Source organism: Nicotiana tabacum, chromosome 20 (genome assembly GCF_000715075.1).
Source record: "Nicotiana tabacum cultivar K326 chromosome 20, ASM71507v2, whole genome shotgun sequence".
Taxonomy (NCBI): Eukaryota; Viridiplantae; Streptophyta; class Magnoliopsida; order Solanales; family Solanaceae; genus Nicotiana; species Nicotiana tabacum.
In genome coordinates this window covers 62,220,208-62,290,467 of record NC_134099.1, presented here as the reverse complement: position 1 = coordinate 62,290,467, position 70,260 = coordinate 62,220,208, and the positions used below count along the sequence as shown (strand labels likewise).

General features: G+C 36.4%; 2 protein-coding genes and 1 long non-coding RNA gene across 4 annotated transcripts; 1 reads left to right on the top strand and 2 right to left on the bottom strand.

Annotated features, from left to right (window-relative positions):
- Positions 1–38,144: 38,144 nt before the first annotated feature.
- LOC107771643 (protein IQ-DOMAIN 18-like) lies at positions 38,145–40,512 on the bottom strand. 2 transcript variants are annotated; one of them, XM_075240827.1, is made up of 5 exons: positions 40,127–40,512; positions 39,706–40,014; positions 39,257–39,484; positions 38,985–39,122; positions 38,145–38,896 (listed from the first exon to the last, which is right to left on the bottom strand). In XM_075240827.1, exons 1-5 carry the CDS (start codon positions 40,274–40,276, stop codon positions 38,249–38,251), a joined length of 1,473 nt encoding a protein of 490 aa, XP_075096928.1. In that variant the 5' UTR covers positions 40,277–40,512; the 3' UTR covers positions 38,145–38,248. The 2 variants fall into 2 exon arrangements, with proteins under 2 accessions (XP_075096928.1, XP_016446554.1); XM_016591068.2 differs by having other exon boundaries at positions 39,706–40,017; positions 40,127–40,510.
- Positions 40,513–42,672: 2,160 nt separating this feature from the next.
- LOC107771642 (uncharacterized) lies at positions 42,673–43,831 on the top strand. The gene is made up of 2 exons (XR_012703742.1): positions 42,673–43,244; positions 43,354–43,831. It is a non-coding gene; the product is annotated as an uncharacterized LOC107771642 (long non-coding RNA).
- A 119-nt stretch (positions 43,832–43,950) lies between these two features.
- LOC107771641 (uncharacterized) lies at positions 43,951–47,160 on the bottom strand. Its single transcript, XM_016591066.2, has 3 exons — positions 47,002–47,160; positions 44,850–46,173; positions 43,951–44,756 (listed from the first exon to the last, which is right to left on the bottom strand). The coding sequence occupies exons 2-3, from the start codon at positions 46,161–46,163 to the stop codon at positions 44,667–44,669; spliced, it is 1,404 nt and encodes a 467-aa protein (XP_016446552.1). The 5' UTR covers positions 46,164–46,173; positions 47,002–47,160; the 3' UTR covers positions 43,951–44,666.
- Positions 47,161–70,260: the final 23,100 nt, after the last annotated feature.

Genomic DNA, 70,260 nt, shown 5'->3' with positions numbered 1-70,260 from the left:
AGCGGTTGGAAAGTTTATGAAATTTGTGGGTCCGGAAGGTTGTTGGTTTGAAAGTTTATGGATTCATGTTTATTATATCTAAATTATTTATGAATACTCTTGAGAAGTCATTTTCCTTAATTTGCGTACCAAACACCGGAAAATGAATAAGATTACTACTTGTTTTCCAAGAAAACATTTTCACGAAAAAAATTTTCCGTTATACCAAACACACCCTAAATGGAAAAAGTGAACAAGTTATAATTTGAATTATCCTTGTTCCACGAGCATGGTAGCCATTAAAACATGTGTGTACACGTTACAAACTCAATAGCGAGCTGCAATCTAAACTTCTTCAAGCTAAAATATTTTAACAAGTAAGAAAATGAAAGTAACTTCGTCTACTATGAGTATGTCAATCCTGCTTAAATGAAAGACACACAAAAGTAAGAAAATTGTTGCACAAAAAAGCACTTAAGGATCCTTGAAACATAAATTATTATTCCATGACCAAGGAGAGGTTCCACTGACAGATCAGTTATATTCCAAGCAAACAAATTCAGCATGCAATGAATTAAACTTTCTGTAAAGCATTCTAAGAGATCATTAAAAGAGTTAGGTGCTTCACTTGGTCTGGTTAAAGCCATTTTGCTATCACTTTTTCTTACAACATATATTTGTTAAAGAAAGGGCGAAATTCCTATAACACATCAGCTGACTTAAGATGCCATACAACAAACAACAACAACAAAACCAGTATGATATTAACAGGTGGAGTCTGGGGAGGATAGTCTATACGCAGACCTTACCCCTACCTAATGTAGGTAGATAAGCTGTCTCCAATAGACCCTCGGCTCAGGAAAGGCAAGAAGAAGAGGAAAGCAAGGAAGGAAGAAAGAAGGAAGAGAAAAGAAAAAGGGAGAGATAAAAGATAAGTAGTACCAAATAATAGCAACGGGGAATACAATACTTGAGACGAACAAAACCACATAACGTAATAAAAATCTAAGAAAATGAAGGGACATGCATGCTACTAAGACTGTAGATGAACAACTAAAAACTACCCACTAACCTTCTACCTTAATCCTCGACCTCTACACCCTCCTATCAAGGATCATGTTCTCAGTGAGTTGACGCAGCGTCATGTCCTGTCTAATCACCTTTCCCCAGTACTTCTTAGGCCTACCTCGACCTCTTCTCAAACTCCCAATCGCCAACCTCTCACACCTCCTGATAGGAGCATCAATGCTTCTTCTCTTAAGATGCCATGCAACTCAAGTGAATATGTTTTTTCTTGTACTGAAGAAGTGACAGGAGTCAGTATGAAACTACCAAACAAGTTCAGTAAAACCAACAACAAAAAATTGAAGACAAAATCATTCTTTCCTAAAGTACCTATAAAATGAAAAATATAGGACATGCTAGTTCATTCCAATTTAATACGAAAGATGATTATTAAGCTATACTAACTTGTGAATTTCAAGTTAATTCATTGAGTAACAAAGTTAAAGGAAAGCTGTAGACAGGAACTGCCGGTGATAACCCCGTCAATGGTGGTTCTGTTGCATCTTGAAGTGATGAAGACAAAAGTAGAGCTTTGATAACTGCTTTTTGGCGCATTAAAATGTAAACAATGTGTTGGTCCTAATAGGTAGGATCATAATTCATTACAAGATATTACATTAATATATTCTATGAAATGCACATATATTGTAAATTTAGATACCAATAAATCTCAATAATTTACTTTAGTTGAATTAAATGGATTTCTCTCATTAAATAGAGTAGGACATATTTAGGCTGCAAGTTAGTAAAATAGGGAGAGCACCCCAGCCCTCCAAAAAAACCATAGAAGTTTAATATCATGTTGACCATATGTGTATGTGATAAAAGAAAACGTGCGTGCGCGCACAACTAAAAATGTACGTTGTTAGGATAATTAGTCATTCCAAAACAAAGACAGGCAGCTAAACAAACTTGATTTAACGAAGAAAAAAATAAAGTACAAAAATTAACTAATTGTAGTTCCCCTTTTGGAACGAAGATATCACAAGCATTCACCATAAAGATTACGAAAAGAAAAAGTTTTGCTCGTAGAATTAAACCCGGCATAATAAGCAAATAAAGATGTGTGCTCATTAGTTAAGAACCCAACCATCAATATAAATTAATGTACAAAATAATATAGCCAATAGCTTTTGTACATCTTTCATATGATTGCTTTTAGACAATTTATTCCTGCAACTCCTGTCCCAAAAATAGATAAGTCATACTTTCCTTCTTGACAAATTCTAATTTTTTTTGGAATTTTTAACTTATGTGGCAAAGGTTGATACCTTATTTATTTTAAATAAATATCTTTTAAAAAAATTATATTTTATAGCTATCTTTTGATTTTTATAGCCAAATATCTATTTATGGTCACCTCCTACACTTAAGCCATAAAATATGCTTTGTATTATTTTTCTCTCATTCTTCAGATTTTTCTACATCCTCTCCCTCTCTAACGCCAGTCTTTCTCCATGAATACAACCATGATTCTTCACTGATTCATCTCCAATGTCGAACGGAATTTTCATTGCCAATAGCCTGGGGCTCTGAATCAATGTCGAAATCGAACCATATCTTCAATTTCCTGAACTATACTTTCAGGCTGCCCCTCGACGGCGACCTTTGTTAAACAAGTATCGACAAAGACCCATTAATGGGTGTGGCTAAACTGACAAAGTCGAGGTTCTAAGTATGATTCAGGCTCGTGGAATCATAAAATCTTTCCCTAGATAGTTCTTTATCCCCTTGTTGTCTTTACTTGCTCAGATTCGAATTATTCAAGCTAGTTAATTCCAAACATTGTATCATTAAACTCTATTGGTAAAATACGACCATAATACATGGTTAACGTGATGGATGACTCATGGCGAGTATCTCCCAGTGAGGTGTCTAGACATCATTAACCCTTATAGCCAGTGGCGATTCAGGGTTTTTGCTCGACGGCGGATTCGCTGGAAATTAGGGTTTGGTCCTGAACAAAGACGACGGAGTTTGGGGCTGAGCAACTTGATTTTACTGTTAATATATTTCAATATATTTTCAACGTATCGCGCTGTATTTTCATGTATTTCATTGTCTTTTTTCATTGTAATTCAATGTATCTCGCTGTATTCCATGTATTTCATTGTATTCACTGTTTTTTATTTCATTGTATTTCAATGTATCCCGCTGTATTCTATGTATTTCATTGTATTCACTGTCTAGCTATATGCCATGAATGTATTCATATATTTTTTTAATTAATATAATTTATGTATTCAGATGTATTATATAATTTCTCTGAAAATTGCTATATTTTTGGGGTATTTTTCGGTTGAGAATTTTTTTTATAACTCGAAATACAAAATTTGTGTGTTGTAATTGAGTTTGTTGAGTTATATTAGGAGTCTATTATGTTAATTGATTCACTTTTCGTTTAAAAACAGTGTAATCCCCTGATTCACGCCGTGAATACAGTCGAATACAATAATTTGTCTAGCTATAATCCATGTTTCACCATGAATACAGTCGAATACACTCGAATACAACAATTGATTAGCTGGACTTCCCTGATTCACGCCTATTTTTGCTGCAGTAGCTTAAATACATCTAATGCATCTTATAACAACACAAAACATATTTATAATCCGTAATATAACAAATGGTATCTAAATCTATAGATAGCTAATCACCACTAAAAGATAGTGCTTTTATGAAAATTTCTCATTTTTTTTTTGATAATCTCAATGGACTTCTCCTCTATTTTATTTTTCAAAAACACAAAGACATAATGTATAAGGAAGAGGAGCCCGCTGACTTCTAGGCCTTCACAATTCAGTGCCATAGGCCAGAGCTGTTGGATATTTCAATGATTTGAATTTGAATTTGGATATTTTTAAAGAGATCCAAGCTTATGATATGCAGGGACTTCCAATATAAGCTGAATTTATCAACCACTCATTAATCAACGGAGGACAGCCACCTGATATTCCTTCCAATATTAATTCCTTGTTTGAAGTTTCTCTTCTTGACGTAAGCAATTGGCACATAAATAATTGAAGACACGTGTAGTAAATGTAAGCAATCAATACATACATTTCTTTTTTGATCACTAAGCTAAAACTTTATTAACAGAAAGCAGGCATATCATGACCGTTATTCACCCATGGTTGTGATGGTGCCTAACCTGATTTTTAGGCAAGCCAACACTCAACAATAACAATAAAATTCTATTATGAAGCAATTAACTGAGTCATGATATAAATAAAAATCGAAATAAGTCTCAAATATCAATATCACAAATACATGAATCCCAAACAGGATCTAAACATGATTACAACTGTCTCACAAACTCTCCCAAGACCTGGTGTCACAACAACGTTACGAGTAATCTCAACTAACAACAATATCTGTCGGAAAAAATACATAGAAAGACATAGATAAGTAGGGAAGAGGGAGGACCCAATGTGCTGCAGATCAAATCATAATTGGCAGCTCACCAAGAAGTCTCCAGCAAATACTCCTACTCAACTCAATGAGTACCTCTGGTACATGCGTCAGAACCTGCACAAAAATATGTAGAAGTATAATATGAGTACAAAATTACAACACTCAATAAGTATAAAGTCTAGCCTCGAATAAGTAATGACGAGGGGTCTACACAAACATTTACTAGCACACCAACAAGCATGTGAAAGCATAATTAGATCATGATATCATTAATCAAATACGAGTTGGGTGCGTCTTGGGTCGAAATAACCTTGTCCTGGGCGAAGTAGAACAACTTCCCATCATCCAGCGTCCAGGGTAGCGTGGGGAGCTAGCCCTGGTGCTGGAAAATTTTTGCCTCTGGAAACTGGGCCACAAGTATCGCCCCACGCTACCTATGGCGCTACACTATCTCAATTTAGTTTTGTTCTATTTTTGCTTCAACTCATGCACTTTCGTCCTACATTGCCTCCTAATGACTCCTACACATAAAAATACTATGAATTAGCACAAATTATTAGATTACACATCCGAAATTTACGAAACATGAGTAAAATACGGGGCAATATGCATATAAATATATATACTTTAAGCCGAATATCAATGATAATTTAAATGTGTTAGTTGAAAATTTTAATTTGTAGGTTATCTATGGATGTTTAAGTATGTCTTTTATTTTGGCATAATATTTAAACTGTTTCTGCTACTAGACAGATTTCAATAGCTAATTTTGTCAGTGTCAAACTTGGTTGTTTATATATATGTCGGATTGTTTATGTCAAGCCTTGCTTTTTCTTCCACAAAAAATATCATATATTTGACATTATCATTGTACATAGGGTTAAAAATAAATCATACAATATACTTTAATAATTAAATAAAGCAAGAAGGAAATTACAATGATTAGTGCTAATACAATAACTAAAATTACCATGATCCTGACCCTTTTTTCTACGTTGCTCTCTCTCTCATTCTTGATAACAACACTGGGCACTTGTTTGTAGTGACCTGGAAGAGGTGGGTCAAACCGCCTAAAAAAAGTGTACAATTTCTTCAACCATAATTTGAGCGGCCATAAAACCTTCTTCATGGATTTGTTGGCTTTCATGTGATGCAAAACTTACCTTCAATTCCCCAATGACAAAATATACAAATTTTCATTATTTTCTTGCTCCGGAGTATTCTTAGCGATTTTGGAAAAGGAAAAATATTACTTAGCTGCTTGGAAAAAACAGTGACAAGTGAGAAATGTATCTTTAGCTTTTAAAAATGGAGGATTAATAGAGGTTTTTAAGAAAAAAAAAAAAAGAAGAAGACACTGAAATAAAGAAAAATTTGTACTGTTGGGCGTTGGGAGGGGGGGCTTTCATGCTCCTCTGCATCGTGTTCCTCACATAGCCTGCTGATTCGGACCAACTGACACCACATATGCATGATCAGTGATCAAATATGTTTATTAGTTACCAATAAATGAGTTCGAGCGTTCGAATGAGAAACTCCAAAGTTCATATATTGGCTTATAAAAAATAGACAAGTTTAAGTGACCACGAAGCCATTTCGCCAAAAAACTATTGCATTAATGTATCAAATTGAAGTAAAAGTAGTAGTGAGGGAGTAGACAACAACAAATCCACTAGAATATCAGTAGTCGATTTAGATCATTTAGGGCATAGAAATATGTGTACAAAAGTCTCCAATCCTTGATTTTAGAAGCAGGTTAATCTACCTATCATTTAGTTCCTTAACTTATGTTGACCATCTTTTTACATGACAAGTAGAAGACGAAAATTCTTTAAAAATTGTACACTAGATTAGGTGGTGGAAGTTACCTGTAATAGTTGAGGTGCGGGCAAACAAGAGACCACCATTATTTTGAAAACGAAAAGATTAATAGAAGATGGGAATTCTCATAATGGAGGGTGCCTGTAGTTAGAATTGAAGGATTGTGTATAGGTGTTCGTAACATGCAGCGGAAGACAATAACAATTCTAGGCAGATTTTTTCGTGTTTAAAATTTATTTACATGTCAAAAATCGAATCTAAGACGTACATGGTGAAGAGAGTCTCATTTCAAAATTTCTTCGATAGTGCAAAGACTCTATGCGTATCCACATCGAGACCGATCCTTGCTATCAACTCTTTGATCAACGAAACCCGCGAACAAAATTGAACGAAGAATATTGTATTGAAATTTTTCTCACAAATCTCAACTCAATGTTAGAAAAACAAGAAACACTTTTCTTATAATTGAATTTTCTCTCTTGGTTGTACTCTCATTTTCACAAAGTGGTTTTCTTCTCAAGAATTAATCATAATGCGACAAATTTTCTTCATCACCCTTTATATAGGATCACCTATAAACCATTTTCCTATTTGGGTGAGGTAATGATTTACTTAGGGTAAAAATTTTATTTCACAAATAAACTTTATCGAATTTTATGGAAAACAGGACGTCTCAATTGAAATGTGATTGCCGAGTCTTTCATGTGAATCCTCCAACTCAAAGTTGGATTCTCTTATTTATGAACTTTTATATTAATTTAATATCTATCATAATGCGACAAATTTTCTTCATCACCCTTTATATAGGATCACCTATAAACCATTTTCCTATTTGGGTGAGGTAATGATTTACTTAGGGTAAAAATTTTATTTCACAAATAAACTTTATCGAATTTTATGGAAAACAGGACGTCTCAATTGAAATGTGATTGCCGAGTCTTTCATGTGAATCCTCCAACTCAAAGTTGGATTCTCTTATTTATGAACTTTTATATTAATTTAATATCTTCCTATTATATGAAACTACCGATTATACGTTAATAATCCAATTCAAAAATGGATTTATTAACAAGCCTTTATTAATATTATATTTTATATACATCTCTTATATAAAATAATATTAATTATATATATCACATATATTTCAACCAAGAGATATAATTTAATTTCTATTCCAAATAAATTTTTTAATTTGTTCACAATATTAATTATATCCTTTGTGCTAGCAAAGAATATAATAATATTTCATTTGGACTAATAACTAAATTTATTTGACTAATTAAATTCCTTAATTTAATTATCAAATAATAAGTTAATTAATCTTTTAGCAAAGATCAGAACACTCGTAAGTGTGCGACCCCATAGGTTCAATACTAAACTGGTAGTAAATTGACCAAATCAATATACTAATCAAGGGTGGCGTCTAGCAACACTCCTTAACGACTGGATAGCTTGAAGTATACAATTTACTCTCAAGAACCAGTAGAAGAATAATATAGTAATTCCTTCTGTCCTTATAGCTCTGGATCACCCTAGGATATGGTTCAACTGTCAAATCCTAATAGGCGACCAACTATGTGTTCATGTCAAATATAATCGACCATTGAATGACCTAAGAAACTCTTTTCTTCTTTCATTCACTTGCCCTGGCCAAGGTCTTAATTTGGTCGTTTATAATTCATGACAACATGGAGCTTAAACTCATTACCAAGAGTTGGCAGATTCCATCTTGATCAATCACTAATTCTACAAGTATTTAATCGTACCCAATATCCTTTCAACTATCGCCTTAGGGCTATAAGTGTCTGGTATCAAAGCACAATAAATAACTTGTCAATTATTATAACGATTTCAGATCAAAGAAAACTCTTACATCACATTCTTCAAGAGAATATCCTAATGACAGTTTATGGTAATTCTAACCATTAGGAATTATCTAATGAGTCAGTTCAATGATCATATCTCTATATGCATCATCTATCGATGTAATTTAGTTAATGAGATCAACTAATCTTTATCCCATAAAGACGATCACATAAATATTGATCTAACTGGATTACTAATATCCAAATTAATAATCCTACGATCAAGAACAAATTTAGATTAAATTATAAGAAACTTTACTCTCATTATCATGATCTCCATCACGATGACAAGTCTCAAAATAGAATTAAGGATCTTATTAAATTAATCAAGTAATTAATAATAACTATGATAAAAGAATATTAGATACCATATATTTTTATATCAAATAAAGTTCAGAAAAATATGTTCAAATCATCAAATATGAGATTGGATCTAGGGCATATCTATTATATCTCTAACAATCTCCCACTTGCACTAGAGTCAATCGCTCTTGCACTTCATTCCCAATTTTCACTTGTGCTTGGCAAACTCCTTTACTTCAAGTGCTTTAGTGAATGGCTTTGCAGTATTTTCTTTTCCATCAACCTTTTGATTCTCAACGTCTCCACGTTCAATAATTTCTCTTATCAAGTGATACCTTCGCAGAACGTGTTTGAATTTTTGGTGTGATCTTGGTTCTTTTGCCTAAGCAATGGCTCCAGTATTATCACACAATAATAGAATTGTACCTTCTATTGAAGGAACCACACCAAGTTCAGTTAAGAACTTTTTCATCCATACAGCTTCCTTAGCAGCTTCACTAGCTGCTATGTATTCTGCTTCAGTTACTGAATCAGCTACTGTAGCTTGTTTGAAACTTTTCCAACTCACCGCACCACCATTTAAGGTGAATACATAACCAGAAGTAGATTTGCTATCATCTCTATCTGAAGAGAAACTTGCATCAGTGTAACCTTCAAGTTTCAACTCAGAATCTCCATAGATGAGGAATTGGTCTTTAGTCCTTCTTAAGTACTTAAGAATGGTTTTCACCACCTTCCAATGTTCCTCACCAGGATTTGCCTGATATCGGCTAGTCATTCCAAGGGCATAAGCCACATCAGGACATGTACATGTCATGGTATATATGAACTCTCCCACTGCACTAGCGTATGGGATCTTACTCATGTGTTCTCTCTTTTCAGGTGTTTTAGGACAATCCTCCCTACTGAGAGTAATTTCAGTGCCTATTGGTAGATAGCCACTTTTGGAGTTATCCATATTATACCTCTTTAAGATGGTATCAATGTACAAAGACTGGGAAAGTCCAAGCAGCTTCCTAGATCTATCTCTATAGATCTTTATTACTAATATATAAGCTGCTTCTCCCAAGTCTTTCATCGAGAATTGTTCAGATAGCCAAATTTTGGTACTTTGCAATGCCGGTATATCATTCCCTATGAGCAATATATCATCAACATACAACACTAAGAATATAATTGTGCTCCCACTAACCTTTTTATACATACAAGGTTCTTCTTCGCATCTAACAAAATTGAACTTTTCAATTGTCTTTTTAAAGCGAATATTCCAACTTCAAGTAGCTTGCTTTAGTCTATAAATGGATCTTTGGAGCTTGCAAATCTTATTATGATCATGCGGAGATGTGAAACTTTCAGGTTGTGTCATGTACACATCCTCTTCTAGCTCACCATTAAGGAAACTGTTTTCACATCCATTTGCCATATTTCATTGTCAGAACCTTGTGTCGCCTCTTCATAGGTCTCAAGGTGATCATCATTATGATCAACCTTATTTGATACATCATCTTGTACCATTAGATTTAATCTAGTTGGTACATGACGTTATCTTGTAGACCTTCTAAGAGGTTCTTGTACAACTTGTTCACCTTGTGCTGGATTTTGTTATAGTTCAATTTGGTTTGGAACTGGTTCATTAACCTGTTCTTGAACTTCATTTAGTTCTTGAACTTCAACCGTTGAAGATGGCAACTTCCTTGGTAACTTCAAAACATCCAATAAAGGTTCTTCAACTTGGATCTCATGATCTTTATTTTTGTGTTGATTCATTAGTTTCTTGAACTTCATCAAGTTCTATTTCTCCGTTATAATTTCCTTCTAAAAGAAATTCCCTTTCCAAAAAGGTTGCTCATCTGGCTACAAACACTTTATGGTCAGAAGGGTGATAGAAATAATATCCCATTGTTTCCTTGGGATACCCAATGAACCTATACTTATCAGGTCTTGGGTCAATTCTATCAGACTGTAGTCTCTTAACATAAGCTGGACAACCCCAAACTTTAATATGTTTAAGGTTAAGCTTACATCATTTCCATATCTCATATGGTGTTGTAGAGACTGAGGTAGTGGGAACTTTATTAAGTAAGTATGTTGCTGCTTCCAAAGCATATCCCCATAAATTTATTGGAAGATCAGTGAACCCCATCATAGATCTCACCATATCTAATAAGGTTTGATTTCTCCTTTCAACACACCATTGTGTTGTGGTGTTCCTGGAGGTGTCCATTGTGAGAGAATCCCATTTTCTTTGAAATATTTGGTAAAATCTTCACTAAGATATTCTCCACCTCTATCAGACCTTAGTACTTTGATACTTTTACCAGTCTGCTTCTCAACTTCACTATGGAACCTTTTGAACATTTCAAAAGATTCAGACTTGTGTTTCATAAGATACACAAATCTATATCTTGACATATCATCAGTGAAGGTGATGAAGTAAGAATATCCACCTCTAGCTTGAATTTTCATGGACCCACAACATCTGTATGAATTAGTCCCAATAATTCAGAAGCTCTTTCTCAACTTCCAGTAAATGGAGATTTGGTCATTTTTCCTTTGAGACAAGATTCATAAGTTGGATATGATTCAAAATCATACTTGTCAAGGTACCCTTCCTTGTACAACTTGTTAATTCTTTTCTCTCCAATATGACCAAGCCTACAATGCTAAAGGTATGTATAATTTACATGATTATCTCTTTTCCTCTTAAGACTTGAAACATGCATAATCAAATTAGCATTCACATTAGGTAAGACATAAACATCATGTTGGAGATAGATATTCACAAATAAATCATTACCATAATGAATAGAGCAAATACCATTGCCTATATTAATGTGAAATCCACGCTTGTCCAACATAGAAGCTGAAATTATGTTCAAAACAATTTAGGAACATAATAACAATCATCCAGCATAAGTACTTTACTCGTAGGCATTATTAAAGAAATTAATCCTACAACTACGGCCGCAACTTTTGCACAATTTCCAACTTTTAGGTTAGCTTATCCTTTCTTTAGTCTCCTACTTATCTTGAACTCTTGAAACATATTGCAGATGTTATAACCACTGCCGGTATTTAATACCCATAGTGAATAATTAGTAGTAGCTAAAGAAACCTTGAAAACATTTTTTATTAATGTCTCACCTTGTTTCTTGTCCTTTAGAGTTGCAATATACTCCTTCCAGTTTCTCTTCCAATGCCCTTTCTTCTTATAGTGAAAACATTCAGCATCATATACTGACGGCAAGATCAAATCTTTAGAAATCTCTTTACCAGACTTGTACCCCAACTTCTCATGTTCTTCGGTAAGAACAATCACATGATTGACAAGGGGTCCAATTGGAGAGTTTTCAATGTCCAACCGTATATCAACCATCTTCTTAAGATATTCAATGATTGCAGTTGGATCCATATTCTGATGTTTCCTCTAGAGTTCAGAACTCGTAGAAGCGAGAATGATGTGTTTAATAGCAAGGCATTCTTCCAAGTATTTCTGATGAACCTTGGTGCCTTGAACATCATTCTCTAGTGGGATTATCTTTGCAGGCTTATCGATCACATCAATGAGCTTTTCATGCATGAGAACAATTCTCAAATTTCTATAACAATCATCAAAGTTTGGTCCTACCAATTTGTTGGTCTCAAGTATTTCACGCAGTGATATAATAGACATAATGAGAAATCTAAAATATAGAAAAGAAAAGGCAATAATATAAGAACATATTTGCATATATCATAAAGATATGGACTTTTATCTAAATGACATTTCCACTAATTATTTTAAACTACCCTCATTATAGTTTACGAAATCTTTATTTCTGTTAGTGAGTAAAGGAATCCTTTAACAATATGTATGAGCCCTTTGAAAGTCAAGTCGTTTCTCACATATATTTTAAAGGTAGGTACTCTTACCAATTGTATCCCCATACAATTTCCTTAAATAGCTCTATGTCAAATAGTCCCCTGGTAGTCAGGTCGATCCTATTGGCATAGTTGAGTTCAACCATCATGATAGCAAAGAACTTATTAAATTTTATACTCCCCCGGGTGGTCCAGGCGTCTAGTGTAAAATTGAATAATTCTTTCAATCCATACATCTAATGCAATAAATAATTTTAACATATTCTCGAACTATAAGTCTCCTGGTAGTCAGGCCGCTCCTTATAAACAAGAAATAAGTAAAATTATTTACCTTGATGGATAGCTCTATAATAAAATATCTTATATTTTATTATTTAAGAACTCAAATTTTAGTAAGAGGGAATTGTTACTAAAACAATTTTTAATAACATGAAGATCAAATCTTTTATAGCATGTGAATTTAGTTCAAGTTGTCTACATGCTTAGTCCTAAATTGATTTACATCACATGTAATAAATAATTCAAAATTATATAATGAACAAGCACGTGACTTAAAACAAAATTCAACATCCTCTAACATGTTTAATCTATATATCACATATATCACAAAAAAGTGATTCATGCAAGGATATCATTATTAAGTAACATCTCATGAACTAATAACAATTAAAAATAACAATAGAATCATGTAACCTATTATATATTCCCATCGTATCTAATACAAAATTTCAAATTCAAGTTATGAACTATCTCAATAGTTATATGAATACATATTTTATCCATAATAAAATAGTATTAACATTCAAACGATTTGGCTATTGCACAAGACACTTATATTATGGTGTGAGCACGTGATTTTGCCTTACGAAAACTACTCCAAAATAAATCAAAAAATAAAATAAATTTCTTTTACTGTGTAATTCTTGAATTTGCGTGGAGTTAAATATTTGTGTTATGTCCGTAAATGTTTACTTTGTCATAATAAAATGAAAAATAAAATAAAATACATGTTGCATGCATATAGGATTTAACTATGCATTTGAAAGATAATTTAAATAAAATCACAAAAATATGCATTCGTTCTATTTTTAAATATGTTACTGTGTGATTAATGTTTTGACTATGTGTTAAATAGTTGTTATAAAGTAATTAATATTTTTGTGTAAGATTAAAATTGTTTTATAATTTTTATTAGGATTTTTTAATGATAAATAATAAAATAAAATAAAATAATAAGTTGTAAAAAAGAAAATCGGACCTGGACCTGAATCCAGGCCCAAACAAAATGAGCCCCACAAGCCCAGTCCAAACAAGCCTGTCCGGTCCAATTTACACGAGCCAAAACGACAGCGTTTGGTCACGCTTCATCAAAGACCGTTGGATTGAATCAATCCAACGGCGGAGATCTCACCCCCTTACCCGTAACCCTTTACCCGACCCTTTGACCCGATCCAGCCTGACCCCGAATTTCAACAAAACGACAACGTTTGGTTAAGTGGATTGATCTCAACCGTGCATCTTAATTGATCCAACGGATGAGATCAATCCACCCCACCCCTATATAAGTCCCAAACCCCTACCCCGGCCCCTAACTGAACACCCCCCATCTACTGTTCATCGTCCCTTCCAAAACTCACCCCTGACCCTAGCCGCCCTAGGATCCCACCGCCTGAAACCCGGCGGCAACAACGCCGCTGGTCACCAAAATAACACCCTAGAACCCCCTGAACATCCTCTACACCGATCTGACCTTAGTTTCCTTCAAATCAGACCCCAACTCTTCGAATATTAAATCGAAGGTGGGTCTGAAAACTTAAACCTTTCCAATGGCTCTCAAATTAACACCACAGCTTCTCCTAAATTCCCTCACCAAGGATCTGTTAGTTGCATGGTTCGAATCATACTGGAACTACTCGAATCTTCATTTGAAGATTCGAGTACAACCTGACCTTATCCCAACCTACTTCAAACTCACACCAGTTACCCCCTGACATCCCTCGTGCCTAGAACATCTTTGGTTTCCCTCGAATCTAACCAGAAATGAGTAAATCCCAAATCGAACCTTCAGGAACCCTAGAAATATCAAACTTCTGGATTTTGTCCAAATTGATTAAAAGATTGAGGTTTAATCGACCTTAGTCGAAGTATTTTCAGTGGAAAATACTTCGACTAAGGTCTGTTTGATTTCAAACAAAATCCGAATCCAAGTTGAGTCCAAGTCGGAATAAAATTGAAGGATTCAAAGGTATTTTTTCTGTTTCTTATGAGTATTCTACATGTATTCTTGTTTGTTTAATAACCTGTTAATTTTTCATGCTTTTATTTTTGATTAATTCTGTCATCTTTGTCTCCTACCCGTCTACTTAATCCAAACATGAATTATTTATGTTGGTTGTTATTGTTTACAATGTGTGTAATCGACTCGATTAAGTTCGTCGATTAGTTATATTACGAATTTTCATTTCTGAAAATGCTGACTGAAACAGTCTGCTTCTATTGTTTTAAACTGATTATGGACAAATGTTGTAAATAGTCAACTGATTAATACTCGTCAATTAAATCATGTTTGTTGGCAAATCAGTGAAGCAAAATGAATGTTGTGTATATGTTAATTTCTGAATCAATGAGTTTCAGGGCATTGTCAGTATATTGACAATGCTCCTGTGTTTGTTTGATTTTGGTTCAAATTTGAAGTTCAGTTTGAATTATTATGCTGAACTCAGTGTAATATTGTTGTAATGTCAAGTTTGAACTCAAGTTTACAAAAGTTGGTCAAATACAATTATGTTAGGAGGTTAATAGGATTGGTTATAGCTGTAAATCAGAAGGATAATTAAGTTTATACAGATTATAGAATCTGTTTTGCAGTAGGTTCTGATTTTTCAGTAATATTTCTGGGATAAAACAGTGAGGGTAATATGATAATAATAGTGGGCTGAAAGTGGGTGTTAATGGCTTTTAATTTAAAGGGATAATGGGAAACAAAAGGTAGTGGAATGCTGGAAATCAGGAAAAGGGTCACTTAATGGGATTTAAAGTTTTAAAAGCAGATTTTGGGGTATGATTTTATGATTTTAAAAGAAAGTAGGGGTCCAGGCAGATCTGTATAAATACAGGGACAGACATTAGAAGAAGGGATCTGATTTTTAAGGCATTAGGGAATACACTCAGAGATAAATATACACAGAGAGATATACAGAGGGAAAAGATAAAATTTGAGAGAGGAAAATCAAGCAGAAACAGAAATCTGAAAAGGAATATAGAAAGAAAGGAAAACAGAAACATTAAAACAGAATTCTACATCGGAAGTTAGTATTGAAGCTGATTCTGTGTTTTGAAATTGAAAGCTTTTTAAGTTTGCTTTGTTTTAAGTCTCAAAATCAGAAATATTACTCTTTGTATTAAATCTGTCCGGATTTGTTCGATCTCATTGTTCAGTTAAAAATCTGAAATTTCTTAAAAGTACTGTCACTGTGCATCTGGGTTCCTCGGGTCTTATTAATGCTAAAATCTGTGGGAATACTGGTATTTTGCTGATTTTGTTACTGCTGCAACTGCTGAAATTTACTCCTTCTACCTTCATTTCCAGGTACATATCTTTTCAAAACCTATGTTGTGAAGGGTTTCAACATGACAACAAATAAAGTTTGAATTGTAATACTATCTTCTATTCATTTGAGCTCTTTAGTTAAAAATTCAGCTTTGTTTCATGTTGGTTTAATAGTAGTATATTTCGACGTAATGGCTGTAAGTTAAATGTCATTTCTGGAAATTTGTATAAGTGTTGTAATAGGGTTAGTTTCGAAATTTTCATTAAGGGAAGGTATAATTAAGATTGTCAAGGTAGGAAACATGGCATAAAGTGGGCCATTATTTAAATTTTATGGTATTGTTAGCTAAGTAAAGAGTAATGTAGAAATATCAAGAAAACTATATTACTAACTCTTGTTGTTAAATAAGGTTAAGATGGTATTGATGGTATATTTTTTATAAGATAATAGATGTGTGTATAAACGTTGGCGAAAGGTGATATGATATAGCTTGTTACGATGTTAAAACGTTATGAATGTTTACGACATACAGTTAGGTTGCATGTAAGGTAATTTTATTGGATTGGCTTGTATAATAATTCCTTTCCTATAAACTCGATGCCTATCTACCTTCATAAAATAAATTAACCAAATAATTAGGCCTATTAGATTAAAAGCGAGTATATGAGAATAAAACGAGATGTACAAGCATAAATTGCAACACTTTATATCAATGGTAATTAGAAATAGAATTTGCACTAAGTAAATAATGAAAATTCTTGGAAAATATTTCCTCCCTTTTTGAATCATTTTTTTTAGTTTCATATGCAATTCATTCTTTGGTAGATGTATAATGTTGTATTTGCCGAAAATAACGTTAATCATATTTTTATTCTTTTCTTTGAATTTGAATAGTCTGGATAAATATAATTTATACGCGGAAATTATAATCGACGGGCAACATTTAATAAATTGTGAATTCTTTTCAAGAGTTTAAGGGTATCTTAAATGGATATTTCTCGTGATATAATAAACAATTTGGGGAAAGTCCATAATATTATTAACAAAGATTTTACGCAATCAGGGATGCGTTCGCGCACCCTGATTATATTTTAAAAAAAAAAGCAAAAATTCGGATTATGCGTACGCGCAATTTCGAGTGAATATTTAATAAAAACGAATTTCTTTGAAAAATATTAAATTTATTTCATAAAACCCGGGATGTGCGATTCACTATTTAAGAAAGATGAATATTCTTGATTCGACACAATTTCGAAAAATCATTGTTTTTTTTAATAAATATATTATCAAGATTATCGTGTACACGTGCGCGTGACACAATTCCACATTTTTTTTTAATTTATAACACGAATATACGTACGCGTGATTCGATTCAAAGAAGGGTCCTTAATTACAAGCAGTATAAATAAAAGCGGTAATAAAAATCATGCAATAAGGACGCATTTAGTAAAAGTCAAGATAATTAAGCCATTAATAAAAACAGTTGAGCGACCGTGCTAGAACCACAGAATTCGGAAATGCCTAACACCTTCTTCCGGATTAACAGAATTCCTTACTCAGGATTTCTGGTTCGCAGAATAATAAACAGAGTCATATTCTCCTCGATTCAGGGATTAAAAATTGGTGACTTGGGACGCCTTAAAATTCCCAGGTGGCGACTCTGAAATAATTAAATAAATCCCGTTTCGACTGTCCTTTAATTGGAGAAAACTCCCCACGCGCCCCGCGGGCGCGGTAAAAAGGAGGTGCGACAGCTCTGGCGACTCTGCTGGGGATTTGAAAAGTGTTACTGTATCCCAGAACCATTGGTTCAGGGTTTAAAGAATTCGAGCTTAAAATATCTGTGTTAATTGGCTTTATTTACTATATGATTTTCAACTGTTTATATGCTAATATGCTAAATGTTGCTTTTTACCGCTTTAATATTATTTGAATTGTGAATATATACAACTGTTACGAAACCCCCTTCTTTCTGAGTCTTCTGAATTTATGGTGTACACGTGCGCGTGACCCACCTTTCTGTTAAAGTCATACCAAATAAGACGGAGTTGGGACAAGTAACTAGGCCGGGCAGACTTTCGTGCTCCCGGTACGTTGCCCCCGCTTCGGCTCAAACTGTCCGTTTGGGTAAGCCAGGTTTAGAACAATCAACCTCAGGTTTTTCACTTAGAATAACTCAGCCATGTACCGGATCCCTAGTAGGAACGTATATTTGCATCATGTACATTTGGCCTTGGAGACTCAACACAGGGGTTGGGTCTGTCTAGGACAGGTGAACCCGAAATAAAAAGACCATCATGATGCATTCTACTTGCTACTTGTGCATTCATTTGCCTCGAACATGCTTGTTGACCAGCTTAAATGAAATCATGGTGAGAAGAGAGGAATAAAATGGGTTGTTTTTAAAAAAAAAAAATTCAAAAAAAAAATAGTTTAAATCTTAAAATAAATGTATTTAATAAATAAAAAAATTTTCGAAAATGATTTTTTTTAGTATAAATTTTCAAAATGAATTTTGACTTTATTAAAATTAAATTTCAGATACAAAATGAGCACCACACAAAGCCCCTCATCCACGAGTACAGAAGAATTTCTATTTCAGCTTCAAATGTGGTGGTATGATTAAGGCGAAAATGGTCAAAAATGGGTCGTCAAGCATTTGGGAAATCTCACGGACATTATGAAAGTTAAACCCCGTGATGATCTGATTGCGGCGTTAGTAACTTTTTGGGACCCCGTTCACAATGTCTTTCGTTTCTCTGACTTCGAGCTTACTCCTACATTAGAGGAGATAGCTGGATATGCTGGTTTTTATGGAAGTCTAAGAAATCAAAGCTTGATATTCACAAAGGCTCCTTCGGTACATCGATTCTTCGGTCTTCAGAACATCAGCAGTCAAATCAGGAAAAACAATGTCATCAATGGATGTTGTTCCTTCAACTTTTTGTATTCAAGGTTCGGAAAGTCAGATGGGTTCGAAATTCATGAGAAAGGCCTTACTAACAAACAAAACAAAGACACTTGGCAGATTCACCGTGGCTTTGCCTTCATGGTGGCTTTTCTAGGAGTCATGGTCTTCCCAAACAAAGAGCGAACAATTGATATTCGCACCGCGAAAGTTGTGCAAATCCTCACGACCAAAGAAAATCACACCCTTGTCCCCATCATTCTATCAGATATTTATCGGGCTTTAACTTTATGTAAATCAGGAGCAAAGGTCTTCGAAGGATGCAAAATTTTGTTGCAAATGTGGGTGATGGAGCATCTCCAACAATAGCCCAAGGTCATACAGTATGGGTCAAACAATGATAATTGCATCGAGAGCTATGAGGGAAGAACAAAAAATTATCAGGCTCCAGAAGGGATAGAAGCATGGGTATCTCATCTAAAGGCTTTAACGACAAATCAAATTGAATGGACTCTGGGATGGCTCCCGATGAGGGAAGTAATACACATGTCAACCTCAAATAGTTATCTACTACTATTGGGATTGAGAAGCATTCAGCCGTATGCACCACTGAGAGTCCTAAGGCAATTAGGGAGATATCAAATAGTTCCTGATGATGAAGATTTGAGTGTGCAAGTAATCGAATTACACCCAGAAGCCACTATTCCCGAGGCTCTACTTCAGCAGATGTGGAATGGGTGCCGATACTTGAAAAGTGATACTCAAGTCCCAGACGCTACAAAGGGTGAGATAAATCCTGGATATGCAAGGTGGTTTGAAAAACGGTCTCGCGTGGATGATGTACCAGAGCCTGAGCTAAGAAGGCCAACAAAAAGACCCCATGTTCAAAACTTCAATGATAAAATCCAAGAACGGTTGATCTGGGGAGAAAAGGAAAAAGGGTACAAAGCAACTATCCATGCCCTAAAAGAAAATCTAAGAAGCCTCAGTTTGGAGAAAGATTTGCAAGCACAAGAAGCCGAAGGCGAGAAAAAGAGTCTAGCTTGTGAGAATGAAAATCTTCATGCTCGATTCCAAAAAATGAAAAGAGTTTCTGAAACGCCAAAGAGGAGCTGGAAGGATCAAAAAACCATCGCCAATCTCTTTGAAAGAAAGCAAGATTATGATTCCATTCTTGCGGAAAACGAAAGGGCATTGAGCAAAGCAAAAGAAAGGATCCAACAATTAAACGAAGAAGCCAGATCTAAAAGGAACGCCAAGATAGGCAATCCGAAAAAGACAAGGCACAATTCAAGAAGGAAAAAGACTATTGGATGCGATCAGAAGACCAGCTTCGTGCACAACTAGAAGAGGCAAGAAGATGCAACAGAGAACATCAACAAGCAGACCTCGACAGGGAAAGATCGCAAGCAAGATTAGAGCAGGCCAGACTCCGAGCTCTGTTAGAATCAGCTCTAGATCGTGAAAACCGTGTCAGAGATATAGCCACCACTCGTCAGCAGTAATTGCAAGACCAAGACCAACGTCTCCAAGGTTTCAGGGCACAAATCCACGACCTGGCAGTCTTCACATCTCAAAGTTATGTAAACTGCCAAGGAATGGATTATGAAAGGTTTACAGAGCATGCGCCCACTTTTGCTCGTCATCTAGCAATGGAGTTGGAAAGGATGTATCGTACGCTGGGAGGCCATCCAGGTCAAGCCCCACATTGAGCAGATAATCCAATATTTGACAACAAAAGTGGAAAGTGGGGCATGTTGTGAGATGTTAAGAATTGTATCTTTTATTTTGATTTAAGTGTGTGTGTCTCAAGCCATTTTCTTAAAGTTTTCAAATGTAATTCCATCTTTGTGTAATGAATAAAAGTGATTGCTTTTAGTCCGAACTACGCAAGGTCTGATTCATGTAAGGCATGATACGTAGGCAATCTCTAGGATTCGACCACCACGATAAAAGATATATATAATAAATAAAAGTGAATGACAATAAAAATTTCAAGAAAGCTGGGACGACACAAGCAGCCGAGCAAATGCATAATAGAAAGGGATTATTTGTCTAGGAGCATTGCATCTCAACGTGTGATTATATATGTGTTAAACTCTCAAAACTAACAAGTTTGTTCATTTCCAGAATTCAAGCAGTTAGTTTCTCTAAAGAGTATACTGGCATATTATCACTATCACACAAGATCAAAAGGACCAATACCCGAAAGTATGTCTATCCCAGATGTTGACACAGGTATGGAGATAGAGGAGATGGATGTCGGGAAAATGAAAGAAGAGATGTTTAAGCTCAAGCAGCAAATGGCTGAGATGTACCAAGTCTGGTCTACAGGACAGTTACCCCCATCTTACCCAAATAACCCCGCTCCATCAATGACCCAAACTCAGGATAATATTACCACTGAATTATCCCCAAACTTCCCTATTTACCAGCACTACCGAGGCACCACCTCTCAGACACCGCAGTCTCCACCTCCGAAACCCGTTCCATATTTTCCTCCACCTATGACTCCTATTTTCGTAGCACCTCCCCTTGCTACATTCCACAAATCTCCTAGTGAGCCTACATTCCAGGCCCAGGACAACCAATATTGCCCCCGGAGCCCACCCTCAAAGCTTCCGAAATTCATTCAACTACTCCTCGTTTTGATCTCCCAACCGAAATTGACAAGCCAACTAAAAATGTTGAACAAAAAGAGATGTTCAGGAAGGTCAAGAGTCTAGAACAATCGTTCAGAGACATGCGAGGATTAGGCGGGCAAGTCAGTGTAGCATACAAAGATTTATGCTTATTCCCCAATGTACAATTGCCAGTTGGTTTCAAGATGCCCAAATTTGACCTATACAGCGGGCACGGCGACCCAGTAGCTCACTTAAGGGGTTTCTGTAGCAAGATGCGAGGAGCTGGGGGAAAGGATGAATTATTGATGGCTTACTTCAGTCAAAGTTTAAGCGGATCAGCTTTGGAGTGGTATACACGCCAGGACCATGGGAGATGGTACACCTGTGATGACCTGGCACAGGCATTCGCATACCATTTCCAATACAATCTGGAAATCATCCCAGATCGATTATCTTTGACAAAATTTGAGAAGAAACACAATGAAAGTTTCAGAGAGTATGGTTTTCGGTGGAGAGAACAGGCAGCAAGAGTGGATCCTCCTATGAAGGAGAGCGAAATGGTAGACTACTTCCTCCAAGCCTTGGAACCGACTTACTATGCCCATTTGGTTTCAGCGGTTGGGAAATCATTCAACGAAGTAGTGAAGATGGGAGGTATGGTGGAAGAAGGCCTCAAGACAAATAAAATCATGAGCTATTCAGCAATTAAGGCAACTACTCAAGCTATTCAAGGCGGGGTAGGAGGAATCGGAAGAAAGAAGAGGGAGGAAGCAACAGTAGTTGATTCAGGAATTTGGCCGGGACCCAGAGGTTCACCGCTTTACTATAATCAACAACGACCTCGCCAATCAGCTTACCACCATGATTCATCCCAACACTACTATCACCCTTCAGAGCCTCATTTTTCCATTAACCATGCTCAAGCATACAATCAGCCACCTGTTCACACCAATTGGCGTGCTCCTGTCACACCAAATACTTACCCACGAGCCTATCCCGGACCAGGTTTCAGGCCTAGGCCAGCATTCAGGGGAGAAAGGGAACAGAAAAAGAAAACTTACACTCCATTGGGAGAGTCTTACACTAGTCTATTCCACAGGCTGAGACAACTAGACATGCTGAGACCAATACAATCCAAACTACCCAATCCTCCTCCAAAGAATCTGGATTACACCATTAGCTGTGAATATTGCTCCGGTGCACCAAGCCATGATACGGAGAAATGCTGGCATTTGAAAAATGCAATATAAGAGCTGATTGATACTAATAAAATCGAGGTTCAAACCCCCGAAGCCCCAAATATCAATAGAAATCCAATGCCAGCCCATCAAGAGGCTAATATGATAGAAATCATACAAGCTGATGGGGAGACAAAGAAGCCGTCACAAACTGTCATGATGATCAAGTCTCATGAAACCAAGCCAGATAAGCAGTTAATAGAGGAGAAGCCGGTGTCTAAGCAGAACAAAAATGGTGATGAACCATCTATGATAGTCGATGAGGGATCATCGAGCAAAGTTGCTGCAAAACAAGAAAGGCCGAAAGTGATAGTACCAGGGGTTGCTAACAAACCCATTGTATTCGTGGAAGGAGCCCGTACAGATCGGATTATTATTGCACCTGTAATCCAGCTGCCGGTCATCAACAACAAAGCTATCCCATGGAACTACGAACGGGTGACTGTAATGTACAAGGGAAAAGAAGTCAAGGAAGAAGTGTGTGAGGTGCAAGGCTTGACTCGCTCGGGAAGATGTTTTACTCCCGAAGAGATAAGAAAAACTAAAAATAATCCAACGCCAACAAAGAGAGCTGTGACGGAAGAAGAGGCGGAGGAGTTTTTAAGAAAAATGAAACTCCATGATTATTCTGTTGTGGATCAATTAAAGAAGACCCCCGCTCAAATTTCATTGTTGTCATTACTGATCCATTCAGAGGAGCACCGTCTGGCTTTGATGAAAATCCTGAATGAGGCTCATGTTCCTGAAAAGATCTCCGTAAATCATTTAGAAAGAATAGCCAACAGAATCTTTGAGACAAACAGAATTACATTTGCTGATGATGAATTACCTGTGGAAGGTACCGAGCACAACAAAGCTCTTTACCTCACCGTGAAATGTGAAAACTCCGTAGTAACCCGGGTATTGGTTGACAATGGGTCAAGTGCAAACATATGCCCTCTCTCCACTTTAAACAAATTAAAAATTAAAGAGGAGAGGATCCAGAAGAATAGTATCTGCGTACGGGGGTTTGACGGTGGAAGCAGAGATTCATTTGGCGACATAGTGTTGGAACTAACAATAGGGCCAGTTGAATTCACAATGGAATTCCATGTGTTGGACATAACTGTTTCTTACAACTTGTTGTTGGGTCGACCATGGATCCATGCTGCTAAAGCAGTCCCGTCAACACTACATCAGGCTGTCAAGTTTGAATGGGATCATCAAGAAGTAGTCGTGCATGGAGAGGAAAGTTTAAATGCTTACAGCAGTACCATTGTACCGGTCGAGGGAACAAAAAATGACCAGGGACCATGGGTATACCAAGTGACCGACACAGTGTCGATAGAGAAAATTCCAGAGGGGAAATACCTTCCAAATCCAAAGATATCCTCTGCATCAGTCATGGTAGCCTATGAAATGTTAAAGAATGGCTTTATACCCGGCAAAGGTCTGGGTTTATCTTTGCAAGGAATTATACAACCAGTATCTCTCCCCGAGAACTGGGGAACATTCGGTTTGGGATTCATACCCACTGCCAATGACGTGATAAGGGCTAGGAAGCTGAACACCAAGCATGGGTTCTTCCAAAACCAGTCCCACATCTGTCAAAGTCTTTTGTCAAGACCGGTGCTAAAAATCGCCCGATAACAACAATTCCTAAATCCCAGGTCAATCCTGAGGAGGAATTAATTGAAAGATTCGAGAAATTATTTAGTGATGTGAATATGTTGGAAAGCGGAGAAGGGTGTAGCAACGCAGAAGTTCAACTCGTTGGGCCAGAAACAAAGCTCAGTAATTGGAAAGCCACTCCTCTCCCAATTCGAAAGGAGTCTTGGTAGTTTATTTTGATTTTCTTTCAGTTTGTTTGGGTTACTTCAGGGTTGTAATCCCAAAGCTTATCTTACAGTTTGTTTGAAGTGTGCAAAACCTTGTTATCTTTCATCATCCAATAAAAAGCAGTTCCCCTTTTATTATCATTCCTAATAGTTTTCTTTCTTTTTCTTCTTTCCTGTACAGTTCCTTTTACGCTGGCTCTAGTGATATGGCATGCATGAGGAATCCTCAGCCCAGTCTTAAAAATCAATCTGGTTCCGAAGTAATAATTCAAGAAATATATTGTGATTATGAATCAGAATATGATGAAGATGAGGTTTTTGAAGAGATTAGTAAAGAGTTAATTCACTTTGAGGAAAAAGTCAAACCTAACTTAAGTGATACCGAGGACATCAATATAGGGGACACGAGTAATATCCGAGAAACTAAAATAAGTGTCCATCTGGAACCAAAGATCCGAGAGGAGTTAATTAAAGCACTCATAGAATTCAAAGATGTTTTTGCATGGTCGTATGACGACATGCCGGGCCTGGACACTGATTTAGTGGTTCACAAATTGCCCACCGATCCAACGGTGCCTCCTGTCAAGCAGAGGCTGAGAAAATTCAAGCCTGACATGAGTGTGAAAATTAAGGAAGAAATCACCAAACAATTAGAAGCAAAGGTCATTCGAGTCACTCGATATCCTGTTTGGTTGGCTAATATCGTTCCTGTACCAAAGAAAGACGGCAAAATTAGAGTATGCGTCGACTATCGCAATCTCAACAAAGCAAGTCCAAAGGATAATTTCCCATTACCCAATATCCATATTTTGATCGACAATTGTGCCAAGCATGATATAGGGTCTTTCGTGGATTGTTATGTCGGGTATCATCAAATTCTAATGGATGAAGAAGATGCAGAAAAGACGGCATTCATCACACCATGGGGAACTTATTGCTACCGGGTAATGCCATTCGGTTTAAAGAACGCCGGAGCAACCTATATGAGAGCAATGACCACAGTGTTTCATGATATGATACACAAGGAGATTGAAGTATACGTGGACGATGTGATCATAAAATCAAAGCATCAGGCCAACCACGTTGGGGATTTGAGGAAGTTCTTCTTAAGACTTCGCAGGTACAACCTCAAGCTTAACCCTGCCAAGTGCACATTTGGAGTTCCATCTGGAAAGTTGCTGGGATTCATAGTCAGTCGACGAGTCATCGAGCTAGACCCGTCAAAGATCAAAGCCATCCAAGAACTGTCACCTCCAAGAAACAAAACTGAAGTAATGAGTTTGTTGGGAAGGTTAAATTACATCAGCAGGTTTATTGCTCAGCTCACAACAACCTGTGAGCCAATTTTCAAATTGTTAAAAAAGGATGCTGCGGTCAAATGGACCGATGAGTGTCAAGAAGCGTTCGATAAAATAAAAGGGTACTTGTCAAACCCACCCGTGTTGGTCCCGCTAGAGCCAGGAAGACCTTTGATTCTTTACTTGACGGTTTTGGAAAATTCATTTGGTTGTGTATTGGGGCAACATGACCTCACTGGCAGAAAAGAACAGGCCATCTACTACCTTAGCAAGAAGTTCACAGCTTATGAGGTTAAGTATACTCATCTGGAAAAGACATGTTGCGCCCTAACATGGGTAGCTCAAAAATTGAAACACTATTTGTCATCCTACACTACTTACCTCATTTCTTGGTTGGATCCATTGAAATACATTTTTCAAAAGCCTATGCCAACGGGAAGACTTGCAAAGTGGCAGATATTGCTCACAGAATTCGACATCATCTATGTGACTCGAACTGCAATGAAGGCTCAAGCACTGGCCGATCATTTAGCCGAAAACCCGGTCGATGAGGAATATGAGCCGTTGAAAACTTATTTTCCTGATGAAGAAACAATGCATATCGATGAGGTGGAGCGAATTGAAAAGCCTGGCTGGAAACTTTTCTTTGATGGAGCCGCTAACATGAAAGGAGTCGGAATATGAGCTGTAATCATTTCTGAAACAGGGCATCACTATCCTGTTACGGCTCAATTACGATTTTATTGCACCAATAATATGGCTGAATATGAAGCTTGTATTTTAGGGTTAAGGCTAGCCGCAGACATGGGTATCCGAGAAATCTTAGTCATGGGAGATTCGGATCTTTTGGTACATCAAATTCAAGGAGAATGGGAAACCCGAGACTTGAAGCTCATACCATACCGACAATGTCTACATGATCTTTGTCAGCGGTTTCAATCAGTGGAATTCCAACATATTCCAAGAATCCATAATGAGGTTGCCGATGCATTGGCTACCCTGGCATCAATGTTGCACCATCCGGACAAAGCTTATGTAGATCCAATACATATTCAAGTCCACGATCAGCACGCTTATTGCAATATGGTTGAAGAAGAATTTGATGGTGAACCATGGTTCCATGACATCAAGAAGTATATCAGGATGGGGATATATCCCGCACAAGCTACAGGAGATCAAAAGAGGACCATTAGGCGATTGACAAATGGATTCTTCTTAAGCGGAGGAGTTTTGTATAAAAGAACACCAGATCTTGGATTATTAAGATGCATAGATGCCAGACAAGCTGCAGTTGTCATGTCTGAAGTACATTCAGGAGTTTGCGGACCCCACATGAGTGGATATGTGTTGGCAAAGAAAATCCTCCGAGCCGGTTACTATTGGCTTACCATGGAGCGAGATTGTATCAGTTTTGTGCGCAAGTGTCATCAATGCCAAATACACGGAGATTTGATTCATTCTCCACCATCCGAGTTGCACACAATGTCGGCACCATGGCCCTTCGTTGCCTGGGGCATGGATGTGATTGGACCAATTGAGCCGGCAGCATCCAATGGGCACAGGTTCATTCTGGTAGCTATTGATTATTTTACCAAATGGGTTGAGGCCAAGACATTCAAATCAGTGACCAAGAAAGCTGTGGTCGATTTTGTACACTCAAATATCATATGTCGATTCGGAATCCCGAAGGTGATCATCACAGATAACAGTGCTAATCTTAACAGCAATTTAATGAAGGAAGTATGTCAACAGTTTAAGATTACACATCGTAACTCTACCCCATATCGGCCCAAGGCGAATGGAGCAGTAGAAGCAGCCAACAAAAACATAAAGAAGATACTTCGGAAAATGGTAGAAGGTTCAAAATAATGGCATGAAAAATTACCATTTGCATTATTGGGATACCGCACTACTATTCGCACTTCAGTAGGAGCAACTCCTTATTTGTTGGTATATGGCACTGAAGCAGTAATTCCTGCAGAAGTTGAGATTCCTTCCCTTCGGATCATCGTCGAAGCAAAGATTGATGATGATGAATGAGTCAAAACCCGTCTGGAACAGTTAAACTTGATTGATGAAAAACGATTGGCCGCAGTATGTCATGGTCAATTATATCAAAGAACAATAGAAAGAGCATACAACAAAAAGGTGCGTCCCCGGAAGTTTGAAGTAGGTCAGCATGTGCTGAAACGTATTCTTCCACATCAGGTCGAGGCAAAAGGCAAATTTGCCCCGAATTGGCAAGGACCATTCATTGTGACCAGAGTATTATCGAATGGTGCACAATGTTTAAAAGATATTGAAGGCAAATGCATAGATATGGCGATCAATTCTGACGCGGTAAAGAGATATTATGCATAAATTTTTTGAATGTTTGTATTTAGCATTATTTCGAAGATTGGAATGACAAAGGCAATTTATTCTGCTATCCAAACACTATACCCTTTGTTTCCCCCCTTTGAGCCATACTTGTTTCTTTCCTACCCCCTCTTGGAAGCAATGAAAATCAAATAAAAAAAAAGAGAAAAAAAACATCACTATTATTTAGTGAACTACGTTTGACCTGATTCCTCAAAGAAGGATACGTAGGCGCCTCACGGCTCGGTCATAGGATGCACAATATACATGATGTGCACAAAAAGTTATGTCAAGTGACCCGAATCAAAAACTGGGGCAGAAATTGTATTGGAAATAAGAAAAAGATTCCAAGAGTTGTAATTTTAAACCCATACCAGAACTGTTTAGCTTTTAAATACCTTTTCCATTTCTAACCCCATACCAGAAAGACCTTTCGACCAATCTTAGAAAAATGCTGAGTCAAGCAAATGAAGATGGTTCATAACACTCTGGTACAAACAAGAAAAGAAAGTAAAAATGAGAGAGTCTTATAGGTGAAAACCCACACGGGCACCATAAGGCGACGGAAGTTGAGAGAAAAGTAAAATGAGAGAGTCTTATTGGTGAAAACCTTCGTAGACAACATAAGGCGAAAAGGAAGTGAGAAATGAACAAATGAGGAAGGTTTATCGGTGAAAACTCTCTGAGATATTGCAAGTCCAACAGGTCTGTGAAAAGAAAAATGAAGTTGGATTATGGAAATTTTGGCGAAAAAAAATGAGACAATTGAAAGGAGATTGATTAAAAGACTGGGGTGATTAATCCAAAATGCATACCCTGATCATTGGTGCCAGTAACTCCAATTAGATAAGTTTTTATTCTTTCTCCAACAGTCATCCAAACTTGGATTTTTCTTTTCATTCTATAATTGTTGAAATCAGCGTGTTTCATCACTAATATTCTTACTTTTCTAAAAGCCTTGAGATAAGTTTTATTCCAAACAAATAAGAAGGAATGTCAAGGTATACTACCAAGATTCAAGGTTACAAAATACGGCCACGAAAGGTGGGAGATAAAAGATATGGTTGTAAGAAAGGTGAAATCAAAAGTGGATCAGCAAAGTCAGGGGACATATGATTACAGTTAAAAGGGTTTGAAGGAAAACATACAGAGGGGAATCCTATAGTCAAGGATCAATTACAAGGACAAAACAGTCTTTTCAACCATTCCAAGGCAATAAAGAGAGACGAAGAGAAGCATCACCATCGGCAAGAATACCCCATTCAACCACCCTGCTTTAAACTAACGAAGTTTTCTTTGATTTAAAATAGGGGCAAATACAATATTTGTGTCAAGAAATACCTGGTAAAGAATTGAAGGAGTCAGGCGTCCACCTGGAGAATGAGGACAAAGAAAAGAAGTCAGGCGTCCACCTGGAGAACGAGGATGAGAATTAAAGAAGTCAGGCGTCCACCTGGAGAATGAGGATGAAGAATTGAAGAAGTCAGGCATCCACCTGGAGAATGAGGATGAAGAATTGAAGAAGTCAGGCGTCCACCTGGAGAATGAGGATGAAGAAATTGAAGAAGTCAGGCGTCCACCTGGAGAATGAGGATGAGAAAAGAAGAAGTCAGGCGTCCACCTGGAGAATGAGGATGAGAATTGAAGAAGTCAAGCGTCCACCTGGAGAATGAGGATAAGAATTAAAGAAGTCAGACGTCCACCTGGAGAATGAGGATGAAGAATTAAAGAAGTCAGGCGTCCACCTGGAGAATGAGGATGAGAATTAAAGAAGTCAGGCGTCCACCTGGAGAATGAGGATGAGAAAAGAAAAAGTCAGGCGTCCACCTGGAGAATGAGGACAAAGAATTAAAGAAGTCAGGCGTCCACCTGGAGAATGAGGATGAAGAATTAAAGAAGTCAGGCGTCCACCTGGAGAATGAGGATGAGAATTAAAGAAGTCAGGCATCCACCTGGAGAATGAGGATGAGAAAAGAAGAAGTCAGGCATCCACCTGGAGAATGAGGATGAGAAAAGAAGAAGTCAGGCGTCCACCTGGAGAATGAGGACAAAGAAAAAAAAGAAGTCAGGCGTCCACCTGAAGAATGAGGATGAAGAATTAAAGAAGTCAAGCGTCCACCTGCAGAATGAGGATGAAGAATTAAAGAAGTCAGGCGTCCATCTGGAGAATGAGGAAAAAAAAAGAAGTCAGGCATCCACCTGGAGAATGAGGATGAGAATTAAAAAAGTCAGGCGTCCACCTGGAGAATGAGGATGAAGAAATTGAAGAAGTCAGGCGTCCACCTGGAGAATGAGTATGAGAAAAGAAGAAGTCAGGCGTCCACCTGGAGAATAAAGATGAGAATTGAAGAAGTCAGGCGTCCACCTGGAGAATGAGGATGAGAATTAAAGAAGTCAAGCGTCCACCTGGAGAATGAGGATAAAAATAAAAGAAGTCAGGCGTCCACCTGGAGAATGAGGATGAAGAATTAAAGAGAAGTCAGGCGTCCACCTGGAGAATGAGGATGAGAAAAGAAGAAGTCAGGTGTCCACCTGGAGAATGAGGATGAAGAATTGAAGAAGTCAGGCGTCCACCTGGAGAATGAGGATGAAGAAATTGAAGAAGTCAGGCGTCCACCTGGAGAATGAGGATGAGAAAAGAAGAAGTCAGGCGTCCACCTGGAGAATGAGGATGAGAATTGAAGAAGTCAGGCGTCCACCTGGAGAATGAGGATAAGAATTAAAGAAGTCAGGCGTCCACCTGGAGAATGAGGATGAAAAATAAAAGAAGTCAGGCATCCACCTGGAGAATGAGGATGAAGAATTAAAGAAGTCAGGCGTCCACCTGGAGAATGAGGATGAGAATTAAAGAAGTCAGGCGTCCACCTGGAGAATGAGGATGAGAAAAGAAGAAGTCAGGCGTCCACCTGGAGAATGAGGATGAAGAATTGAAGAAGTCAGGCGTCCACCTGGAGAATGAGGATGAAGAAATTAAAAAGAAGTTAGGCGTCCACCTGGAGAATGAGGATGAAGAAAGAAAAGAAGCAGTCAAGGCACCCACCTGGAGAACGAGGGAATGCAATTGAAGTGTTGAAATCAAAAGCCCGCTCATATGAAAAAGGAGCACACTTAGAATCAATAAAGCAGAGGAGTCCAACAAAATCCCCAGCAAGAAACAACAAGAGTCCCAAAAGAAAATACGGGACATAATGAAAAAGAATACGGAATAAGCCAAATGCCCAAGAGTCACCAAGATATCAAGACAACAAGAAACGCAAGGGCATGACCTAGATAAGATTTTTTATAATTCCTGTACCATAATCTAGTTTAGTTTTTGTATTACCTTTGAAGTAAGGTGTAATAAGGAGGTCAGAAAGCAGTAAAAACAGCATGAGGCAGCAGTAACATCACAGTCCCACGATAGTCCCAGCTACCCAAAACTTCCCGAACTACATTGACCTGATTCCTTTATAGCCAAGGATATGTAGGAAACCTTTGAAGCAGAGGTTCGGTCAAATCTTTCAAAAAAAAAAATGCTTCCCACGGAGTATTTGAACGGGCAAAAATCGCTCGTATCCGCTCACTTTATCTTTGAACGAAAACTCTTCGAGTTTCCGCACAAAGAGGGGCAGCTGTGAGCACGTGATTTTGCCTTACGAAAACTACTCCAAAATAAATCAAAAAATAAAATAAATTTCTTTTACTGTGTAATTCTTGAATTTGCGTGGAGTTAAATATTTGTGTTATGTCCGTAAATGTTTACTTTGTCATAATAAAATAAAAAATAAAATAAAATACATGTTGCATGCATATAGGATTTAACTATGCATTTGAAAGATAATTTAAATAAAATCACAAAAATATGCATTTGTTCTATTTTTAAATATGTTACTGTGTGATTAATGTTTTGACTATGTGTTAAATAGTTGTTATAAAGTAATTAATATTTTTGTGTAAGATTAAAATTGTTTTATAATTTTAATTAAGATTTTAATGATTAATAATAAAATTAGAGAATAAAAAATAAGTTGTAAAAAAGAAAATCGGACCTGGACCTGAATCCAGGCCCAAACAAAATGAGCCCCATAAGCCCAGTCCAAACAAGCCTGTCCGGTCCAATTTACACGAGCCAAAACGACAGCGTTTGGTCACGCTTCATCAAGGACCGCTGGATTGAATCAATCCAACGGCGGAGATCTCACCCCCTTACCCGTAACCCTTTACCCGACCCTTTGACCCGATCCAGCCTGACCCCGAATTTCAACCAAACGACAACGTTTGGTTAAGTGGATTGATCTCAACCATGCATCTTAATTGATCCAACGGATGAGATCAATCCACCCCACCCCTATATAAGGACCAAACCCCTACCCCGACCCCTAACTGAACACCCCCCTCCTCTCTACTGTTCATCGTCCCTTCCAAAACTCACCCCTAACCCTAGCCGCCCTAGGATCCCACCGCCTGAAACCCGGCGGCAACAACGCCGCCGCCGGTCACCAAAATAACACCCTAGAACCCCCTAAACATCCTCTACACCGATCTGACCTTAGTTTCCTTCAAATCAGACCCCAACTCTTCGAATATTAAATCGAAGGTGGGTCTGAAAACTTAAACCTTTCCAATGGCTCTCAAATTAACACCACAGCTTCTCCTAAATTCCCTCACCAAGGATCTGTTAGTTGCATGGTTCGAATCATACTGGAACTACTCGAATCTTCATTTGAAGATTCGAGTACAACCTGACCTTATCCCAACCTACTTCAAACTCACACTAGTTACCCCCCTGACCTCCCTCGTGCCTAGAACATCTTTGGTTTCCCTCGAATCTAACCAGAAATGAGTAAATCCCAAATCAAACCTTCAGGAACCCTAGAAATATCAAACTTCTGGATTTTGTCCAAATTGATTAAAAGATTGAGGTTTAATCGACCTTAGTCGAAGTATTTTCAGTGGAAAATACTTCGACTAAGGTCTGTTTGATTTCAAACAAAGTCCGAATCCAAGTTGAGTCCAAGTCGGAATAAAATTGAAGGATTCAAAGGTATTTTTTCTGTTTCTTATGAGTATTCTACATGTATTCTTGTTTGTTTAATAACCTGTTAATTTTTCATGTTTTTATTTTTGATTAATTCTGTCATCTTTGTCTCCTACCCGTCTACTTAATCCAAACATGAATTATTTCTATTGGTTGTGATTGTTTACAATATGTGTAATCGACTCGATTAAGTTCGTCGATTAGTTATATTACGAATTTTCATTTCTGAAAATGCTGACTGAAACAGTCTGCTTCTATTGTTTTAAACTGATTATGGACAAATGTTGTAAATAGTCAACTGATTAATACTCGTCAATTAAATCATGTTTGTTGGCAAATCAGTGAAGCAAAATGAATGTTGTGTATATGTTAATTTCTGAATCAATGAGTTTCAGGGCATTGTCACTATATTGACAATGCTCCTGTGTTTGTTTGATTTTGGTTCAAATTTGAAGTTCAGTTTGAATTATTATGCTGAACTCAGTGTAATATTGTTGTAATGTCAAGTTTGAACTCAAGTTTACAAAAGTTGGTCAAATACAATTATGTTAGGAGGTTAATAGGATTGGTTATAGCTGTAAATCAGAAGGATAATTAAGTTTATACAGATTATAGAATCTGTTTTGCAGTAGGTTCTGATTTTTCAGTAATATTTCTGGGATAAAACAGTGAGGGTAATATGATAATAATAGTGGGCTGAAAGTGGGTGTTAATGGCTTTTAATTTAAAGGGATAATGGGAAACAAAAGGTAGTGGAATGCTGGAAATCAGGAAAAGGGTTAATGGGATTTAAAGTTTTAAAAGCAGATTTTGGGGTATGATTTTCTGATTTTAAAAGAAAGTAGGGGTCCAGGCAGATCTGTATAAATACAGGGACAGACATTAGAAGAAGGGATCTGATTTTTAAGGCATTAGGGAATACACTCAGAGATAAATATACACAGAGAGATATACAGAGGGAAAAGATAAAATTTGAGAGAGGAAAATCAAGCAGAAACAGAAATCTGAAAAGGAATATAGAAAGAAAGGAAAACAGAAACATTAAAACAGAATTCTACATCGGAAGTTAGTATTGAAGCTGATTCTGTGTTTTGAAATTGAAAGCTTTTTCAGTCTGCTTTGTTTTAAGTCTCAAAATCAGAAATATTACTCTTTGTATTAAATCTGTCCGGATTTGTTCGATCTCATTGTTCAGTTAAAAATCTGAAATTTCTTAAAAGTACTGTCACTGTGCATCTGGGTTCCTCGGGTCTTATTAATGCTCAAATCTGTGGGAATACTGGTATTTTGCTGATTTTGTTACTGCTGCAACTGCTGAAATTTACTCCTTCTACCTTCATTTCCAGGTACATATCTTTTAAAACCTATGTTGTGAAGGGTTTCAACATGACAACAAATAAAGTTTGAATTGTAATACTATCTTCTATTCATTTGAGCTCTTTAGTTAAAAATTCAGCTTTGTTTCATGTTGGTTTAATAGTAGTATATTTCGACGTAATGGTTGTAAGTTAAATGTCATTTCTGGAAATTTGTATAAGTGTTGTAATAGGGTTAGTTTCGAAATTTTCATTAAGGGAAGGTATAATTAAGATTGTCAAGGTAGGAAACATGGCATAAAGTGGGCCATTATTTAAATTTTATGGTGTTGTTAGCTAAGTAAAGAGTAATGTAGAAATATCAAGAAAACTACATTACTAGCTCTTGTTGTTAAATAAGGTTAAGATGGTATTGATGATATATTTTTTATAAGATAATAGATGTGTGTATAAACGTTGGCGAAAGGTGATATGATATAGCTTGTTACGATATTAAAACGTTATGAATGTTTACGACATACAGTTAGGTTGCATGTAAGGTAATTTTAGTGAATTGGCTTGTATAATAATTCCTTTCCTATCAACTCGATGCCTATCTACCTTCATAAAATAAATTAACCAAATAATTAGGCCTATTAGATTAAAAGCGAGTATATGAGAATGAAACGAGATGTACAAGCATAAATTGCAACACTTTATATCAATGGTAATTAGAAATAGAATTTGCACTAAGTAAATAATGAAAATTCTTGGAAAATATTTCCTCCCTTTATGAATCATTTTATTTTTTTAGATTCATATGCAATTCATTCTTTGGTAGATGTATAATGTTGTATTTGCCGAAAATAACGTTAATCATATTTTTATTCTTTTCTTTGAATTTGAATAGTCTGGATAAATATAATTTATACGCGGAAATTATAATCGACGGGCAATATTTAATAAATTGTGAATTCTTTTCAAGAGTTTAAGGGTATCTTAAATGGATATTTCTCGTGATATAATAAACAATTTGGGGAAAGTCCATAATATTATTAACAAAGATTTTATGCAATCAGGGATGCGTTCGCGCACCCTGATTATATTTTTTTTTAAAAAAGCAAAAATTCGGATTATGCGTACGCGCAATTTCGAGTGAATATTTAATAAAAAACGAATTTCTTTGAAAAATATTAAATTTATTTCATAAAACCCGGGATGTGCGATTCACTATTTAAGAAAGACGAATATTCTTGATTCGACACAATTTCGAAAAATCATTGTTTTTTTTAATAAATATATTTTCAAGATTATCGTGTACACGTGCGCGTGACACAATTCCGCATTTTTTTTTAATTTATAACACGAATATACGTACGCGTGATTCGATTCAAAGAAGGGTCCTTAATTACAAGCAGTATAAATAAAAGCGGTAATAAAAATCATGCAATAAGGACGCATTTAGTAAAAGTCAAGATAATTAAGCCATTAATAAAAACAGTTGAGCGACCGTGCTAGAACCACGGAATTCGAAAATGCCTAACACCTTCTTCCGGATTAACAGAATTCCTTACTCAGGATTTCTGGTTCGCAGAATAATAAACAGAGTCATATTCTCCTCGATTCAGGGATTAAAAATTGGTGACTTGGGACGCCTTAAAATTCCCAGGTGGCGACTCTGAAATAATTAAATAAATCCCGTTTCGACTGTCCTTTAATTGGAGAAAACTCCCCACGCGCCCCGCGGGCGCGGTAAAAAGGAGGTGCGACATATGGTTTGAACTCTTCAAATATAATATTAAAATATTTCGTAAATAAATTTTAGACACAATAAACCATGACTCTGATACCACAGAAGGATTGTGTATAAATGTTCGTAACACGCAGCGGAAGATAATAACAATCCTAGGCAGTTCTTTTCATGTTTAAAATTTATTTACATGTCAAATATCGGATCTAAGACGTACCTGGTGAAGAGAATCTCGTTTCAAAATTTCTTCGATAGTGCGAAGACTATATGCATATCCACACCGAGACCGATCCTTGCTATCTAACTCTTTGATCAACGAAACCCGCAAACAAAATTGAACGAAGAATATTGTGTTGAAATTTTTCTCAAAAATCTCAACTCAATATTAGAAGAACAAGAAACACTTTTCTTGTAATTGTATTTTCTCTCTTGACTTTGTATTGTACTATCACTTTCACAAAGCGATTTTCTTCTCAAGAATTAATCATAATGCGGCAAATTTTCTCCATCACCCTTTATATAGCATCACCTATAAACCCTTTTCCTATTTGGGTGAGGTAATGATTTACTTAGGGTAAAAGTTTTATTTCAAAAATAAACTTTATGGAATTTTATGGAAAACAGGAAAATCACGTCTCAATTGAAACGTGACTGCCGAGTCTTTCATGTGAATCCTCCAACTCAAAGTTGGATTCTCTTATTTATGAACTTTTTATATTAATATAATATCTTCCTATTGAAAATATTAATCCCATTCCAAATAGGATGAAACTGCCGATTACACATTAATAATCCAATTCAAAAATGGATTTATTAACAAGCCTTTATTAATATTACATTTTATATACATCTCTTATATAAAATAATATTAATTATATATATCACATATATTTCAACCAAGAGATATAATTTAATTTCTATTCCAAATAAAAACTTCAATTTGTTCACAATATTAATTATATCCTTTGTGCTAGCAAAGAATATAATAATATTTCATTTGGACTAATAACTAAATCTATTTGACTAATTAAATTCCTTAATTTAATTATCAAATAATAAGTTAATTAATCCTTTAGCAAAGATCAGAACACTCGTAAGTGTGCGACCCCATAGGTTCAATACTAAACTGGTAGTAAATTGACCACATCAATATAATCAAGGGTGGCGTCTAGCAACACTCCTTAACGACTGGATAGCATAAAGTATACAATTTACTCTCAAGAACCAGTAGAAGAATAATGTAGTAATTCCTTCTGTCCTTATTGCTCTGGATCACCCTAGGATATGGTTCAACTGTCAAATCCTAATAGGCGACCAACTATGTGTTCATGTCAAATATAATCGACCATTGAATGACCTAAGAACTCTTTTCTTCTTTCATTCAATTGCCCAGGCCAAGGTCTTAATTTGGTCGTTTATAATTCATAACAACATGGAGCTTAAACTCATTACCAAGAGTTACAGATTCCATCTTGATCAATCACTAATTCTACAAGTATTTAATCGTACCAAATATCCTTTCAACTATCGCCCTAGGGCTATAGGTGTCTGGTATCAAAGCACAATAAATAACTTGTTAATTACTATAACGATATCAGGTCAAAGGAATCTCTTACATCACATTCTTCAAGAGAATATCCTATTGACAGTTTATGGTAATTCTAACCATTAGGAATTATCCAATGAGTCGGTTCAATGATCATATCTCTATATGCATCATCTATCGATGCAATTTAGTTAATGAGATCAACTAATCTTTATCCCATAAAGACGGTCACATAAATATTGATCTAACCGGATTACTAATGTCCAAATTAATAATCCTACGATCAAGAACAAATTTAGATTAAATTATAAGAAACTTTACTCTCATTAGCATGATCTCCATCACGATGACAAGTTTCAAAATTGAATCAAGGACTTTATTAAATTAATCAAGTAATTAATAATAACTATGATAAAAGAATATGAGATGCCATATATTTTTATATTAAATAAAGTTCAGAAAAATATGTTTAAATCATCAAATATGAGATTGGATCTAGGGCATATGTATTATGTGCCTAACAAGAATGCCTATTGGACTAATGATCGATGCCAAATGGTTCTGTAGGTACACTCTTCCATCCAGGGCTCACCAATCTATGATCTAAATGTTGATCACTATTAACAATCTCATTTGATGTTCCTTGAATAGGGAAAGATAGGCGTTTCTTTGCTGTGCTAGTTTTTTCTCTCTCTGGAGTTAAAGGCATCCGCCTCGGAGCACTATGTGACCGTTCTCTAGCCTTGGCTGATGCAGTAGCTGCCATGTAATTTGGCTCATTCGCTCTACGGGAGAGAAGAGTCATCGGGTGGCTCCTCTCTTCCCTTTTGCAGCGGGGGCTCGCTGAATGAACTAGGATATTTTTCATCTTAGATGTTGGTGTGAAGCGTGAATGTATCGGTAGATTTTGTTGTACTCCACGGAGAGGAGAAGGGACCGCATATGAACACAACTTCTGTTGCTCGTCCTGATAAAACTGATTTTGCAATCTCCAAAAATCATAATCTGAGTCAGAATAAGAGCATGTTGTGTCAACTTCAATATTCTTTATGCGGTCCCTTGGCTGATCAAACGAAGCTCTGCTGAGAGTTCTGCCATTTCTCACATCTGTCCTGTGGAAAACTCTCAGATCCTCGTCAAGCTCTTTGTTGCTACTTGCGTCTTCATCTTTATTCGCTGTCCACATCTGTAATTTTTCAAACTGTTAGTATTGGAGGAAAGACGAGAAGTTGGATTACATAGAGAAGACGATTGTAAAAAAGATTAATTAATACCTTCTGAGAGAAGGCAAAAGCCAGAGTATTTTCGCGTTGTTTAGCAGCTTCCTTTGCTTTTTGCAACAAAGCTTCAACTTTCTCTAGTGCATGTGAGTGATCATATCTGTAGTTCGCAGTGCTAGCTTGATTTGTAGACTGCATATATTCCCATATACAAAATTAATATATATACTCCTCGTGTCGTTTCAGTTTTATGTGATGTACCAGAAGGGTCTATACACCAATTTATGTATATATAGAAAATGTAGCAACAAACTTAAGACACTCACAGTGTCACTGAGATGAAGATCGAGAATGATTTTTGACTTTCTGAAAGTGGAACCACAACTAATTCCTTCACAGGATAACCTTCTTCGTTGATCACACACCTGAGTTTGCACTCGAACAAGAGATTGCATGCACTGGAGTGTAATTTTTGCTCGCTTTCGGACATTGTGCCCTCTTATTAACGCTTGCAACTTTACCACACCCTTGAGAGCCCGAAGTGCTTTCCTAGCCTAAACAAATTAAATACAGTAGCCATTCAATTAGAAGTGAAATTTGCTTTATATATATAATCAGGATACTTATTGTGCAAACATTTTTACACTATTAGTGCATATAACGTAAATCGAAAAATAATTATAAGTAATTGTTCATAATAAGAAGAAGTAATTACATAAAAAATAAGGCAGACAATATGTGATAATGTTCAGCAAGACTGCATTTGTATACATACCAAGTATCCTCTGAATGCTGTCTGAATGTTCAGAATGGCACGCTGTTGTCTAACTAAAAGTGTTGGTCTTGTGAGTCGAATTATGTTCATAGCCGCTTGTGCTGTAGCAACTGCTGCCTCAGCAGCCGCTGTAGTAGCCATTGCTACTTCTATTGCCCGTCTTTGCTTCAAATCAGTATTCTCTGGCAATGAATTTCCTGTGCTTACACTCGAAGAGATGGTGGTGGCAGTGTTTTCTTCTTGATTGTGATGAATTGTTGTTTCATGAAGCGTAGGCTTCGGTCGGAAGATCCATCGCCGTTTTCCCCTCTTCTGCAAACAACAAATTAGTAAATTTAGAATTTAATTGAACTCAAAAAACATGTTGTAAATTCGTCTCCCCATCTCATTGCATGCTTCACATAGTAACATGGAAAGGTACCTTTTCTTCTTCTTCTTCTTCTTCTTCTTCTTCTTCCTCTAGCTCAGCATCTTCTCTTCTTCTACTGTTTCTCATATCATTCTCTTTGACAGGTGATCTAAAAGCCTTCTTCATTAAGCCTAACCAAGAACTCCCTCCAGTCTTCCCCATGAAACGCTTTTTAGGTGTTGTGTTATAATTGCGAGTACTAACTAGTTGGCTCTCTGTCCCTTGTGTGCTTAAACTCTCTTTTATGGAAGCTATTTATCTACTTGCTATTTGATGAGACATGCCTCTTCATTCTATTAGAAAAATAAAATAAAAAAATTGACAGTAAAAGAAGGAAAATGAAAAATATTTAATTTGAACATGGAAAAATGCTTGAGGCGTGTAAAATACTTTCTCAAAAGATTTATTACCTTACTCTAGGAATGGCTAACCAGAGTCATCAAAAGGTGGATGTTGTGATTTTTATAATGATTTTATTTTCTCATTCATTTGGAAAAGATTCAAGACCAAGGAGAAAGAGAAACGATTAAGCATGACGAGCAAGGAGCCGTAATATTCACCCTCAGCCGGATATTAGGGCGCAAATTCCGTCCGATATCAATTGCGGATCAACATTTACCGAAAAAAGCAGACTTTTATCTTATTTAGACTTGTACTAGGGTTGAAATTTCCCTACTATATAAATGGGAGAACTTATTCATTTTAAACCATTGTTGACATGCATATCAAAGCAATAAAAGTTCATTTTTGTATTCTAATTAAGTGCAATCGAGCTCATATCAAGGGCTCGATCGGAGCTAGTTTTTAGTATTCAATTCAAAATCGGGCCTGATTATTCCGTCACGATTGGTTTGATCGTTTACTCTCTTTTTAATTTAATTATTTGATGTTCTTAGATCATTCGTATTGAATTAAATCATGTATTCTTTAAATCACGTATAAATTTAATTGTTACTCGTATTTGAGGGTAAACATTAATTTATATGATTCTATTTTATTTTTAGTTTGTTAAAAAATAATCTCTTTGTGAATAGAAGAAACTTTCACTTCATGCTACTGTCAATAACGAATTTTATAGTCACCCAAATAGTATCGAAGTTTAAGAGCATGTGTTTCTAAAGGTGTATACACGCTCAAGTATTTTGGATCATAATTTTTTAAAATATTTTATTTCTTTTTAAACTTTCCCGCCTAATTAAATATGTTCACATGAAACGACGGAAATATATTTGATTAATAGCTACTTTCATATTACAAATTCTCTAACACATTCATCCATTTAAAGCCAAGCTAGGCCGGAGGAGCTGGCATATTGGAACAGGAACACTTAAAAGGAAGGTAGCATATGTTGTGGCATGCCAAACAAATAATGTTGCATGTGTCAGATAGTTGGATACATCAAGATTGTGTTTTATCGAGAGAGCTGAAAGCTGCACAAAGTATAATAATATGGAGGTTTTAGTGTTGGCTTTTACTACGTACTTTTCTTTTGTCTTATTCCTTAAGAAAACAACTGACTATATTATTCTCTTTGGCTTCGCGTGTTATGAGCTGATGTTACCATGAGCGAAACCAGTATTTGTAGAACAGTTTATGTAATTGATATTTCCTCAAAAAGAGACTACTATGTTTTCCTTAAGGGAATTCATCTTAAATATAGAGATTAAGTTAGAGAAAATAAGAAGCAATGGCCATAAGAGTTTGATCACTTTGACGAGAAATTAACTCATAAATATTAATATAATGTAATTTTTTAGTTAATATAATTTAATTTGTTATAACAAATTTTGTTTTGTTTTATACATAATTGGTTCTATTTATTTGAATTAAAGTGAAGATTAAAATTTTCTTTTAAACGGCTACTTAGAATCGGCCACCGTTTTTAATTTAAAGCCCTGGCACATGGAGGGTGTCAGTAATGCAAACTAAATAAGGTAGAAAGCGTCCCCTGCCATAATCCATAAAAGCTAAAGCATGCAAGGCTACAGAGTTCATAGGAGTACAAAGCAAAGTAATAGGTGTAGCAAAAAGATAAAGGTCACATAAGCTTTAGTTAGTGGGCAAAAGTAAAAGATACTCCCTCCGTTTTAATTTATGTGAACCTATTTAATTGGGTACGGAGTTTAAGAAAAAATAAAAACTTTTAGAATTTGTAGTCCTAAACAAGTCAAAAAGGGGCCCAGGGTATTTGTGTGGTTATAAAAGCTTCTCATTAAGGGTAGAATTGTAAGTTTAAGCTAAATTGTTATCAAATTTAGAAAGGGATCATTCTTTTTGTAACAGACCAAATAGAAAATATGTTCACGTAAACAAAAACAGAGGGAGTAAAGATAAAAACATATAGCTAGTGGAAATTGTTGAACTATTTGAGCTTAATAATATAAAAAAATTGCATCATCTTTCATGTTACTGACTAATATGGTGAGACTAATATTCATAATTTTGGTTCAAACTGTTGAAGGCAACTTTCTCTACTTGCATACTAATTATTATATGCAGGGGCGGACCCATATTGATTCAAGCGGATTTAGTTGAATCCGCTTCATAAATATATTTTACTATTTTTATGTGGAAATTATTTCTGAAAGAAACAAAATGTATACAGTTAAGGGTCAAATATATCCTTGTACTATCGAAAATAGGCCTTATTTATCCCCCGTTAGAGTTTCTTATTAAAAATATCCTCATCGTTATACATTAGTTGCACCTTTATCCCTCAACTGTTAAAACACCCTCCCAGATTTTTAAGGAGCACGTGGCATCCTATGATTGGACCAGACGACCCGCCCCATTCTTTTAATTAAAACCCGCCCAACCGATGTTCCTAGACCCATCATTATATTTGTTCCATTTTCCATCGAGCCTTTCTTCTCCCTCAGAAAGAAAAGACCTAGGGTTTCTTATCAGTCGCTATCTTCAGCTCCACTGAAAGGCCTTCTCTCCCATTTCCTTTCTTCTTCGCTTAACATACATTGGGCTGTGAAGGTTTTCCATCATAGCTAGTTTTCTCATGTCAGAAAGTAGTTCTTCATCAAAGAGGAGGTGTCATTGTGGGGAAGTTGCCAACCGCTTCACTTCAACGACTCCATATAATCCCGGAAGGAGATTCTTTAAGTGCCCTAAACCTGATGTATGTATTATTTCATTAATTCTGGTTCCATCTGATTTTTTCGATAATTTAAATTTTTCCCTTGTATTATCGGTTCATAATTATAAGTCGTATGCTTTGTGGTTGGTAGATAAGCTTGTGCGGTTATTGGGAATGGCAAGATGATGTGTTACCAGATCGAGCGGTCATTACAATTAACAATATGAATTACAAATTGGATGCCGCTAATGTTAAACTCAACAATATGAAGTCGACGTTGGATGCGATTATTCTTGAAAGGGACAGATTAAAGGAAAGAGTGGATAACTTGAAGGCTTTAAAGAATTCGGAAGCGAACAAAGCCCGTAAATTAGAAGAGAAAGTCCTAAATATGAAGATCGTCATTATGATTTCATGGACAATATTTATGGGATTTGTTGCTGAAATGCTAATACAGTGAAGTTGATATATGAAGTGCAGCTTTTCATGTTTTTGTATTGGTACTTAAAGTTGTAAACAATGAAGTGTTTTAGGTCTGATATTGACCCTTAACCGTTAGGTAAATATGTAATTGGTAAGAAAACTGTTTGTCTGAGATTTCAACTCAAAGGAACATTTGAAATAGCCTACTATAATTACAAGACTGTTTATATAGATTTCACAAATGAAGTTGATTACAATCATATATACTTCAGCAATATGTTAACATTGGCTCCTACACTATGAAAGTGCTAAAGTGGACTGCAGATTTCATCAAGATCAATAAACGTCCATTGAATATGAATGTGCTACAAGTTACTGTTAACATTACAAAATGCAGGATCATGAAGATTCTGAATGTAGAAATACTGGTCTAATTGTAAAGTCATGATCCTTAAACTTACAGCAGAAGCAAACAAACAGTAGAACTAAATTCGGAAAATTTCATAAAAGCAGCAGTAAACTTTAATGGCATGGGGGCATGGAATTCTAGTGAGATCCTATCCCCTACATGTGCATCTCTTCATAGCCATGTTGACAGTGTGCGTATCTCCATCTTCTCTGACTTCATATCCAAATTCACCATTGGAGTTAACAAAACATCTATTAGCTATCTTCAGGTACTCATTGTATAACTTCATGCTATGTGGACTGAAAGATGTAGCGCATAATCTAGCAGATTGTTCTCTCTCCCTCAACTGGTTCATAAGCTTAATCCTTATATCCTCAAGCATGTTTATGATTGGCTTCTGCCTAGCTTCTAAAATCCATGCATTTATGGATTTCGTGAAATTATTGTCAACTCTTTGGTTCTTACACACTGTGTCAAAATAGGCTCTAGACCATGCTTGAGGAGGATATTTGAGTAAAGCTTCAACAGCTTCCTTATCCATTTTGCCAAATGCTCTTCAACTGGTCCTTGAAGTCTTTCTCATATGAGCACCATGAACATCACCATAATAACTTCTTGAACTCATATGTTCTCTATTTTTTGCACCAGTTTGCTTCAATGTGTTTAACACAATATCTATGATTTGACTCTGGAAACACAGTATGGACTGCCTGAATCAATCCCTACATAAAATAAATACAAATAAGAATAGTTAAAGGATACAAATAAGATAGACTTAACTGTAAGGAAATAGATAACTAGAATGGAAAGACTACCTTCTGCATGTCTGACATGAAAGTAATTCCTTTGCCCTCTTTAAGATCCAATGACCTTTGAAGCAATTCCAAGAACCAATTCCATGTTCTCTTAGTTTCCTTGTCTACAATTGCCCAAGCTAGATGATAGGTTTGGTTATTATAGTCCAAACCAACAACAATTAACAATTGACCTTTGGCTTTCCCTTTAAGAAATATACCATCCAAGCCAATGAAAGGTCTCAAACCTTCCTTAAAACCCATCTTAAGAGTATGGAAGCAAATATACATTCTCAAGAATCTTCTAACACTTGGAGCAAGTGCATCCTTTGACAAGTTAATGATCACATCACTCCCTGGATTACTTTCTCTAAGTTCATTAGCATATGCCTCAAGTTTATTGTAGCCATCTATAAAACTGCCTTCTAGTTTCTCTAAAATCTCTCTTTTAGCCCTCTTACACTTTCCATAACTGACATTTGTATTAAACACATTTTTGATATCTGCTCTCATCTCTTTAATCTTATACATAGGGTTATCTTGCAGCTTTTTCTTGAAATAAAGTGCAATTGTATGATAATCAACCCTACTATTATCAAATACTTCACCACAAGCATGCTCTGGGTTTAGTGTCTTTATCCTAACACCTGGAAGGTTTCCATCCCCAGAAATGAGAACAACAAAAGGGCAACCAGGAACACATTTGTACCTTAATCTTTCTTTATCACTTTTTTCTTGTTTTAAATCCTTTTTGTTTGCCAGAGAATATAAGTTAATACATTTTCTTGCTTCAGGTATGTCCTTGAAGCTCATACCCTTATACAATTCCTTGTAATTTTGCAGTCCAACATCAATTTCTCTATTTTTTTGATATGCTATTGTTTGTAATTCCTTAGAATCATACCCTACCTCATCACCCTCACTGTCATTGTCACTCTCACTCTCACACTCAACCTCACTACAATCTGTACCAACTTCAGTTAGTGATGGATGTGAATCAAAATAATGGACAATATTAGGAACATTCACAGATAATTCACATTTATCTACTGCGTAGAAGTTAAGACACTTAAACTCATCAGATATTAAAGACAATAACTGTCTTATCCCAGAATCATCAACTACTTCATAATAGTTACTAGAAGATCCATTTACAATTAGTTGTTGAACACCTATATACATCAATTCCCCAGTGTACTCATTTACTAGATCAATAAAGGAAATAAGGTCAGAGTCATAACCTTCCCAAGAGTGAACAAGCTTCTTTGAATATAATATATGGGATTTTCTGATCCAATCCCCACCATGATGGAAGATTATGTCCACCAAAGTCATATTTAATATCCTGAAAAGTTAATAAACAGAAGGTTAAACAGTAATGTGCAAGATGACTCTTAAACAAAAAAATCTAATCATTTATTAAACAGAAGGTTAAACTGAAATTAAGACAAAAAAATTGAAGGTTAAACTGAAACTCAAGACTATTAAACTGTTAACGGATGAACTGAATGATAAATAGAAATTAAGACAAGAATTAAGACAAAAAAACTGAAGCTTAAACTGAAACTGAAAATCTATTAAACTGTTAACAAATGAAGACTATTACAGTGTTAAACAATAAAGAAAATCTATAAACTGAAAGCTCTAAAAATGACTATTAAACAATATAGAAAATGTTATCAAACAATAAATTAATGGACCACAAGGAAAGACAGACATGGGGACCAGAAATACAAAAAAATATGCCACAACAGGATGACATAGAATAAGAAAGTGAAGACCCACTAGCTTTAAAATATTCAGTTGGGGTCAACAACCATACACCGACAAAAAATACCTTAAACCCCAAACTTAAGACGCCACAATCTCAGTTCTGTCACCATTTTTTCATTAAACAAACAAAAAGGCTTCAGCAAACCACAAACTATACAAAAATTCAAAAATAAATCTATCTCGAATAAACACAAACGGAAAATTCACCTAGACAACTCATGCAAACAAAATCCACTCATAAAAAATACAGCCAGCGGTCAACTATAAATAGTTAAGCTCATACTCAAAATCACAACATAATTAAAGAACGAATTCCTTATAAGTGACTAATTCGCGGCAAATTAAGCAAGAAAATACATATAACAGCTTCAACAAACATTTACTTGAAGAAAACACTTACCTTTGGTTCTTGTTGTTGGAGAAAGCATATGGAACAAATGGATTTGAATGGGGTGTGATGAACCCTGGGTTTCATTCTAAGGGAGATGAAAGGAACGATTGGGAAATGAAAATGGAAAATGGGGCGGGTTTTTGGAAAATTGATTGAAAATAATGATGGGTCTAAGATAAGTTATTGGGTCGGGCGGGTTTTAATTAAAGGAATGGGGCGGGTCGTCTGGTCTAATCAAAGGATGCCACGTGCTTCTTAAAAATCTGGGAGGGTATTTTTAACGGGTGAGGGACAAATGTGCAACTAATGTATAACGATGGAGATTTTTTTGATAAGAAATTCAAACGGGGGATAAATAAGGCCTATTTTCGATAATAGAAGGCCAAATCAGACCCTTAACCGAAATGTATAAAATTAAACCGGTTGATTTCCTTAAAGAATAATGTGCATTTGTTGAATGGTTCAAGCGGGTTCAATTTCTGTAATTGGCCGTGGGTTCGAATACAATCTTGAGCATTTTTATTTCTGTAATTTTTATTTCAAAATGCAGACAGGCACTCATTCGGCCTGCACTTCTTCTTATCATCTTTTATTGTTTACTTTAATTTAGTATCTTTCCACTTGTTTTGAAACTTTCTATATCAAAATAAATTTAGCTTAACTCTCTTCTGTTGTTTTTTTTCTCCTTAAAGTGTTAGTGCACGTTGAATTAAAATTAATAAATAAATAGAATTTAGTATTTTAAATGGATCAAACTGATGTTTGTTACAATAAAATTTCTAAAAAGTTCAATAAATTGTTAAATTTCAAAGATAAATACTTCTATTTGTAATATATATATATATAAAAGCAATATGGCTTAAAAACAAAACAAAAAGCAGCGGGTAAATTTGTTTTAAGATTTTATTAAGAACCAAAATAAAAGGCACTAGGTAAACCCTGTTTATTTGTTAACTTAGTATCACTTTTACTGTCCATTATTTTTGAAGACTTTAGTATATAATTGAACCCGCTTGCATAAAAGTCTGGGTTCGCCACTGATTATATGTAGTACTTATTAGTCACCGCTTATGTTCTACTTATTACCATTAATTTGTAGGTCTAATACTGATTAGTCACTACTCCATTAATCTCGTGTTTTCGATAAACTATATTATCCACTAACTGAAGACTTTCTACACGTATAGGTAGGATTCATTTTTTCTTGTGAATGCATACGAGATAAGTAATGTAGTTATGCATGAAAAATGCACGGAAAGGAGAAAAAAATGAAAAAATTCTCCAAATTATTCAGTAAAAGCGAGACAATTTTACTTACAGGAATGTGTTCTTGTAGTGGAGTATTTAGAAACAATAATTTGTTCAAGATTTTTTGCGGCCAAATTGCTGCATTGTTATATCCCAAGGGGACAAGTCAATTGTATTATGCTTAATGAGAAATGATTCCACTAAAATGTGCTTGAATAAGAGAGAGATGCGCCTTAACTTAGAACAATTTTGCTCTCGTTCTTTCAACTGCACTTCTACTATTAACAACAAAAATCAGTAAAGGGTGATTGTTGATACCCAATTTTTTCCCTATGTATTTTTCATATACAAAATACTTTCAAAATAACATATGTACGCATATATAAGCATGCCCAAGTGTTTTAGTATTTTTTCTCAATTTTTAAAGATTTTTTTTAAATCAATTTATTGCTCATTTTAGCAGTATAAAAACCAATAATTATTCCCAAAATTATCATTTTGGTGTATAATTTATTTTATTTCCCATATTTATACCAAAATATAGTTAAGGTAATTTTTATATATTTTTACAAATTTATTTGATATTTTTAAAGCTAAATTGCATATAATTGCAATTCTAGCCTACTTTAAGATTTAATAGCATTTTTATAATTATAAAATTGGTTCCAATATTTTTAAATCAATATTTATATATTATTAACTGATCCAGTACTCTTAATTTACTTTCATAATCATTTTACTATTTTTTATAAAATAAAAGGGAAAAATTGGCTATTTTAAATCTGGCCCATTTTTATTTCAATCATAGCCAAATTGACCCCCCTAATTGACCCAATTTTGAAACCCAATTAGACCGGCCCAATTCTAATCTAACCCGACCCCTGACCCAACCAATTAACCCGCTTGGCCCTTTCTTTCAATGCAAGCCGTTGATCATTTAGATCAACGGCCACGATTACCCCTTACTTTTTTTTAATTCACTAACCCTACCCTAATCCCCTCATTTCCATCTCTCAGCCGCCTTTGAATACTCTCCCTCTCTCAAACTCTCTCGATGGTTCCTGAAACCCTAGCCTCTCTCACCCCCCTTCAACTGCAATCTCACCGGAACCCATGGCTTCTCAGGCCATGGATGACCTGTACTTACCCTTCTCCACCATTAAACCCTGGGTGTTCGAAGTTTCGAGGTCCAACCTCGATGGTGTCCTTTCATATCTCTACAGATCCAAGGTTCTATGCCCTCTCCGGCTTGGCTTCGGCGTATTCAAGCATCGGAAGCCTATTTCTGACCTCTCCGACTCAAGATCGGACCTTCTTCCAAGCCTTTCTCATTTATAGGGTTTCTCTGAAACCCTAAGCTATTCAAGGTTTTTCTCTGGTTGTTTTCATTTATCTATGCTATGTCTGTGCTCTACTTGAGTTCTTAAACGTTTTCCCTAATTTTCTTTCAAAAATTACTTCTCTTCGATTTAGGGTCTCTGAAAAGGTTTTAAAATGTTTTCTGACTCCTCTTCTTTTTCTCTTTGTGTGAATCTGTCTATGCTATGTTTTTATGTTCTCTTTTCTACCTCGCATGTCCTTCTCCTGTGTTCTTATGTTTGCCTTATTTTGCATGTCCTTCTATTGTGCTCCGTTCTTTCTTCTACTGGTTTCTATATCATGCTTTCACATGTTTATCTTATGTATTCGTTTACCCCTATGTTCATTTACTGTATTTTCTACTAAGCTTTTAGGTCTTTAGTTGCCTTCTTCTGGATTTTGTTTGTGTTCTTCGTTAAACATGTTTCCTATACTGTTCTTTTAAATGCTATACTATCTCGTTTCTCTTCTGAAACTTGTTTAAGTTCCAAGCTTTCTTAAAATGTGTTCTTTATGCTTCAAATCAGTTCTTCATTCTATTTGCCTTAAACCTGCTATTTTATCTGTTTGTTTTCACATGAATCCCTAAAAGAGACCTCTGAGTCTGTTTCAGTTATTTGTCTTCTCTTATCTGTATCTGGCTCGAGTTGAAAACCCTGGGATTTGGGAGTTTTTTGCGAGTTTGATCTTGTGTTTTGGACTAGATTTCTATTTGGGACCCTGGACACTCTCAAACTCATTCTGAGTCTATGTACTGGATTTGAGCCTCTTTGTTATGACCCGGAACTCTTCTATACTAGGCTTTTTCGCATGATAGTTCTTTCTTGTTCGATATATTTGTATGCTTTATATATGAGGAATTTTGCCTTCAAAAGGTTTTGTCAACTTGTGATTGATTCGGAATTCCTCTTAATAAGGTTTGATTAACTATTACTGATTTTCCTTAAGTAAAACCCTTTCCTCATTTTTCCTAACTTGGTTCATTCGAACAAAGCCTGCAATTTTGATTTCACTGGCTGTTGAGTGATCGCCTTTCCTTATTTGCACAAACTATGTACCACTAGACTTTTGCCTTAAATAACTCTATGTATTTACCCTTCTTGTGCTACTTTGGAAAAGATTTTGATCAAACTCTTTCCTTAATTATCTTGCCCGTTTGACATCAGAATCCCTTAATTGAAGGGAGACCTTATGTGATTGATTTCGAAACTATTTTCTTACCTTTTCTTACTTGCTTTCTGCACTATAAAGGGCACGACCCTTCTGCACTTTTACACACTTCCAATTCAATACTCTTTAAGACCTTGAGTTCAATACTCTGACAACACTTATTGAACACTTTCAATTTCAATACTCCTACATTCTCAATTCAAACTCTACTCTCTTCTGAAATCTTCTGGTTGTGTGTTTGCAATTTGGCTTTACTGCTGCTCTTCTCTTCTTATTTCCCTGAAACTGGTATGTTCTAATTTAACTTTCAGCTTCATCCCTATGTGTTTGCTTTACAGTTTCAACAATCTTGTCTACTTTGTTGTTTATGTTCTGTATTGAATATGTTGTCTCTTTGCATCTGTTGCTGTGTGAATTCCCCATACCCTTATTCCCTTCTATGTGTTTGAGTTAAAGTTCAAAGCATGGCAACATCCAAATTGTTGCTCATGTCTGGACTTGATCCTTTAATGGATCCTAACTCCCAAACAATGTGGCTAACAGGCTGGTTGGGGTGTGCCAGCACTTCCAATTGCTGGGTATGACCACCAGCCTGTCTTGGCTTCCCCAAAATCCCCTCTATGCACTTGCACTCTCTCTTAGATTCTAAGTTCTGCCCCCTTCTATGAACCTTGCTTTGGGACCTTGAGCTCCCTCTGAACTTAGACATTTGAGGGCTGGCCCTTACACACTACACAATAATCCAATTCTGCAATATATTTGGGTGTAAGCACTGCCCGGAGTCCACTTGAGACTCTTAGGGAACTCTGACACATCCCGAATAGGAGAAAGACTTTGGAATTTGATCTTTGGAGTTGGTTTACTTCATGCTCCAGACAGAAGTCTGAATCAGGCTTTCCTTGGTTAAGATTTTTAGCTTTCTGATGTAATTTTATTTTACTTTTCTTTATTCATTCTGGGATGTAATAATTTGTAATAACTTATGGGGTTTTAGTGAAAAAGGGAGGGTCACTCATGTATGCATAAGGGTAGATATCATGTTCATAAGTATTTACTGTTGCAATCATGTCCTGTTTTCACTTCTGCATTTCATATAGAAATCCTGTCTATAGGTTCTGCATTTCATACGTAGATACCATGTCTATAGCCTCTGCATTTCATACATAGATAACATGTCTATAGCTTATGCATTTCATACATAGAGACTATGTCTATAGGTTTCTGCGTTTCTGCCTATCACATAGAGAACATGTCTATAGAGTTTCCTGAATTCTGCATATGCATTTATCACTAGGAAAATACATTTATAGGCTTAAATAATAAAAATCAGCGTTTTAAACACCATGCCTATAGTATTTCTGCATTTTTGTAAAGGTTAAACTCAATAACGCTTAGAAAGCATGTCTATAAGAGTAACCAACTGATCTGAATCATTTACAAGTCTAAAATCAGTAGTAACGTTACTCAATGTCTGCAGAACTTATGTTTTCTATAATCAACATGCCTTCTTCTTGTAAAAATTAGTACACTTCTGCATTATTAGATGTCATGCCTGTAGGTTTCACTTAGGCAAACTATAAGGTAAAACTAGCTAATTGGATCAGACTCTGTTAATTCCAACCAGCAGGCAGGTCTGATTCTAGTTTCTTATCTGAAATGTGTAATAGACCAGTCTGCCTCCTTAACGTTTAAGTTTAATTCAGACCATAACCAGTATTTGCAAGATATGCTAAACAATCTGTCTTTAAGTGAAGAGGCCCATCTGAGCCTCTTAAATTGTTACGTGTTTCCCATATCTGCCTTATGTGTTTTTGTTTGTCGCTTTAGAATTTTGTTCTTTTAAACCATACAAAGCCCAAATCTCCCTTCCCTTTAGGACTAGTAGTCCCAAATGCCTCCGGGACTGATAGGATTGGGGCGGGTACTAGCATGCAATAAGTAACGAAACCATTCCGCGTTTAAATACTTCAACGCGGTGGGAAAGGGTAGATATGGATATGATGACCGGTGCGCTAATACCACGTGTAACCCCTCTTCTGAGGAGTGATTACCAGGTATTGCATTGATGTGGTCCATATTATTTATAAACCTAGGGCCCCCTTCCCATTATTTGTTTATTTTATTACTTTCAAAATTTCAAACTCCTTTTTCTCAAATTTCAACTTCCTTGTTTCTTCAAACTTTAACTTATTTGCAATCACAATGTGACAACCCCACATATTTGAAACCCTTAATTGCTTATTTATTGTTTGTACTTAAGTCACAATTGTAGCATGGTCGGGAACCACACTAGTGGATCTTGTGGGGTGCCTAACACCTTCCCCTCGAGATAATTTCTAGCCCTTTCCCAAACTCTGGTTTTTCTAAACAAATTCTTCCTAGTGTCCTAATGCACTTAATCATTAGGTGGCGACTCTTCAAATCAAAAAACCCAATTCCCAAAAGGGAACGAGTTGTCCTCCCAAATGTCATAAACCCAATTTCGCGAGAAAAAGGGGGCGTGACAGTGATGTTTGATACTATATACGGGTAAAATTAGGGCAGAGTATCCCTGATTCCCCGAAGAGGAAACAAAGGGGAAGCAAGGCTCGACGTGATTATAATCGAGGCCCGGAAACCCCTCGTATCGAAACCTAGAGGAATGAACAATGTCGGGCACTGTGAAATAACGGACCTACACCAAGTATAACTTCTGGATTTTGGGAAAAGTGGAGAAGGGTTATGCATGACGAGTAAGGGGCCATAATATTCACCATCAATCGGATATTACGGCGCGAATCTGTTCAGTAACAACTGTAGATCGACATTTACCGGGGAAGAGAAGATTTCATCTTATTTAGACTTGTACTAGGACTTTAATTCCCTATTATATAAAGGGGAAGGTTTTCTTTATTCTGACATATTGTGGCACGCAAATCAAAGCAATAAAAGTTTATTTTTGCTTCTAGCTATTGTTTAAAGTATTCTTCATTTTGTTCTCTTATTTATTTGCGACCGAGCTTGTATCGAAGGTCTGATCGAGGATAAAGTCCATTGTTCAATCTAAGATCGGGTTTTATCTCTAACTTATTTATATGGTATTCTTAATTATTTGTATTGAATTAAATCACATACAAATTTAATTGTTACTCATTTCAGGGGTAAACCATTTGGCGCTAACCGCGGGGCTAAGGATAATAGTGGTGATTTGATACAAATCTCCATAACACACCCTACTTTATGCTTGTTCTTTGAAATTTTGATCCCAGGTTAACCTAAGTATATCAAACTCTCAATGCTCATTTGAACGTTGACGCTGAGTCGGACAATCATGGCGAGAATAATAACGTGATGCCTAGTAATGAAGGTGTCCCAGCTGCCGACCCAGTCGATTCTAACTTGCAGGTGGCCATCAACATCAATTTACCAATTAATCCCGAAAACAGTATTCGAGGGGGACCTCAGCTAGCGGCTCGGGAAGCGCCCAAAGGTGAAGGTGATAGGGTGAGCTTGCGGTTGATCTTCGAAATATTACAGGCGCTGTTGATACTCAATTTTTTCCATATATTTTTTAATATGAAAAATAACTTCAAAATGGCATATATATGCATATATAAGTATGCCCGAATATTTTATCATTTCCATAATTTTTAAGGGTTTTAAATCAATTTATTTCCCCTTTTTATCCATAAAATCCCAATAATTACTTCCAAAATTATTATTTTGGTAATTCATTGGTTGGACTTTTATATTTATGCTAAAATATAGCTAAGGTAATTTTTGCATATATTTATAAATTTATTTAGTATTTTTTAAGCTAAATTGCATATAATTGCAATATTAGCCCTTTTAAGATTCGATTATATTTTATACTCATAAAATTAAGTCCTATATTTTTAAATTTTTAATCATATGTCATAAATCATTTTAGTGCTTTCAATTTATTTCTAGAAATTAATTTACTATTTTTATAATTTTTAAAAGGGAAAAATTAGCTATTTAAATAATTGCCCAATTACATTTTAATTATAGCCTAAATCTGACCCCAATTTAAACCCAATTTCCCAGCCCAATTCCATTTTAAACCCGACCCCTAACCCAATTTAACCGACCCAACCCGGATTCCCCACCTAACCCCTTTATCCTAGCCGTTGATCATTTTGATCAACGACCACCGTCCCCCCTTTCCCTTTTAACCTTAAACGACCCCTAAACGTACCTCATTTTTCACCAACCGCCGCCCTTGAATCCTCTTTCTCTCTCAACTCTCTATGAAATCTCTCATGAACCCTAGCCGCCGCCATCTAATCCCACCTTAATTCACCTCAACCCCTACCTAATCCATGGCTTATCATGGTTATTTGAGATATGTATCAGCCTCCTATGGCTCCTGGGTGCTTGTTTATATGGTTTCATGGCCAGACCTCGAGGAAATCTGGTCCAGTCCTTGTTCGACTTCTGTTCATGGCTTTTCTTCGTCCATCTATGACCTTTCTCCGGCCATTTATGGCCTTTCAAGGCAAATCCTTGGCTTTCCTGGTTAGATCGGAAACTTTCAAGGTCTTTCTCACTTTTTCTGGGTTTTTCGAAACCCTAATCTTTAAGATCTTTTGATTTTCTTTCAGATCTACCATAGATCTGTGCTTACCATGAATGTCTTAAGTGTTTTCTCGAAAGTTCTTCAACTTTTCTTTCAAAACGACTCTTCATTAGGGTTTTCCTTTAAGTTTTTCAAAAGAACTCTTCTCCGATTTTAATGTTGTTTGTGATTTTGCTATGTTTTGCTCATGTTGTTCTTCTATCTGAGTTAGCATGTTGAAAACCCTAATTCCTTTTTGGTCTCATTCGAGTTCTGAAACTGTTTGTTTAAATGTGTGCTTGTTCGATTAAGTTCTTCGTTCTTGTTTGACTTATTTGATTCCGAGTTTTACCATATTTTAAACTCGATTATTGTGGAAAACCCTAGGTCTTTTGGTCTGAAACTGCTTGTTTGAATGTATGCCTGACTCGATTAAAAGTTCCTTGTTTCAAACTTTCTTTTCTTTATGTGACTTATCCGATTGTGGGTTTTACTATCTTTTAACTCGACTATTGTTGAAACCCTAATTTCTTAAAAGGTTTTCCTCACTCGATACTGTGAGACCTTTACTTGTTCCTGATTCTCTTTTGCTATGTTTTCTTCAACGTTGATTCTATGTGACTACCTGACATACCTGACTATTGTGCTTACTATTGAATCCTAGCTTATTTCTGCTACTATTGTATGTTGTTTCTTTTGCCAATGTGCTTGGCATCGTATGTCTGATGCTTCTGTTCACTCTATTTATATACTAAAGTGCATAATCATGTTTCTTCCTTGATTGATCTTGGTCTTATGATTGATTGCAAAAGCTTTTCTTTTATGACCCCTAATTTCACTCGCATGTTTGAAATTAATTGATTCCTTTCCCTTTACTGTGATGTTTTACTTTGCTGAATCCTTTCCCAAATAAGCATATTTTGTACTTAGACTTGATTGCTCACTTCATGCTTTTACTACCCCTTATATGGCAATAATCAATCTATCCCCCGAATTGATTTCTTTCCTTAATTAAACCTGCTACTACCCATTAAACAGTGATTCCTCAATTAAAGGGAATCACTTGTGTTAATTGATTCTGACTTGTGATTGTTTCCATGTTTGTGTTAAAACTTTACTTATTACCTCTCCTTCACTCTTTTTCAAAAGCTGTAAATACCCACCCCCCTCTTCTTTCAAAGAGACGAACATTTTGAGTTCAAGAACACACACTCACACTCAAAAACTCTCTCTTTCTTTACTATTACTTGTGCTATTGCTTTGTCTAGCTTGCTAAAAGCCAAGGCTAGACTGTGGAACCTTGCCTGCTTTACCTTTTCTGCACTTTGTTTCTCTACTAGTATGTCCTAGTTAATTTTCAAGCATCAACAACAATATGTTTTCTTTAAGTTGTTCCAATTTCTTTCCCTCTTGCCTGCTTCTACTTATGTTCTGCAATCAAGTTGTATTATTAGCATGCTGTAATATGTCCCATCCCCTTTAAAATTAATGTTCCCCTATGTATGTACTCTGTCAGTCACTTGTTATGTGATTTGCTGACTTATGAATCCCAAACCCCCATATCCCCTCTATGTGTTTTGTATTCTCTGGCTAGTTTGTGGGTTTGTCAGCATCAGATATTGCTGTGCATGACCCAAACCTGACCCTTTTTGGGGTCATATGCTTCATACAATGTATTCCCAAAACCCCCTCACCCCTTTGTGTAACTACTGATTTTGTGTAGTTTGAGTTTTGCTACTACTATTTTCAAATCACCCTTACCATTTACTATCTTCAACCCAGTTTTAAATAAATCTCTTTCGACTATGTTCTGCACTTCCTCTATATTCTTAGAACTTAAATTCTGCCCCTCTTGTGTGAGCCTTGCCTTGAGACCCTTGAGCTCCCTCTGAACTTGGATACATAAGGGCTGGCCCTTCCACACTACACTCATTTCTGTCTAGTTATGCAAACCTGGGTGTAAGCACTGCCCGGGGTCCCTTGAGACCCTTAGGGAACTTTGACACATCCAGGAATGAGAAAGGCTTTGAGCATCATTGGCATTTGAGGTGGTTTATTCCATAACTCAGAGAGGAAGTCAGAATCAGGCTTCCTATGGTTGTAACTTCTTATTTTTGCACTTTTCTGATATAATTCAGTATTTGATCTGTAATAATTTGTAACAAATATTGGGGTTGGCTAGTGAAAAGGGACAGGGTAACTATGCATATTTTAGCTATTAGAAGAGGTAGAGAACATGCCTATAGGATCTGTTCTGTTTTAATTCAAGTTCTGCATACTTTACTTTCACACAGATAGAGAACATGCCTATAGAATTTGTTTAATAAATTCTGCATGTTTTATTACCACACTTAGACACCATGCCTATAGGATCTAAATGGATATAATCAGACATCATGTCTACAAGGTTAAAATCAACTTTGAAATTAGATGTCATGTTTATAAGATTAAAATCAGTATTTTTCATAGAAATCATGCCTATAGGAATTTCAAGTAAATCCTGCCTGCTTCATTTCACGTTCAGTTAGATACCATGCCTATAGGTCCAAAATCCGTCTTTGATACTTAGATACCATGTCTATAGGATCTAAAACCAGTTTAATTAAAATCAGTTTGACTCGTACTGTTCTGAATCAGTTTAAGCAACCTACTTCTTTTATTAATACGGTTTAGAAAGCATGACTATAAGATTCAAATCGCTCATTTAAAATTGTTACTACTTTGCTACATTCTGAATCAATAATAGATATCATGCTTATAGGACATCACCAATACACACTTAGGCAAGCCTTAGGTAATAACAACAAAACTGAATCCGCCTTTGTTTAATTAGCAACTGCTACAACCAGCAGGTAGGTCTGATTCAGACTTCTTATATGAGTTATGTAATAAATTGATCTGCTTCAACAATTAAAACGCCCTGCCTTAGTACCTTTAAATTCTGACCCAAAATGTGCGTAAGTCATGCTATTTATGTGCTTTATTTGAGGAGGTATACATGAGCCTCATAATTGTTTATGTGTTTTCCCTAATATGCAGTCCTACGTGTTTTGTATGTCGTTGAGCCTTTTTACCTTTAAAAAATCCTCCCTCTATAGGAATAGTAGTCCAAAACCCCTCCGGGACTAATAGGAATCGGATGGGTAATAGTATGCAATAGAGGTTGAGACCAATCCGCGCTTTAATACCTTAACGGGGTGGGAAGGGTAGATATGGATATGATTACCGGTGCGCTAATACCACGTGTATCCCCTCTTCTGAGGAGTGTCATACCGGGTATCGCATTGATGTGATCCATATTATAAATAAACCTAGGACCCCCTCCTTTTATATTCTCAAGTATTTGTAGAACTATAACTCATTTTTCAAATTTCGCATTCCAATTGTTTTCAAACTCTTATGTGTTCAAGCCCAAATCCCCTACTATTTGAGCCTTTACTTGCCTATCTGCTAATCATACAAAATTCACAAAACTGTCTGGCCAGGAACCACACTAGTGGATCCTGAGGGGTGCCTAACACCTTCCCCTTAGGATAATTTCAAGCCGTTACCCTATCTCTGGTTATTAAACAAACTTAGAAATAAACCCTATAGGTTTCCTAATGCATCTTAAATCATTAGGTGGCGACTCTTCAAATGCAAACCCAGTTTCCAAAAGGAATGAGTTGTACCATACCCAAAAATGTCGTGAACCCAATTTTTCGATACGAAGAGGAAAAAAGGGGGCGCGACAGGCTCAACAAGCGGGGATAACATAGTTGGAGAACCAAAGCCACAACCCTAACACAATCAAACTCGAACAGTTCCAGGAAAATACTCGTATGGATGAACAAATTGCTATGGAATCGGTGATTTCAGACCCGAGGAGACTCCGAGGTGATGAAACTGCTCGAAGCATTTACAAAATGAGTGGAATCAGGTGAGAAAAAGATTGAGGCCAACGACAAGAAGGTGGAACGTACAACTCCAGGGTCGATTAGATCCCAGGAGCGCCTCCGATATTGATGGGACCAAACTCCAAAAAGTTTATTTAGAATCCTTTTCCCCCGAGCACAGCACCGAAGCCAACCCTGAAGAGGTTTCAAATGCCCGACATTCCCAAGCATAATGGGACCACAGATCCAAATGAGCATCTAACCTCCTATACATGCGCGATCAAAGGGAACAACTTAAAAGATGACAAAATTGAGTCGGTATTGCTGAAAAGGTTTGGGAAAACCTTGTTAAAGGGAGCAATGATATGGTATCACAACTTACCTCCGAATTCTATCGACTCGTTTGCTATGTTTGCAGATGATTTCGTGAAGGCCCATGCCAGAACCATCAAAGTCGAGACCAGGAAGTCAAACCTTTTCAAGGTCAAACAGAGGGATAACGAGATGCTCAGGGAGTTTGTGTCGAGATTCTAGATGGAACGATTGGATCTGCCACCACTTGAGGATGATTGGGTCGTTCAGGCGTTCACTTAAGGGCTCAAACCTCAAAGTTACATGGCCTCTCAACAACTAAAACAAAATTTGGTGGAGTACCCAGCGGTCACCTGGGCCGACGTCTACAACAAATATCAATCAATGATCAGAGTCGAAGACGACCAACTTAGGGCCCCTTCAGGATCTATTTCCCCATCAGAACCAACGACAGATCTAATAGAACCATTGATCTGGAGCCAAAGCCGATCCAAGATCGATATCATCCATACAACACAAATCAGAGGGGAAACAGATCCGGGCATTACCCGACAAGGAACAAGAATAGAAATGATCGAGGACCGAGCTGCTAGGACTTGATAAGCAAGAGTGAGTTTGACTGGTTGCCCGGGAATATGGAAGTACCAAGATTATCAGAGTATAATTTCAATGTGGACGCTGCAAGTATAGTGTCGGCCATAGGGCGCATCAAAGAAACCAAGTGGCCCCAACCATTACAGTCTGACATTGCCTAGAGGGATACTAATTTGATGTGTAAGTACTACGGTACTCACGGTCAACGAACCGAAGATTACCGATAGTTAAGTGAAGAAGTTGCTCGATTGTTCAACAACGGGCACCTTCGAGAATTCCTAAGCGAGCGAGCCAAAAACCACTTTAGAAACAAGGACGCCAACAAACAGGTCAAGCCAGAGGAACCTCAGCACGTGATCAACATGATCATTGGGGGAGTCGATGTCCCTCAAGGGCTGATGATAAAATGCACCAAAGTGTCTATCATGAGAGGAAAATGCACCCCGGATTACGTCTCAGAAGGATCTATCTCGTTCAGCGACGAGGACGTCAAGGGCATCGTACAACATCTCGTTCATCAACAACGCTAAGCTAGTACTAAGATTGATTGGGGGATGACCACGTTAGGCTTACTCAACTCTAGGTCGTCGGATAAGAGTCATTGGTTCTTCTCACTTTTGAAAAAGAAGAACAAATTCACTTGGACTCTAGATGCCATCAAGGTTTAGAGGAACTCAAGCGATACCTATCGATCCCTCCTTTGCTGCACACTCTAAAGGCAGACAAATAGCTATACCTCTACTTGGCGGTGTGGTAAGTTGTGTCCTAGTCCGGGAGAAAGAAGGTACCTATTTCCTATTTATTATGTTAGTAGAATCCTAGACGATGCCACAATAAGGTATCCTCACCTAGAAACATTAGCACTTGCCTTACTAAGTGCTTCTAGGAAATTAAAACTATACTTTCAATTCCACCCCATACGTGTCTTGACCTCCTACCCGCTGAGGAATGTCATGTATAAGCCTAAAATCTCGATCTGGCTGGCCAAATAGGCCATAGATATTAGTGGGTATGATATCGAGTACAAACCCCGGACTGCCATGAAATCTCTAATTTTGGCAGACTTTGTGGCCAACTTTACACCTTTCTTGATGCTTGAGGTCAAAAGGGAATTGCTGCTCTCTTTATGGACTAGCTCGGGGATTTGGACCCTATTCACCGACGATGCCTCCAATGTGAAAGGTTCCAGGCTTGATATCGTATTAAAACCACTTGCGGGGTAACACAATTAGACAATCCATTAGAACTGTAAAATTGACTAATAATGAAGCCAAGTATGAGGTTATGATTGCAGGTCTAGAACTGGCTAAGAGCCTTTAGGCCAATGTGATAGAAGCCAAATGTGACTCCCTCCTTGTAGTAAATAAGGTCAACGGAATTTTAGAAGTAAAAGAGGAACAAATGTGAAGGTACTTGGACAAATTTCAAGTAAACCTACACAAATTCAAGGAATCGACTTTGTAGCACATACCTTGGGATAAAAATAGTGAGGCTGATACACTGTCCAATTGGGGTCATCTGTCGACTCTGATGAATTCGACTCGGGGCAGTGGTACAACTGATGAACATGGTGATAGAAGAAGGTCACGCCGAGGTAAAATCGACAAGTTTGACCTGGGATTGGAGGCAAAAATACATAGACTACCTGAAGACAAGAAAACTGCCATCGGTATCACGACCCAAAATGATGGACCGTGATGGGCTCCCGGTACCTTACCCAACAAAGTACCTATGTAACGTATCTTTCTTATCATACCCTTATGGGTAAATGGGCCAGAAGGGCCGTCATGATATAACCAGAATAAAACATAAGGGAACACTCACCTATAAGACAAAAATGATCACTTGTACACTCAAAACATAGACCGACAAGGCCATACAATCTTTCATATATATGACATATGTCTAATAAGTCCGTAACTTAAGCTAGTAGCTCGTTTATGTAAATTCGGCAATATCTCTCTTGTAAAAAAGGCCTCTTCCAATACCATATACCAACAACAATAACCAAATCAATCCAGCAACATATAAGTATTAATAACAAGATACCATATAACAACAAATCACAACTACTTCACAACGAGCGACAAGCTCCGATTGGAACTCGTATACCCCATATCACCCCTTATAGACTTCTTAATTTAACTTAACACTATCATTAACATGATAATAAAGCCATTCACTAATGAATTCCAGCCTTATACCATATTTTTGTAACAATGAAAACAATCTACAACTCCAACTATCTTCAATTAGCAACTTTATTTACTAGTTCATGTCTTGTCCATCCATTTAACTTAATCGACATCAAGATATCCTTAAGAACATGCAAGAACATAATATACATACCTCCTACAGTAGCTTCAAGTGAAAATTCAAGTTATATTTAGCTTACAATAGTCCTCAATGGCAATACAACACCATAGAAGTGACTTAAGCTAATATTCACTTCCAATCTCAAGTTTCATATGTTTCTTTCATCAATTCACTTGATAAACATATATACATGCATAACAATAGGAATCATATTATAATCAAGTTATTTACCCAATTTTCAGCCACAACAACATATATATAACCTTAAAATAACCCAACAAATGATAACAACATATTTTCCCCTTTCAAGTGCAATCTTGTAATCGTTCACTCCAACACCACAACCAACATGTAATTAACCTTAAAAACCATGAAAATGATGTTAAATATACCTTAGGCAGTAGATAACATTCGAACACTAGGCTTTACTTAGCTCACCACCATATTCACATCACAACATCATAGAGGGGTTATTCTTCACCTTTGGGTGATTTGATGTTGGATTATGGTGTATTTTTTTAGAATTTATTTGGAGCCTTAGGGGGAACTGTTTGGGAGGTTTTGGAGAGTGTGAGGATGGAAGTAGTTCAAAAAATAAGCAAATCTCATCCCAAATATGAGATATAACTTTGTGAAGGTCAGCCACCGACCAAGTGGGTCCCATAGGGGGCTGCCTGCGCAGTCACGCAAAAACGCGAATATCTCTTTACTCCAATGTAGTATTGACAATGGTTTAATGCATTAGAAACTAGACTCATAGATCTTCTATTTTGTAGGTGAATCACTCCGTGATTCCATGTATATTGGGAGATAAGCTCATCTACATTTGACCTAAGTTTCAACATATTTATGAATGTAACGTGTGGCGACCTTTGCCAACTTTAGTTTCGCCACTTGCTTGACTTCAAAAAATAATATACGACTATCATACGACTAAAATAACTCATAACATAACCTCATTATCAAGTTAATCACCCTAGTATCACCCCAAAAGTACATATTTTAACATTTCAAACTTGTCGACATTCCAGGAAATTTATTTTCTTCAATTGTTTAGCTTATATGCCTTTCAACTCTCTTGGTGCTTGTTATCCATGATATTAAAGATTTGTATCCTCTAAGTTAACATAATTAACTTACTTTATGTACTTTAAAAGACTATCTCATTTCTAATCTTACATCAATTGACTTACGATGTACTCTCAGGTACGAAAACATGGGGTGTAACTATTACACCCCATGTTTTCTTACGTAAAACTACATCATAAGTCAGTTGATGTAAGATCCTAATTGAGATTATCTTTGAAATAAATAAAGTAATTTAATAATGTTACTTTGGAGGTTACAATTATTAAAGATCATGGATAACAAGTACCAAGAGGTTTGGAAGGCTTAGAAGCTAAACGAATTGAAGAAAATAAGTTTCGTCGAAAGTCAATAAGTTTGGAATGTTATAACATGCACTTTGGGGTCAGACTAGGGTTCTTAACATTATAAGGAGGTTATGTTATGAGTTATTTTAGCCGTATGATAGTCGTGTACTATGTTTTGAAGTCAAGCGAGTTGTGTAACAAAAGTTGGCAAAGGTCATCATACGTTACATTCATAATGTGCTAAATATTAGGTCAAATGTAGCTGAGCTTTTCTCCAAATGTACTTAGAATTATGGGATTATACATACACTAAATTGAAGGTCTACGAATCTAGTTTCTAATGCATTAAACCATTTGTCGATACAACGTTGGAGTAAAGAGATATTTGCATTTTTACGAGACTGCACAAGTAGCTCCCATGGGACCCACAAAGTAGGTGTAAAACCCCAGCTTGTATTTAAGTCTTCTAAGTCGTTTTAACTCATTTTTATCGTTTTAAATAGTTCCAAACACTCCTAAATTCTCTCTAAGGTTTCATCCATAATTTTAGGGTGAAAACCTAAGATAGAAACATGAATCCAATGCTAGAAATCACGTGGTGCTTGCTCGATCGTAATTCTTCATCTTGTGGTTGTTTTGGAGGTAAATAACCTCATATTTCGTGTTGTTCTTGTTGATTAAGTTAATAATCATTCTCTACTTCATATATATTAGATTTTCAAGGCAAACTACAAGTGTTTACAGACCAACTTGAACACCAAAAGTTGATTCAAGAAGAGAATACAATACCTATAGTGTTGTGGTGTCATTGAGGATAGTTGTGGGCTCTTCTTGGCTGAAGTTTCATGTTGTTTCTACTGGTTATGGTGAGTATAACATCATACTACATGTTCTTGAAGTTTTTTGTGTATTGGTTGCATTATTTGAGCAAAATACTACAAGAGGAGACTTGAAATAGTTTGAAATGTTATTATTTTTAATGGACTGTTTTGGAAAGGTTGTTTCCATGAACAATAAATGGTTGGAAACCCTTGAAAATGACTCCCTTATGATGTTATTATTATAAAAAATTGTCTACATGTCAAACTTGTTGTTGCTACTGTGAGTATCAAGAGAAAGGACAACATAACAATGAGAAGTTGTACTTGTTGTTGTTATTAGATTGTTGGGCTGTTTGATGGTGAATTAGGAGATGAATAGGAGGTTATAATTCCTCCCATGGTACTTAATATCATTCTGGCTATGTTGTAAAGTTAACTAATGAATGACTTTAGGGTTAACGGGTTCAAAAGGGATTCAATCCGAGCTTGCCGCTTGTCGCATATGTTGATGACTTGTTAAAGAAATATTTTGTACCCTATTGTTGACATTGTTCTTATTGTATTGCTCTAGTTGTTGTTGTTGGTATATGGTATTAAAGGAGGCCCTTGTTACCGGGGAGATGCTGCCCAAATTTATATAAACAAGCTACTAGTTTAAGTTGCAGACTTAGCCTTTACTCAGCACTGAATTTGAATCTCCTTATGCTATGGTAGATTGAGTTGAGTTATTTGAAGAATTTATTGGAAGGTATTAAGGAATCAATAGAGTTAAGGCATGTTAAGTCTATCCCTTCTTTCCTTTTGGCATGATCCCTATGATACAAACAAAACGAGCAAACGCGAAACTTTCACAATTGACTCTATTCTTAGAAATACTAGGGGTGCCTATGTTCTTTATTCTCCCTGTGTCTTATTATTATATCGTCTGTTCATGGGTCTCAGAAAATAGATAAGTTGATAAAGTTTATTTCATGATATTAACCGAAGGGATATTGATCTTATGACATCCCGAGAGATTTTGTTGACTTACTTCTTATGCATTACATTAATTTATACATGTACATTTACCCATGACTAGATGGCGTTATATACGTGTATATTATATGTATATGGGGTATGAGGAAAGGTTATGGCGCTATATACGCACCACCACCTGATTAGTTGGTATACATTGATAATTTCGCCCATAGAGGCCGAGATGATATGATGGGATGCCCTCAGAGGCTTGATGATGCTACATATGCATATATGTATGATATGACATTTATACACATATGCATGACATTATAGATGTTTCATGATTCACAAAATTATTCAAACTTATAGGTTGAGTCCTTCACTCCATGTTTCTTTCATGTCTTTTATATTTTGCTTTCATGCCTTACATACTCGCTACTTTATTTTTACTGACATCCCTTTTTCCTGCGAATACTGCATTTCATGATCGCAACTCCTAATAGATAGGTTGGCAGTCCTCCTAGTAGGCTATCAGCTTAGCGGAAGGTATTGGTGCACTCCATTTGCTTCGGAGTTTCCTTTTTGGTTAGTATGATTTGGACACGTATTGATTGGTATAGCGGAGCCCTATCCCGACCTTTATGACGTTTATGTACTCTTAGAGTCTTGCAGACAATTTTCATGTATATGAATACTTATATGGCCTTGTCGGCCTATGTTTTGAGTTTACAATTGATTATGTTGGCCTTATAGGCCTGTATGTCACATGTATAAGTTTGTATACCATGTTGGGTCGTCCTATGTCGAGTATTCTCTTAGGTATAATTATGGTTATCTCATGATGACCCTTCTGGACCATTTACCCATGATGATGTGATAAAAAAAATACATTACATTGATACTCAGTTGAGTAAGGCACCGGGTTCCCATCGCAACCCTCCGATTTGGGTCGTGACAATAACATCATTCCCCCCTTGGAACATTCATCCCCGAATGTTAATTAATGCACTTACTAGTCTCATAACCTGTAGCTCTTCCAAATACTTTAATATTGTCCTTGCCATCTAGGAAACTATTCTGTGAATAAATTCAAAGGCTAGGACATTCCCCCTTTAGGCTTCTTTTTTACACCACAACTTGTGTTCAGAATTCTTCCAATCTCGTAACTGTTGCTACCTTCTCTCATGTAGCCTGTACGATTTTGACCTTGTATGTGCACCTATGCGACTCTTCGCTCCTTTTTCCTTTAGCTTTTGTCCAATTTTTGGGTCTCACTTTCTGAACATATACAGAACTATGACAAGTTGTCCCTCTGGGCATCTATAGGTGTGCTGAAGTTCTTCGCTTGGTACTTTGTCGAACTTCCTACTATTGCTATATCTTGTTTCATATCCTTGGTTATCTATACTTATGTCTCTACTACATCTAGGTAGATTATACTATACCATAATACTTACTTCAGTTTATTATTACCGAGGTCAGCTACCCTACTCAAGGTTACTCTCTCGCTGCTTATCCTATATGCATGAATCTAAGTCCTTTAATGCTTCCTTATTAATTTTCATCTTAAGAATGACGACCTAATCTCATCTCATACTTTGTAATTTTTATCGATCCATTGTTGATTAACCTTAATGTTGATCCATAATCTGCCGATGATAACTCGACATCTCTTACATAATACATTATCACTAGGGCTCACGTCGCATTAGGGAACATTTGAAGTGATTTGCCCGATCCGCCTAGGAAAGATACTATACTTTAATAACCGTATTTCATATCATCCCAATGTGATTCATCTTATGAGGGGGTATTCTAGTCCCGTGCAATTCATGAAATTTCTTTTCTTTAAATCGTTACTCGATCAAAGGTGTAAACGTCATCCTCTTATCTATCACCATTACACCCTTATTCTACTACCAGGGCAACATTTCATCTCTTCTAAGTGCTCCTAGTCTTAGACTCCTCTGAGTTTGTTCAGGCTATATTGAGCTTTCTATAACATACGGAAACCATCAACTCTTTTGTTTGATGGGCTTAATCCTGATGCCTTACCTATTCTTGTCACCTTCTAACTCACCTTTTTCTTATCCTTACTGCTATCTACCTAAAACCTTGTCGCTCTACCATACTTTAACTTACGACCTACACATACTTATTTATATTACTCGCAATCTTCCTTTAACTTGCTAGCACCATAGATTTACTTTCGTGCCTTCTCAGTTGTTTTTAAATGTAAGCAATTGCTTTTCCTTGTCGTTCTACCACTTGTTGCATGAATACTTGGCTTATCTTATTGCCCATGAATACTAGAATTTCCTGTACCTCAAATGATCTCAAATATCACCTTTGATTTTTCCCCCCGTTCATTAGCCATGATAGGTGCCACTTTCTTATTGTGTGTATACAATATTATAGTGAGACTGTTTTTACAAGATCATTTCTTCTTCAAGTTACTATGCTTAGGTTGAAGCCTTCTTCCTCATTTCTTCAGCTAGTCTTTCGTTGCAATACTTAGGGGAGACTCTCTAACTCTTATAAAGCTACAAGCTTATTACATCATATACATGACATAATTTTTTATATTCTTGCTTGCTTATAATTATCCCTAGTTACTTACCTATGTGCCCTTGTGCTCGTAGGGTTGCTTTTAAACTGAAATTTTAGCTGTCTCCCTAGTGACACTCTCTTTTATTTCCGTAACACTTATACGGTACCTTTAACTACCCCAATTCCTATCTGAATATTTCTCAAGGATTACGACGTCATTTCTGCGAGACTAAATTCACTATGTTGGGGTTCACTATGGTTATCTTGCATAATCAGCTGATTTGTTTGTATCCTCTTGTCTAGCCATAACTAGGCTCTTCTTGAATCAACTACTATTTAGTCATTGGTCCATTCTCATATCTATATTTCATGTAATCTCTCTTAGGATATGTCCTTTGTGTTAACTTACCTCTCGCACGGGATCCTGATGTATCAAGTGTCCATTTACACTTATTTATCAATAATATCTTGGCCGGAAACTCTTACTGCTTCTCCCCGGTGTCATGCTTGCATAATGTTCTAGAGTCACGACATATATGTAGAATCTGAATAAATGCAACCTCATCCCTTTTGCCTTTTTTACCACATTCTTCCTTTATTATTCCATAGTTACCTAAACCACTTAACTCTGACTTAATACCACATCACACCATCTTCCCCCCCTTAGGGGAGTACTAAGAATTAGTGCTATGATGATCTACCTATAGATGTTTTTACCTATTCATCTTTGGCATCTTTTCACATTATCAATGACCCTTACTTGCCTTATGGTAACCCTTCTATACCAGGGATAACTGAATTCCTTATGCACAAGGGTGAAACCTAGTGTAATTGGCACACTTAGTCCTATAAGCTTAACTCTGCTGATTTAGGGAAGCATCTTCCTGAATGAACTTTAAAGGTTATTCTTTTGTTGTCCATTCTATTATTGTCGGAATGCTATCTCTGAAATTCTCTCAATGCCGACTATTATCAAATATTCTGATCCCTAATTCATGTTCACTTATCTTCTTCACTAGCCTATACTGATTTCTATTACTCCGGGGGTCTTACTTATCCTTCTAGTAATCACGTTCGAGTCACCCACTAATTTCTTGAAATGAGGGTATGACTTTATGACTTATATAGTTATATTGTCTCAAGGCATGTTATCTCTTGTCTTTTCCTTTACTTGACTATAGACTCTATCATTCTATAATGAATGGAGCTAATTTAACGAATGCGGATTTAGGTTCGTGATTTAATAGAGCTATTATTATTTCCAAGGCAAGTTAAGAATAAATTGGGAGAAGACGGGTCGGCTAGAAATGGTTGAATTGGCATGTAGGTGGCAATGACAGTTCCTTCAGCGTGTTGAGTTATGCATGTGATTTGTGGCAGTACGTGTGAGGCTTGACGACCATCGTAATTGATTTTATTGGGATGCATTCAAGTAGTATGGCATGTTATGGGTAGATGGATCCCGGAAGGATCATGGTGGTTTAGATCACTACCTGAGGATTTTATTTTCTGCGGTTAGGGGAGCTCAGTCACGTGTTGCAATGGTTCTCCCGAAATGAGTTAAGTAAAAGGTTCCTACATGATGAAGTGGGTATCTATTAGTGGTTCAGGATATGTGATGAAATTCTTACACTCTATTAGTGGTTTAGGATATCCTTCAATTTTTTTAGCTAATGATAACAATCCATCCACCATTTTGGGTTACTCTAACCCCAGCGGGATCCTGATATCCCATCCTTCACTTGAAATATATGTGATAGCTCCCATGGGTCATAATTGAGATGAGTGTGGCCAATTGTATATATCTTTGTTAGTGTTGAAAGTAACTCAAAATTCTAACATTTCTTCGCCTGAATTGTAAATATTGATAATCTTCCATAACTAGGTACCTCATACCCTTCTTCACCTTGCTTCTTTTACTTGTTGAAACCTATATCTACTTTCAGATTCTCTTATTGCTTTTTACCATATGGGTGGATAGATATTCATGCCTTAGGGCTCCTTATCAAGAACCTTACATGTCTTGGTACACACATGATCTGCCGAAGACCTTACATTTACTCATTATAAGCATGATGCAAAATTGAGTTCCTCTGGCTCAACTCTTCCACAGTCATATGTCACACCTCCTTTTT

Excerpts from the sequence above, each read along its gene's own strand:
- LOC107771643 (XM_016591068.2), bottom strand. The coding sequence starts at position 40,276 with ATGGGGAAGACTGGAGGGAGTTCTTGGTTAGGCTTAATGAAGAAGGCT. Across the intron at positions 40,018-40,126 it reads AAGAAGAAGAAGAAGAAAAG|AAGAGGGGAAAACGGCGATG; the intron begins GTACCTTTCCAT and ends TGTTGTTTGCAG. Across the intron at positions 39,123-39,256 it reads ATCTTCATCTCAGTGACACT|TCTACAAATCAAGCTAGCAC; the intron begins GTGAGTGTCTTA and ends GAATATATGCAG.
- LOC107771641 (XM_016591066.2), bottom strand. The coding sequence starts at position 46,163 with ATGACTTTGGTGGACATAATCTTCCATCATGGTGGGGATTGGATCAGA. Across the intron at positions 44,757-44,849 it reads TCATGTCAGACATGCAGAAG|GGATTGATTCAGGCAGTCCA; the intron begins GTAGTCTTTCCA and ends TATTTTATGTAG.